Below are 62,730 nucleotides of genomic sequence, written 5' to 3'. Positions count from 1 at the left end.
CCAGATCCTGTCGATCCACCCGTTTCATAATCAGTTGATCTTGCTGTTCCAGGTGAGGTTTACCCAGAACCCATTGAGAGCCCGCTTGGCCCAATGATCTTTCATATATTTTTCCAGTAGTAATTTTAGGTACTATTGCATGTACAATAGGTTTAGCGGTTCTAGAACCATCAATGATTGGTGAACCAGCAAATCCATTTGCAACTCCTTTGGAGATATTGCCCGAATGGTATTTTTTCCCTGTATTCCAAATACTTCGTACAGTACCTAACAAATTGTTAGGTGTCCTTTTAATGGGCTCAGTACCCGCGGGATCATTGACGGTGCCTTTTCTAGAGAATGTGAATCAATTTCAGAATCCATTTCGTCGTCCAGTAGCTACAACAGTATCCTTGATCGGTACTGCAGTAGCCCTTTGGTTAGGTATTGGGGCAGCGTTGCCTATTGATGAATCTTTAACTTTAGGTCTTTTCCAATCCAATTTGATCCAACTGTCGAATATAAAAATATTTCAATTTTTTTATTCATATATCTAGGGAGTAGTTGCTTTAAGACAAATTATATCTCCCTAGATATACCCATCTTGTCAGATATTTCTTTCGAATATTCCACGAAAGAGAGATATGTCAAAGATTCTCATGACTCTCCAAAAGAACTTGGGTAAAGGAAATGAAGAGATGAAATGAAACCAACCATTTTATGAACCCGAAACTAATTCTTGGGTGGATCAATTGCAAAAAGTTTTTGTAGAACTTCCAATACCTGTTCGACAGATTCCTTCCCGAAGTGTTCAATTCTCATTAGATCTTCTCGACTGTAATTTAAGAGGTCCAATAATGTATGTATATTGGCTCTTCTGAGGGAGTTATAGGTTTTGGGGGGTAACTCTAATTGGTCAATGAAAATAAGTTGAAATGCTATTTTTTCTTTCGTTTCCCCCGTATCAGTCAATACGTGCGAAAGGGGGAAGGGAAGCATATTAGACCCTTTTTTATTGTTCATTCCATCGATGTTCTGTTCCTCTCCATGCAGGAAGGGAATAAATAAGTCGATCAAATTTCGAGAAGCTTCGTAAAGTGCCTCCCTAGGAGTTAACCCCCCATTCGTCCATATTTCCAGGAAAAGGACTTCTCGTATTTCATTTCCGCTCCCATAGGAATGAATACTATAATTCGCATCGTGAACAGGCATAAAAACAACATCTATAGGAAAAATTCTGTCCTGATAATTATTTGGACTATGTATAATATATCCGCGATTTTTTTCAATTTGTAATCTGATATCAGAAGTAATTGATTTAGTAAGTCTAGCTATATGTTGTGTAGTATCAATTATTTTCACAGAAGGTGGTAATATGATATCTTGAGCAGTTACATTTCTGGGTCCAACAATATAAATAGAAGCTTCTCGGATTCCGTACGAGTCACTTCTAAATACAATTTCTTTTAGATTCATCAAAATGTCATGCACTGATTCTTCAATACCTATTATCGTGGAATATTCATGTTTTATGTTCTCTAATTTTACACGTGTGATACATGTTCCTTCTACTTCTCCAAGTAAAGCTCTTCGCATTGCGATGCCTATTGTATCGGCTCGACCTTTGCGGAGCGGGGATAAAGCAAAACGGCCATAATGAAGACGCTTACTGTATGCTCTGGATTCGATACAATCCGATCTAATTAGGCCATTCTAGAGCCTTCCTGAAATGCTCTCCCTGATTCTGATGTTGGAGTTCGGTGCAGTAGTGTTGTGTAAATTCATCCAAGTGGGATCTTGGAGTGGTAAACAGTTTTAGAAAAGGGGGCTCCTTGATATATTGATGCTCCACAAAGTCCAATGAATCTTGAGACTCTTTGAGCTCTTCGAAGATTCAAATTTGATCTCTTATGGATCTTGGAGTGGTAGACAGTTGGAGCATTCGTGGCCTAATAAAAGTTGGATCTTGGGTAGAGATTTTGAAACTTCCACAAATCGAGCGTAGGTGGCTACACAATTTTTAGCATATCCCAGCCCATATATTGGGTGTGACTACAACTGGAAAACCAGACATAACTCATTCATGGAACCCGTAAAGCAACATAGAATCCAATTTTATGATTGTGATTTTTAAAGTTTAACACATGATGTTAGAATGTCAAGACACATTACAGCTTGACCCTTCCTAATAGGTTGCCACAAAAAGACTCTCCAGGATTTATGTGGTCCTAGGGGAGCTGACATGACACCCAACCACACGGCTGTCCAAATGAGTTAAACTATAAGTTATCATTACTGTTTAAGCATGATGTTAGAATGTCAAGACTAAGTACAGCTTGACCCTTCCTAACGGAGGTTGCCACATTACTTGAATCCCTGAAAGAATGTAATGTGGTCCCGAGGGTAGCTGCCATGACACCCAACCACACGGCTGTCCAAATTAGTTAAACAGTACCGGATTATTTTAACACCTGATGTTAGAATGTTAAGGATACATTACAGCTTTGACCCTTCCTAACGGAGGTTGCCACATAACTATAATGCAAAAAAAATGAAATGTGGTCCCGAGGGGAGCTGACATAACACCCAACCACACGGCTGTCCAATGAGTTAAAATTGACCGGTCCGGTGGATATGGAGGCTTTTCCATAAAGGCTCTAGAATGATGAAATTACATCGTTTTTGGCACTCTAAATTTTGATGTAGATAGATTATACCTTTTTAAAAAATATAATCTAATTTGGTCATTCTAGAGCCTTCGTAGTTCGGTGCAGTCGTGGTGTGTAAATTTAATACAAGTGGGATTTTTCAACAAAGCGTCCCACAAAAAGAATAAGAGATTTTCTTCGACATTTAAAATTGATGTCTGACCTGTCCATACCCTGCCCTTTGTCCGGATATTTGAGCTGTCTCGATCTTGAATACCCTAAAGGCTGTCACCTTTGATATATGTCTTTTTTCAGTTTCAGCATAGCAACATTCAGCTTGGGTTATTTGGAGACATGCCCTCCCACCCCAGGCTATGTAGGCACCTGCTACTTCATCAACAACCAACATCATGGTTATGGGTCATCCACAAACCCACACTTCATCGAAGTCCATTTGCTAGGCTGCACACTATCATCATCACAGTTGCTCACAAGCATTACAGGGTATCTCTATTCTCGGATCTTTGTTTATCATGGTTATGGGTTAACCACATAAAACCCTTATCTTCAGTGGCTCTTCATATTCAACAAAGGCTTCGCAGGAGGGAACTTTACGCAATGGGGACCATTGCTTCTTAAGGAGGGAGGAATGATCTGAATGGATAATGGCATTAACCCATGGTACTCATCCACCCATATTATTCATCGACCCATGGAATTTACCCATGGTATTGTAAATGGCATCCGCCCGTGGTATTGTAAAATCCACCCATGGTATTCATTCACCCATGGAATTGACCCGTGGTATTGTAACTGAAAAATACTATAAGTAACAAGTCACATTTTGTAAAAGGAGAGATTGTCCGCCACAATGTAGCCTTTACAGTTATTATCGATTTTAATAAAAAGTTTCTTTGTGGTTTTTGTTTATTGGGCATTCTCCTCTCTTTTTTTCTTCTGGCATTTCAATTTTTTTCAGATCTTGGGGTCTTTCCCCCAAGATCCATTTCAATATTTTAGATCTTGGGGGCCTCCCCTCAAGATCCAGATCATATTTCTTGCCTTCTTGTGTGGACACTTCATATCATAGTACCCGAATTCATGACAATGGAAGCATTTAATTTTTGACAAATCTTTCTTTTTACCCCCTTGACTAGATTCTGGCTTGGATTGGGATTTCTTCCCTTTCCCTTATTTTCCTTTCTAGCCAATGCAATGTTTTCTTCATCCTCGCCCTTGGATGAAATCCTATCTTTGGTATTCTGACTTATTTCCTCCTATACCAAGTCAGACCATAAGCACTCCAAACTTGGTATTTTCTCCCTCCCATTCACCGAATCTTGATAGCTATGCCAACTCTTGGGAAGGCCTAGAAGGGATAAGGTTACTAATTCTTCTTTAGGTACATTAACACCAACCCTGCCAAGTTCATCATGGCACTGTGTAAACTTTCTCAGATACTACCAAATTATGCCATTCTTCTGCATCTTGATACTTCAAAGTTTATCCTTAAGCGCTAGCTTCCTGTGGTCACTACTATTCTCTAACAATTCTGTCGGTGCTTTCCACATCGTGAATGAAGTTTCTTTTCCATGGAGATTCGAGATAGTATGGTCCCGTACTCACTCCAAGATGTTTCTCCTCGCCTTGGCTACATCTTTCTTCCACTTAGAAAGGTTATGGGCATCAGATGCTTAAGGTTTTGCAACATCTATCTTGATGTATTCTATTAACCCATTGCCATCCAATACTATCTCCATGCGGTCCTTCCATGCAAAAAAATTAGAGGTGCATTCCAAGGCATACTCTAGCCTTAGTCCATTGAAGGCCATCTTCTCAACTTTGAAGAAATCCTGCTACACTGATCTTCAAATTTGAACCTTTGAGATACAACTTCAAATTTCCCGCTCTTATGTGAATCCAACTTTGATACCATGTAGAAACTTGGATGTATATTTGAAAAATCTCATGAAGTTTTAAACAAAATCACAAAAAATAGATGTACACTATTTCTCTATAGACATTATTTCACAATTTAGAACAAAAATTTCAGACATGCAAGAAGGAATAGCACACATGCAACAAGTATTTTTATCTAGGTAAAGCAATCTTCTAAAAACCCCAATGCCTCTCACATTAATCAAATTAAATATAGATATATCACAATTTATTTGCTCAACTGAGCTCACCCTGTAAGTGCACAACCTATCTCTCTGCTCACTGAAGGCATCTGACCCAGACTTAGTCATATTTTTCCTTGGCTTGAGATCCTATTTACTTGCATTGTTCCTTGAGGAATTGTCCCCTATTATTTAGGAAATCCCCGTAATTGAATTTTGCAATTTATTTAAGTTGATCATCTGACTGCATGCAACACTTGTACACTCAAGACTAATCTACAACTTATGTTACATTACCTTGGAACCCCCACCTCAACTGGGTAACTCGAATTATCTGCATTCACTAGCTATTTTGGGTTGACTGACCAATTAACTGAATGATGACTAAGCTTGACTGAAGTCCCACTGCTTAACTGACCTTCCACTAGTTCCTCCAAAAGTTGGAACTAGTTTAACTGAAAACAACATGAGATAACTAACCTTGATTGCTACAAATTAGCAATCACACATGCAAAACTGAGCTCTAACTCCTCCAACTCAAATTTACTGAGTAAAATAGGTGACACAAGCCATGTCACACAAGTTAACATCATCCAAGTTTTCTGTTGATGTGGAAATTCAAATTTTCTCAATTTAATCAAGGCAAAATCAAATTGAGAAATTTTTGTTGCAATTTTCAACAATCTAGAATCCTCTTGAATGTACACAACAACTGACTAGTTCCACACATGTGAGTAATTAAAGTTAGCATGTCATCCACTCATTACGTGGTGGTCAACAATATTGATCAACCCATGGGAGACAAAACTCTACATAAAATATCTACTTGAGGTGGTATTCACACATTTGGAAAAATCTCTTTGTATAATGACATTAAGAGGTTGTTTAATTTGTTTCCAAAGTTTTGACCTAAATATTGTGCCATTTAAGGTCTCAAATAGTCTCAAGAAGTTTATGGACTCCAAATAACTAAAGTGGGACTACCCTTAGGGAAATATAAGTCAAAAACTTCAATTTTTCCACCTAGAAAGTACCAAAATAGATGAAAAAGTATACACTGATCCATTTTGGATTGGGCATGGCTAAAATATATCAATTTTTCCTTTGATACATTGAAAAATAAAATAGATGAAATGATGCATGAAATCTATAACTACTGCAATTTAGATCTAATTAAAATATCCACCAGAGCTGATTATACATATATATACTAAAAGGAGGAGGGACTCACTTTATATCAAAGCCATCGGGTTCAAGCATTTTTTTTTATCATAGTCTCTAGAACTAGTACACCCATATATATCCACAAGAGCCGATTATATATATATATATATATATATATATATACTAAAAGGAGGAGGGACTCACTTTATATCAAAACCATTGGGCTCAAGCCTTTCTTTATATATTCTCTGGAACAAAACAAACAAACAAACATTAAAAAAATTCAAAACAATTAAAATTAAAATTAAAATAACAAATTTATAAAAAAATAATAATAATAATAATTTATAAAAAAAAAATTCATTTAATAAAAAAATTAAAAAAAAAATTAAAAATTAAAAATAAAAATTTAAATTAAAATATATATATATATATATATATATATATATATATATATATATATATATATATATATATATTTAAAAACAAAAAATATTTATATTATGAAATTTAAATTATATAAAAAAAAAAAAAATTAAAAAAAATTAAATTCATTTAAAAAATAAAAAAATAAAAAATAAAAAATAAAAATATTAAAACTCCCCCCTTGCTCGCCACCCAACCCACCAAGGTAGACTGGCTGGAAATCATAGGCTCAACATATTAGTGTTGCGGCGCAATCTTATGTCACATGCACCCCTACCCAGGTGAGACAGATGATTGCAGGTTGGGAGGTAGACCTCAACCAATGCACCAAGCATGAGATACAAGAGGAAGAATGGAGGTTGCTGGTTCCTGATCTCGGAAATACCCACGACAGGCTTACACAGTATAAACAAACAGTGCAGCTCTACTGGATGATGAAGAATATAGTGGCTAGGGCAATTAAGAACACAACATGTTTCATTAAAACTGATCCAAGATTTTAGGAAATCCAAAAGGAACTCCAACTTGTCCAATTCCAAATTCAGTAGAAATTTTTTTGGCTTGGTCGTATTGAATGACACATTAGGTGCCCGCCTCAATCAGAGATTCTGGGTTTTAGTGCAAAGAAACCAGCTCCAGTGGAGTCATGGAGGACTAGCTCTAGATGTTTCCTTTTTTTGTGGTTGTTGTTAAATTTTGATGTTGTATATGTCATTAAGTAGTAGTGTTGTTAGTAGGTTAAGAGTGAATTAGGTTTTAGACATTCATGCCTATAAGGCTAAGTTTGACAGACTTAAGAACTTTAAATATTGGACGGCGTATAATGCATTCCGATGGAAAAAAGACCTTGTTTCTTGATGGGTATGTTGAGGCCACAAAATGTCTATTATGGTTGTAATTTGCTTTTTATGAATGAATGAAAGGTCCTATTAAGCTTACAAAAAAAATGTTTAAAATACCTAAATGAAAAATTCTTCCATGGGTTGGATTCGAGTCAATTTCTTTGTTGTTTATGTTGTTAACATCTAAAAACTTATAAAAAACGATCACTAAAATGTAGGGTTTTGGAAATATATGATGCATCCAAGATTTAAAAAGGTTCATAAACTATTATAATATAAAACTTCAGAAAATTTAAGATTTTATAGAGATCAATCACATCTTAGATGAAGTAGCTATTTCTCAAAGTAGGAGAGAAGAAAGGCACCTTTTGTACTCAACTCATTATGAGTAAGAATATCCTTACTTGGTATAATACATTATCTATCCAATATAACCTAAAAACTTAGAAGGGATGAAATGTGTTATTAATAGTTAAAAATCAAAATATTCATTATATATAATTTTTAGTTTAAAAAAAAATTAGAAAAGAAAAGAATTATATATATATCTATATATCTATATATATACTTTTGGAAAAATATATCCATCTTAATTTTTATGCATTTAAAAAAATTATATTTCAAAATTTTTAATTTTTCTCTATAATTAATAAATTTATAGAAAATGAATCTGCATTTGTATAAGAAGTATCAATTATATAACAAAGTATATTAAATGGAATATATACATATATACATAAACTTTTGGAAAAATATATTCATCTTAATTTTTATGCATTTAAAAAAATTATATTTCAAAATTTTTAATTTTTCTCTATAATTAATAAATTTATAGAAAATGAATCTGCATTTGTATAAGAAGTATCAATTATATAACAAAGTATATTAAATGGAATAACCTTAAATAAAAAATGATTGCAATTTTTTATCAAACATTTGATGGTTTTTTAAATTAGTAATTGATTTTCTTTTAAAATGATGCTTTTTGTTTTCATGACATAGAAAAACGTACCTAGTCTTTTTGTTAGTTTTTCAATATGTTTAATGCTAGAAAGGCACCTCCTCCCCCCTAAAATGAAATATATAAAGTAATAACTATATGATTGTAGTGACTATGAGATAAAAACATAATTCAAATAAAAGTAAAAGGCTAGGTGTTTATATAATTCTTGGAATCAATATGATAGAGAGAAACCTACCCACTTGCAATCATAAAAATAACACCATACATCAATATCCAACAATGGTTTAATTTTTGGAATCAATATGATAGAGAGAAACCAACCAATTGCAACCATAAAAGTAGCAACAAGCATCAACATCCTTTGGCATGAGGCTTTCAATAACCTCCTCACACATGAACATGACAATTATATTTCTTGTAGTTGACCTCAATGCTATTAATGTATAAAATAGATTCAATAAGATGGTTTGAACAAAAAAGACTTCCGATATGAATTAGTCTCATAGTTAAGAAAATTCCTAGTAAAACACTTAGTGAGATTGTCATAAGTTGAATTCAAATATATTAATAAATGTTGATTTTGAACGACATGATTGGTCATATTTCTTGGAAAAAATTCAAAGTTGGCATTGGTTAATGCAAAAAAAAAACAAAAAAATTGTGAAACAACATTTTTTAACAATCAATGTGTGGTTAATGGCCAACTTTTTCATATCAACATCAATAGTGGAAGTTAAAAGACATGAAAATCAACTATCCAAAATCTCCTTTTTTGGACATTATCAAGCATTTACAAAATACTCCCTTCATTGGTATGGACAAAGAAAGGATGTGTGAGTAACTTAAAAGTCTAACATGTGGCATCAAACCAATGAATGATGATGTTACTTGTGATGTAGCACCTTCTTACATTGTATTCAGGGATGCTAAATTTATGTTCAAGTTATTAGTGGTAGGGGAGGAAAGAGCCCTAACTAAGTATTTCACATAGTAAAGAATGTGACCATAAATATTCTCTTTATAAGTATCACTATGAGAGAAGTAACGAAATTGCTAGGAATTTGATTCACTAGATAATTAAGTGAAGGAAAAGGAAGTAAAAAAGTCTGATGTAATTAATCATCATCATAAAAACTCATGAAAGTAATATGTGACTTGTTTGAAATGGGATTCCTGCCTAGGTCATGGAACATACATACATTTAGAAAGAACAATGATCAAAGCCAATGTGTGACCACTAATGCGAAATTGTTCATGATGATCCTTACATGCATGATGGACTATTGATATCATTTGAAACAAAAATTTATAGCTTCTAATTGAGTTGTACCAACTACCCATGAAATTGTCCCAAGGTGTAATGGTGATGCTCAAATGCAATTTGAATTATACCAAGTTGTCTTTACATAATTATAATATGCCATCATTATGACATAAGTAGAGTTTGTGCTACACTCAAATTCTATTCATCTCATAAGAAGTTGTCTCTTAATAATTATAACATGGAATCATTATGACACAAGCAAAGTTTGTGCTACACTGAAATTTTATTCATCTCATTATTCTTTAAACATTTTTCCAGTTGGCTTTGATATCATTTGAAACAACAATTTATAGCTTCTAATTGAGTTGTACCAACTACCCATGAAATTGTCCCAATGTGTAATGGTGATGTTGAAATGAAATTTGAATTATACCAAGTTGTCTCTGAATAATTGTAACATGCCATCATTATGACAAAAGTGGAATTTGTGATACACTCAAATTCTATTCATCTCATAAGAAGTTGTCTCTAAATAATTATAACATGGCATCATTATGACACAAGTAGAGTTTGTGTTGCACTCAAATTTTAGTCATCTCATTCTTCTTTAAACATTTTTCGAGTTGCCTTTCATATGTATGGATTAATTAATTAGAATTGTAACCTACCACTATTGTCACATGGTTTAGTGTTGTTATCTCTAATTATTCCACCTTGTAATACAAATGGATGCAATATTATTCATTATTGACATGCTTTCAATGCCTTAACTTTTTATTAGTTAAATAGATGGATTACAAATTTCCCAATTATGTATGTTTAATCACAAGATATTATTAAGATTTATTATTATTGAATCATGTTAGCCAAAATTATTTTTTGAAAAATTATTTAAACCATTTATAATCTGATTTGATTATCCATTTTTTTTTAAATTAAAAACACTTGGCTATAAAAACATCTAATTTATAGAAAAAAACAAAAAAAGAAAAGAAAAAAAGAAACATACAATACATAATATAATATATAGATATATTCCCATATAATATAATATATAAATATATAATCCCGTGCAATAAGGGGCGAAATTTTGTGAGCCTGCGAAGTCAATATAAGCCAACCAGTGTTGGCCAACACAAAACTTAATCAATGTACAAGATTGGAGACAAACCTCCACTTTCTTGCAAACAACAATAAGGGACAGGGTCAATGTATGATGTATGAAAAAGTTAGTGCAAGATGTCAGAATTTACGCATCAAGAAGCAGGTGCAAGGTTGTTCTTTAGAAGTAAGCACAAGGTTGTTCTTTAGAAGCAGGTGCAAGGTTGCAATTTCGATAAAAGTGTAATGGTGTATAGTGTGAAGTGCCATTCTTTCATTGCCAGTGGTATAAGACTTCAAGATCAGGATCTCAGCCCAAGTTTGCACTTCAACCCGTCAAAATTGTGAACAATTTTGCAGATTGAATTACGAAATAAAATGAAGATAAATATATATGATTCAATTGGAAAACCTCCCCCAAGATCCGAAGTTTTGAATTCCTATATATCAGATATAGATATTAATGATCATGAATTGCTAACGTACATATAAACAGTCATGGATCACTAACATCTCTTATTCATCCATATCTATAGTCATGAATTACTACTATCCTTATTTATCAATTGATAGATTTCAACACACCTACTGTTATTTAACTTACGTATAACATTATGAATTAATGCCTTGTGAATAAAACTATTATTGTTTAACCAATCACATTGTAATGACACATTTTTTTAAATATGACATTCTAATGGCGCATGGTGTAAATTAAATAGCAGTGCTGTTGGGAATTCCCTTGCCAGTGAGTCCTCCTTGGTGAGTTAGATCTGAGGTGTTTGGATAAAGCAAAGTATAGGGAACTTTGGCGGGACCATACCTATTCTTCAATATTTCTGCATTCTGGTTTCTTTCTCTTATATTCTTCTCTATCTCCTCCAACTTTGTTCCGAAATGTTCAAAAGCCTCTATCACACGTTCATCATCACTCCATTCATTCTTGGCTCTTTGCCCCAAATATACCTCATCTGTTGAATGCCTCAACAGGATTTCTATTAAGGCTATATCAAGGGTGGTTTGAAACTGGTTACTTATAGTTCTAAGGATAGCCAAGTCAGGATTCTCCACTAGCTCTGAGAACTCCTGGGAACCTTCTTCAGGGATCAATTTTCTGCTCATGGTGGGCCAATTAGGCATGTATCCGGCCTAAGGGTATTGCCTGTAATTAACCGCAATGCAAAGAGATGAGGCCACCCATATGTTTGTTGTTATTACTTTTTCAACTTCTTCCATGCACTCCATGTTGTACCACCATGTCTCGTCCTTCTTGTCTACGTGACCAACATTTCCGATTTCATCCCACCATGTTTGAAACTCTGTATCAGATTTCACTGCATCATCACTCTGGTAGTACAATGACAGGTACTCTTTAACCCATGAAACTATTGCAAACCATATCTCTAAGGAGTTGTCTTTAGTGTGATTTTTTGGAAATTTTTCCGGTGGATATTTCTGGTCTAATTTCTCTAAAATTTGGCAAGAATTCATTGAAATCACAAGCTTGATGGGTAAACATCGCACAATAGAAGTGCCCTAGGGGTTTTTCATGGTGTTAAATCTATATATACAGTAAAAAAAACTAGTTTAAATAACACAAATCAAGATTTCACCTCAATTTTTTCCACCGGATTCCAGCATCGTAACTCCAAAAAGTCGCACTATAGACAACTCCTATCTCCAATCCACAGCATAAGGGTAGTTTTCGATCATCAACTTCAGCCCGTAGGGTGTTGATGAGTCCATCACTGCCATACCCCTGTAAATTTTTAGCCATATATATATATATATATATATATATATATATATATATATATATATATATCAAAACTCAAATGGATTGTTGGAAATATTAATCTCAACCACCGGCTTAAACGCATTGACAACCACCTTACTTACCCAGTCAACTTTTGCAGGTTGCAATTTTGTTGGCAAGCGGAAGGACTAAAGTTCTGAAAAGAAGTACAGCGCTGACCACTCCGCAACACATCACATAATTAAAGCACTTATTACATAGTTTGTAAAATGTATATTCAACCATTTACTCCACAAATCTAATACATAGTTGGTAAAATGTATATTCAAACATTTATTGCGCAATACTTAGTTGCAGTCCGCAACCTCTCCAAGTTCAGAAAAACCCTCATTTTGTATAATCGCCCATCCCATGCCTTAATGATTTGTTGTGTCATGTGTTAATGTTAAATTTGTATGTTGAGTTAAATATGAACGTAAAGAGTCATTTGTATGACTGAGCGAGAAAGAGGGTGAAAGTCTGTGAGGAAGTGAGGAGAAAATCATGGAGAAATTTGTGGTGGGTGTGTGAAAACAACAGTCACTGTGTGTTACTCTGCAACCCATGGTGAAGTGTAAATTGTCGTAAACCTTTGTTTTTACTTGGTGAATGAATATGAATTTATTTTCATGCATTAGAATTTAATCCTAAGTTTTATTGTGTTGCTCCAAGCTTTACTCTGCTTTGCGGTGAGTGAATTTTTTGTTTTATTAAGTCTCTGCGTAGTTGTGATATCTTTGCCGCAACTGAAGTTGACTCTGTCACAGCTTATTTTTGAGCAAGACTCCTCTCCTCTGCCCCTACAAATTTTTCTAACACGGTATCAGAGCAGGTTAAACTTTGTTAGTGTAAAAATAAGTGTTTTTACTAGCAATTAACAATTGTTTTGAGGGCAGAATTTTGAACTGTATTTACCAGCAAGTAGAAAGTTTTTTTTTACACTCAGAAATGGAAACATCAAGCACAAGCTTGACTAATCCTCAGATACCTCAATTTAATGGAAAAAATTATGATTATTGGGCTATTACAATGAAGGTCATGTTTTCTTCTCAATACATTTGGGATTTGGTGGAGAATGGTTTTCACGAACCAGCAAATGCAACAGCATACAATGCCTTGTCTCAAGCAGAAAGGGATTTATTGAGGGACAACTGGAAGAAGGATGCAAAAGCCCTCTTCTACATTTTTGAAATAGTTCATGAAAGTATTTTCCCAAGGGTTGCAGTAGCAACGAAGTCCAAGCAAACACGGGACACACTCCAGACAGCCTACCAAGGAATGGCAAAAGTGAAAACAACAAAACTGCAAATGTTGAGAAGAGATTTTCAAACACTTTGTATGAAATATTATGAGAATGTAGACTCATTTTTTACACGTGTAATTGGGTTGGTTACTCAAATCAGGTCTCATGGTGAGACACTTGAGGAAAGGAGAATAGTTGATAAAGTTTTGAGAAGTTTGCTAGGAAGGTTTGATGCCATTGTTGTGGCCACAAAAAATCCAAATGATCTCTCAGAGTTCTCAGTGGATGAGCTTCATCCATCACTCATTTCTCATGAACATAGATTGAATATAGCAATAAGCTCCTCATTGGAGCATGCCTTCAAGACACAAGTTTCAATTGGTCAAGGTCGAGGCAGAGGACGATCATATGCTAGAGGAAGAGGAAGAAGCCCACACAAAGGTGGAAGAATCATCCCTTCAAGCTCAAGTGGAAGGGGAAGCAATAAAAATCCAAGTAAAGGCCCAAGCCAAAATCAAGCACAAGGTCAGAGGTATGATAAATCTCAAGTCTAACGTCATTACTGTAAGAAGTATGGTCATTATGCAAATGAATGTAAAAACAAGCAATATGACATTAGTAAAAAACCAAATGTAAATTTCACAAAAGAAAATCAGAACCATGATAACATGTTTCTAGCTTGTAATGTAGCACAAGAAAAACAAAGGGATGTATGGTATCTAGATTCAAGGTGTAGCAACCACATGTCAGGGAACATAGAAATGTTTTCCAATCTAAATGAAAGTGTGAAATCTAAAGTGACAATAGGGACTGATAGCCAAGTCTCTATCATGGAAAAAGGAAGAGTCAATATCCTAACAAATAAGGGGGAGAAGAAGTACATCTCAGATGTTTACTTTGTCCCCGGTTTGAATCATAACCTCAAAAGCATTGGACAACTCATGCAAAATGGCTACAATGTCTTTTTCAAAAAATGATGAGTGCACAATTTTGGATAGGCTTCCAAGTAAACAACTGATTGCGAAGGTTCATATGACAAACAATAGAATGCTTCCCCTAAAGATAAGATCAGATTTTAAGGAAGAAGGTGCACAAGCACAACTATCAATGAACTCACAAGAGAATGGAAGATAAGATGCAGCATTCACACAAGTAAACTTTCAAGTAGAAGTTAAAGATGAAAATTGGTTATAGCATTTGAGATTTGGTCATCTCAACTTTGGAGGTTTGAATTTGCTGCATCGGAAAGGCATGGTGAATGGATTTCCACTTATAGAAAAATCGGACAGCCTATGTGAAGGATGTATCTTGGGCAAACAACATAGAGAGACATTTCCAGCATGAAAGTCAATAAGGGCAAAGGCACATTTGGAGATTGTCCACTCACATTTATGTGGACCAATGCAAACACAATCAATTGGTGGCGGCCACTATTTATTAACCTTCATAGATGACAACACAAGGAAGACATAGGTCTATCTCCTAAAACAGAAAAGTGAAGTGTTTGATCGCTTTCGTCAATACAAAGCTCTTGTTGAGAAGCAAAGTGGAAACTACATCAAAGTCTTGAGGGCAAAAGGTGGTGAATATATCTCAAGTGATTCCTTCGATTTTGCAAGGAGCATGGAATTCACAAGCAATTTACAAAAAGGTACACACCTCAGCAAAATGGTTTGGCGGAAAGGAAGAATAGGACCATTATGGAAATGGCAAGGAGTATGTTAAAGGCAAAGAATTTGCCAAATGTTTATTGGGATGAAGTTGTTGCTTGTGCAGCATATATCTTGAATAGGTGTCCAACCAAAAGTGTCGAGAACATAGTTCCTGAAGAGGCATGGAGTGGAAGAAAGCATAGTGATTCTCACATGAGAGTCTTCGGTTGTGTGGCATATGCACATGTCCCAGATGAGTTGAGGAATAAGTTGGACAACAAGGGGGAGAAATGCATATTTTTTGGTTATAGTGATGAATCCAAGGCATACATGCTCTACAATCCATCAACCAAGAAGTTCATAATCAACAGAGATGTGCAGTTCATAGAAGAAGAAGCATGGGATGGAAGTTTAGAGAAGGTAGTCAATGTCAAAGCATGTATACCACATGAGGACAAAGAGGAATTAATAGCAGAAAGTAATTCATCAATAGTGACTCTCTCTACTCCTATTCAAGCGCAACAAAACATGCAACAAGCAACACCATTAACAAATAATAGGACAGTGTCGCACAGTCAAGCAAGTGCTTCTCCAGGTATGTTGCAAAGAGAAACACCAAGTGACATATCAAGCCCATATTTAGCAAGCACAAGAAGACCAAAATTCAGAAATTTAAATGAGATCTATGAACAAGATGAAGTTTGATAGTAGCATTGGTCTGAATTACTTATTTGTATTGTTTTTCCATGTAGATGTTCGAATCCATTTTGAAGATGTAGTCAAAGAAGAAAAATGGATTGTGGCAATGGACGAAGTAATAGAGGCAATAGAAAAGAATGAAACATGGGAGTTAGTGAACCTTCTGCAAGGGAAAAAAAGTCATTGGAGTGAAGTGGGTCAATAAGGCCAAGAGCAATGTTGACGGTAAGATTGAAAGGCATAAAGCGAGACTAGTTGTCAAAGGATACAAGCAGCAGCATGGAAGAGATTATGCAGAGATGTTTGCACTAGTCGCGAGGATGGAGATAGTGTGTATAGTTGTGGCGATTATTGTACAACATAAATGGAAAGTGTATCAAATGGACATAAAATCAGAGTTCTTGAATGGAGTGCTGAAAAAGGAAGTGTATGTTGCGCAACCCCCTGGTTATGATGTAGAAGGAAAAGAAAACAAAGTGTATCAATTGAGGAAAGCTATTTATGGACTAAAGGAAGCACCCCGTGCATGGTACAATAGGATAGATGCCTACTTGTTTGACAATGGTTTTGACAAATGTAACAGTGACCTTACTCTCTACATCAAAGAAAGCGATGGTAAGATTCTTATTGTCGTCTTATATGTAGATGATTTGATTTTTACAGGCAGTGATGATTTCCTCATCGTTGATTTCAAACAAGTCATGAAGAATGAATTTGAAATGACTGACTTGGGGTTGTTAAGGTATTTTTTGGGCATAGAAGTGAAGCAAACAGAAAATGGCATTTTTATTTCTCAAGAAAAGTATGTAGCAGACATTTTGGAGAGGTTTAATATGCAGAACAGCAAGCCTGCACCAACTCCAACTATCATGGGGTTGAAGTTGAGCAAAGAAGATTGTAGTAGCAATGTCAATTCGACATTATACAAAAGCATGATAGGCAGCTTGATGTATTTGACCGCCACTAGGTCGGATATAATGTATACAGTGAGTTTGGTGTCGAGGTTCATGGAGGCATCCAAGGAAACACATTAGAAAGCAGTGAAAAGGATTGTAGGATATGTCAATGGAACAAAACTCTATGGTATTTTGTATGCCACAACAAATGATTTCAGGCTGGTTGGTTACACTAACAGTGATTGGCTAGGAAGTGTAAATGACAGAAAGAGAACGTCGAGATATGTTTTTCATTTGGGTTCTGGAGCCATTTCATGGGCCTCCAAGAAGCAACCAATAGTGTCACTGTCAACAACAGAAGTTGAATATGTCACCGCAACAACAACAGTGTGTCAGGCAGTTTGGATGAGAGGGATTTTGAGGTATCTTCACCATGACCAAGAAGGAACGACAACTATTTTCTTTGACAACATCTCCACAATTGAATTGTCAAAGAATTATGTCTTTCACAAGAGGACCAAGCACATTGATGCTAAATATCATTTTATTAGAGAGTTGATTAACAATGATGAAATTGTGTTGCACCACTGCAGGTCACAAGTCTAACAATTTACTGATATTTTCACAAAGCCATTGGCACGTAAAAATTTTGTTTGTCTTAGATATTGTTTGGAAATTTCCAATGGCGATAGTTGTTATTAAGGGGGAGTGTTGGAAACATTAATCTCAACCACTGCCTTAAACACACTGACAACCACCATACTTGCTCAGTGAACTTTCGCAGGTTGCAATTTTGTTTGCAGGTTGAAGGACTGAAGTTCTGAACAGAAATACAAAATTGACCATTCCGCAACACATCAGATAGTTAAAGAACTTAATACATAGTTGGTAAAATGTATATCCAAGCATTTACTGCGTAACTCTTAGTTGCAATGCACAACCTCTGCAAGTTCAGAAAAACCCTCATTTTGTATAATCACCTATCCCATGTCTTAATGATTTTCTTTCTCATGTATTAATGTCAAATTTGTATGTTGAGATAAATATGAATGTAAAGAGTCATTTGTATGAGTCAGCAAGAGAGAGGGTCAAAGTTTGTGAGGTAGTGAGGAGAAAATCATGGAGCAATTTGTGGTGGGCGGGTGAAAACAATAATTACTCGGTTTTACTGTGTTACTTCACAACCCTTGGTGAAGTGTAAATCGCCTTAAACCTTTGTTTTTACTTGGTGAATGAGTCGCAGTCTCATATGAATGTATTTTCATGCATTAGAATTTAATCCTAAGTTTTATTGTGTTGCTCCAAGCTTTACTTTGTTTTAATTCTCTGTTTCATTGAATCTCTATTTAGTTGTGATATCCTTACCACAACTAAAGTTGACTTTTCCATAACCGATTTCTAAAGCAAACTCCTCTCCTCTGCCCCTGTAATTTTTTCTAACATGGATGACACAGATCAAGATTAGATTTTAGGCAGTATCGAGGTTAGATTATGATTACCTCTTAAGGAGATCTGCAGGCAACCCTTGTTCATCAAACCTCCAGTCATTGTACGCTACCGCAAACATCTCCATGCTATACATTCCAAGAAATATTGTTGTTTCAAGAATGCCTCCACCATTTATAAGAATTTGGTGACCCAAAGCATTGATGTGCATGGTGTCCCAGAAATGGTGGCTCAGTAGCTTATACATGGGATGCATCACACTGAGTTGTCTATTGGTGGTGATGATAATTGGCTCCGTGACTGCGTGAGTCTTGAGCCTGAAAAAATCCCACCATCACTTAGTTGGGACCCTATATTATATAATGATATTGTAAATACTAAACCAATTCTACATGTATATTCCTAAATTATGCATGATTTTACCAGTGACTGATAAAATGATGGTAACCGGAATCATTAATAGCTATGTATCATTTGGCCAGCTACCATAGAGCTCCTTGTGTGCCTTCCTATGTCGGGGTAAGCACCTCCTGAACAGTTTTGCGACGTTGATCTGAAGGGAGTAGGCTCATATTGATTGCAACTAATCTTAATGTGCCATCATTCTTAAGGAAGAGAATTGTGCGAGAAGCATATATATTGGTGGTAGCCAGAGCGTTTATTCGGTTCACATAAGGCATGAAGACATCATGGTGGTCCAGAATGAACAACATGTTGTCCTCCATACTCTGAACATACATATCATATAAATTTATAAATACATATCTTTGAAAGGGATCCAAAATCTTGAATATAGGTTTTTTAATAATTTAATATACATCTAGGCATAGATAAGAGATATATCATATTATTTTATAAACACATTTTTTTTGAAAGGGAGACATATCATATTAATGTTTTGTAAAATTAATCATGGTCAACTATAGTATGATGTTGCATTGCGACAAACATTTTCTCAATATGAAAACCAACCATGGTTCAATGTTGAATTGTGACAAAGATTGTCTCGATATGAAAATCAATCATGCTTAAGCATGGTCCAATGTCGCATTGTGATATTGATTGTCTCAATATGAAAATCATCCATGGCCAACCATGGTCAACCATGTTTTTTTAGGGTTTATAATTATCTTGGATTTATATACCTTGGGTTTATAATATAATCCCTTGAGTTTAATATTATTCCCTTGGGTTCGTAATCCCTTTGGGTTTTAGTATTAGTCCCTTGGGTTTATTATTCTCTCGGGTTTATAATAACAAACACTTGGATTTATTAATCTAAGGGTTCAACCATGGTTTAGCATGGTCTGACGTTGCATTGTGACAAAGATTGTCTCAATATGAAAATCATTCATGGTCAACCACTATCAATCATGGTCATTCATGGTCAACCATGATTAATCACGATCAATATGAAAATCAACTTTGGTCAATCATGGTCACATTCTCACAAGCATTGTCTTAATACGAAAATCAACCATGGTCCAACATCACATTGTGAAAAATATTTTCTCGATATGAAAATAAATGATGTTCAAACATGGTCCAACATTGCATTGTGACATTAAGTGTCTCAATATGAAAAACAACCATGGTCAACCATGTTTATTTTAGGGTCAATCATGCTCAACCATGGTGCAACATCGCATTACGACAAAGATTGTCTAAATATGAAAATCAACCTTGGTCAACCATGGTCCAACGTCGCATTGTGACAAAGATTGTCTCGATATGAAAATCAATCACAGACAACCATGGTCCAATGTTGCATTGTGACAAAGATTGCCTCTATGAAATCAACTATGGTCAAGATTATTTATTTTAGGGTTTATAATATTTATCTTAGGGTTTATATACCATGGGTTTATAATATTAATCCCTTGGGTTTAATAGTATTCCCATGATTTCATAATCAGATGGGGTTTTAGTATTAGTCTCCTAGGTTTATTATTTCCTTGGATTTATTAATGTAAGGGTCCATATTCCTAAGGTTTAGTATTATTCCCTTGGGTTTAATATTATTTCCTTCAGTTTATAATCCCTTGGGTTTTTAGTATTAATACCTTGGGTTTATTAATCACTTGGGTTTATAATATCAATTATTGTCAACCATGGTCTTACGTTGCATTGTAAAAAACAATGCCTCAATATGAAAACTAACCATGGTCGATCATGGTTCAACGTCGTATTGTGACAAATATTGTCTCGATATGAAAATCAATCATGCTTAAGGATAGTCCAATGTCGCATTGTGACATTGATTGTCTCAATATGAAAAGCATCCACGTCAACCATGGTCAACCATGTTTATTTTAGGGCTTATAATATTTATCTTGGGGTTTATATACCTTGGGTTTATAATATTAATCCCTTGGGTTAAATATTATTCCATTGTGTTCATAATCTCTTTGGGGTTTAGTATTAATCCCCTAGGTTTATTATTCTCTTGGGTTTATATTATTGCCTTGGGTTTATAATCCCTTGGGATTATAGTATTAAATCCAAGGGATTGATATTATAAACCCAAGGGTTAATACTAGAACCACAAGGTATTATAAACCTAAGGGACTAATATTATAAATCCAAGGTATATAAACCCTTAGATGACCATGATTTATATGGAACCTAAAAGATTAATATTGTAAAACTATGAATAATATTATACTTTAGGAATATGAATCTTTAGATTAATATACCCAAGAGATTGATATTATTGTCCCTTAAGTTTATAATTGTAAATAACATTTAATATTAAATAATAATTATTATTAATTATAATAATAATAACGATATTTTTGTTGTAATAATTTTTTTATATTATTATTTCTATTATTATATATTTATCAATAGTAAATACAAATCAAATTTTTAACTATATCAACTACTATATTAATATTTTTAATGTAATTGTGCGAATTTCATATGCATATACTTATAAATAAAAAAACATCATATTAATTTATTAATTTATAATTACAGAGCTACGAGACGTATCATATTAAATTATAAATACAAAAGGGATCACGAATTTGGAATATAAGCTTTTTAATAATTTAATACACATCTTTCCATCGATAAAAGATACGTTCTTTTAATTGAAGTTTGACTTAATAATTCTTATATCGAGCTCTTTCACTCGATAAGAGATAATTTTTTAATTGAAATTTGATCTAAATAGTTTTTTTTTATTCATTATTTATTTTTTTTGTTAGAGTAAATTTAACTACGCTGGTTATCGGTTATTGACTTAGTTAAAGTTGGAATTAAATAATTTTTATTTATTATTATTCCTTTATAATTTATTTTTTATTAATAATTTAGTTTTTATTAGACTATATTTTATTAGTCATAAAATTAATTTACTGTGGTTATGGTTTATTGATTTATTGTTATTATTGGAAAATTATGATACAAAATAATATAGTTGAAAAATGTTACGGCCTGGAGTATGCCGTAAAACTGCTTCTGCTTGGCTAAGAGCTCGTCTTCCTCGGACGTAAGGAAACAGGTTAACGGCCCAAGACCCAGAGGCATCTGGCAGGAGTGAGAGCCTGCTCCCGATTACGGACCACCAGCAGGGTTATGTCAGGTGGCGTGGTTTTCCTATTTAACAGTGATGAGTCATCCCAGCATTCGCGGATAGCAGCGAGAGATGGCTGTCCTCACTGTTGGTTTGACACCTGAGTTGATAGGTTTTACCACCTTCGGAAAAAAATATAGTTGAAAAATGTTGACTTCTAAACTCTATAGAATATGTATACTTTATTTATTTTAGCACGTATTTTTAATTATTAGGGCTACACAATTGTATAAAGAGTTTCATTTATGAGAAGTGATCATGAAAGAAAAACAAATATATTAGGATTGTTACATTTTGTTGTATTTGGTCTTGTCAAAGAAACCTTATATTCATAAGTTTTATTTTGTAATATTCATACATGATGTAATTAGGAAGATTTGGCCCACCTCATGAAAAGAAAAGGTGAGGTGTTTGAGATATTTTAAAAAAATCATGTTGTTTATGATAGCGAGATTAACATACTGTTGAATTGTTGTTGAATTGTTTGAGAGACTAACTGTTGAATTGTTTGAGAAAAAATAATGGTGGATAGCATTGAGAGTAACATATCGCTAAATTGTTTGAGGACAAATAATAGTGGAGAATATTGTTCCATCCAATGACTTTAACCATTATTGTAATAGGTTCTAGATAAAGATGATACTCCTCAAAGGAATGGTACTCTGGAGCTTGGTCCTCATCATCACCTAGTATAGCTTTGGATGGTGGCATTCAAGAGGAAGATTGGTATAAACTATTTTGATATGAAACATTTATGCATAATCCTTAAGAACATTAGACCAAATTAATCTCTATAAAAAAAGTTTAAAATAAAGATTTATAGGATATTTAGGGTAAATTAGGTTCAAGCATAGAGTCAATTTAGGTGAGATTTACCAATTTTGATAACCTATGATTTTGTCCATGATATTCTCAATGGATTGTAAATTGGTACTTAAGTCATTACACAACATGGTTAAAAAAAATTAATTTAAAATTTATTAAGTTAATCACTTAAATTGTTTCTTATCAAATTGGTTCTGTATATTGATAATGGCAGGGAGCGGCCAGCTCTTTGCTAATTACTTGAAGTCTCTGTATAACAACAGGATCGACACCGACAAACATCCGGCGCGCAAACTCTTCGTCTGTCCTCCACGCAAATTCGTCAGTTGTGTCCATTCATTCTATAACTTGTATCAATTCCAATTAAAATCAGGTCGATTAAATCTAATGCAGAATAAGGACATGAAGGGATCAGTTTAGAAGAAAAGTACTGACTCGCAATAACTTGAGGAAGCGGATACTTGATAAACTTTTCGCTGTCTGTTGTGAGGAACTCCTTGATGAGTTCAAGAGGGATGAGACTCATGATAGTGTCCAGAATTGGGTTGTCGGGAAGCTTTATCCCATCGGAGTAGAGCTTCACAACGTCTTCAAAGGAATCGAATTCGTTGGGTGTTGGATCGAACAGAGATTGGAGCTCTTGTAAATGTGTTAGAAAACCTACACAGATGAATCTAGCTAGTAAAGGTTGAACACACAGCTTTGCAGAGCAAAAACACTAAAATAAAATCGAAAGAAGAAAAGAATGATTCATTAGAAAATAGGTTACAATGCTCATGATATAGCATTACTGGGTGAAGGTCCCAAGGTAATGCATCATAGTGGTGATCAATGAGAAGACTCAACACCTACAACAAGTTCCGGAGATAACTAGCCAGTTGCGGAGTGAAAGAAGGAGCAAATAAGGGAGTAAATCATGTAGAAGAACTAACCAGTTGCGGAGTTAAAGAAGGAGTAAATCATGCAAAAGGAATCTTGCATGTAATCCCATGCTCTAACTAAGAGTCCGCATGTAGGTGTGTAGTAGTTCCAACACCCCCCCTGAACACCACTATGGAGAAAAATAGAAAATGGGCCCTGGCAACTAAGGCCAAAGGTCACCCAAAATACAGTGCAACTTGTACTAAAATTGAGGAAAGAGGGAAAACCTCGTGGGAAAACCCCCGCCTCAAAATACAATGTAATCAAAAGAAAAGGGGAAGGAAAGACAGTTGCTAAGCAACTGTGTCGTTCACTCCAAGACGATCGCGTAGAGAGCGAAACTTCTGCTCAGTGAATGTCTTGGTGAAGATGTCTGCAGTCTGTTCTGCTGAGAGACAGAATTGCAAATCAATGACTCGATCATGTACTAAGTCTTTGATGTAGTGCATATGGATCTCTATGTGCTTCGTCCGCTGTCACTGTACTGGATCCCTGCAAAATTTGAGAGTGCTCTGGTTGTCACACCAGATGATAATGGGCTGGTGGAACTGGACGCCCAACTCAGTGAGGAAGTGTTGTAGCCACAGAGCCTGAATGGTGATGTTGACTACTCTTTTGTACTCAGCCTCAGCTGAAGAGAGTGAAATAGCAGCCTGCTTCTTGCTTGACCAACAGATAGGGCCAGATCCTAGACTGAGTGAATATTTGGAGGTGGACTTGCGATCAATGATGTCTCCCACCCAATCAGAATCTGTGAAGCCAAGGAGATTCAATGCAGTGCTTGCTGCATAGTGAATCCCGAAGGTGATGGTGCCCTGCACATATCGGAGAATGCGCTTGAAAGCATTCTAGTGTAGCTCATGCGACTCTTGCATGTATTTGGAAACTACCCCTACTGCATATGAGAGATCTGGTCTGGAGTGGGTGAGGTACAATAAGCTCCCCACTAGCTGTCGGTAGAGAGTGTTGTCAACTAATGGAGTGTCACCTCCATTCTCAAGGCGGACCCCAGACAGAAAAGGAGTCGATGCTCGCTTGCAGTTAGTCATGCGAAATCTCTCGAGGAGATCCCGTGCATACGTAGCCTAAGAGAGTTTGATGCATGTGGCATCCTGGCTAATCTCAAGACCAAGAAAGAAGTGTAATGGACCCATGTCCGTCATTAAGAACCTATCATGCAAGGCCCTCTTGATTGTAGCAATGGCTGAAGCCGAGCTGCCGGTGATTATGAGATCATCCACATACAAAACTAATATAAGAAGAGAATCATGTGTCCTGAGCATGTAAACATTTGGATCAGACTTACAACTTTCAAAGTTTTGGGATAAGAGAAAAGAATCCATCTTCGCATACCAAGCTCTCAGGGCCTACTTAAGGCCATAGAGAGATTTCTTCAGTTTGCAGACCAAAGATGAATCCTGAATGAAACCATGTGGTTGCTCCATGTAAATGTCCTTTGATAGGTCTCCATGAAGATAGGCATTCTTCACATCCATCTGATGTACTTCCCATCCCTAGGTAGCCACAATGGCAAGTGTAAGGTGTATGGAATCCATCTTTGCTACTGGAGCAAAGGTCTCATCATAATCAATGCCATGCACTTGTTGGAAGCCTTTAGCTACTAGCCTCGCTTTCCGTCTAGTGATTTGCCCATCTGCAGCACTCTTGGTCCTGTAGACCCATTTACATCGGACAAGTTTCCTTCCTGAAGGAAGCGGGATCAGATCCCAGGTCTGGTTCTCGAGGAGGGAGTTATATTCCTCCTCCATGGCGGAGTCCCAAGATGGATGCCCAGTAGCCTCAGCATAAGACTGTGGATTAGAAGATTGAACCAAATGACAATGCCACGATGGCGATGGTTCAGTGGCAGTGAGGACAAGAGGAGGCTCAATAAACTCTGAGCTAGTCATCTATAGATCAGAATTATCCCCCATAAGACCATTTCTAGAAGTTGGGTGGTCTTGTGCATATATCTCATGTAAGCTCCTTGCTCTCTGATTTATGACAGGGGAATATGATTCACTGCTGGAAGCCCGATCTGGGCTTGGATGTGGATCATCATATGCATGCAGTGGATTTGTATCTAAACACTCTGTCTCTGCATCTACATGCTATACTGCGGCATCTGCATGCTCTGTATCTGCATCTGAGTGTATTGAGTCATCATCTCGGACATGAGGTAGATAAAAGGTGTTTGCATGCGGCAATTGAGGTGCATGCGAGAGACTTTCCTCAAATTTGACACTTCGCTCAATGATGAGCTTGTCCGTAGAGGAAATCAGGAGTCGGTATCCCTTCAAACCATCAGGGTATCCAACAAAGATGCACTCAATGCTCTGTGGATCAAGAGCTTTCCTCTTTTTAGAAGGGATCCTGGCCCATGCTCTGGAGCCGAAAACACAGAAGTGGGTGACCTCCGGTTTAGTGCCGCTCCAAGCGTCAAATTGGGTTTGATCCTTGACAGACCTATGAGGAGATATGTTCTGGATGTAGTTAGCACAATTAAGTGCTTCAGCCCATAGCTTATGAGGCAGTGACTTAGCATGCAGCATGCAGGAAGCCATCTCTTTGAGAGATCGGTTCTTTCTCTCAGCAACTCCGTTCTGCTGCGGAGTGTATGGAACTGTGTACTGCAACTGTATGCTGGACTAAAGGCAAAGGTTTTGAAGTGATTTTTTAACATATTCCCCCCCATTGTCTGTATGGAGGGCTTTGATCTTTCTCTTTGACTGTGTCTCAACTAGTGCTTTGAAATCTTCAAAGTGCACAAAAACTTCAGATTTGGCCCTGAGAAGATACACCCAAGTATACCGTGAGAAATCATCAGTAAATGTAAGCACATACCTTGCTTTGTTGATGGAAGGATGAGGAAAAGGCCCCATGAGATCACTATGGATCAGATCTAGAGGAGAGGATGCTCTGTGAGTCTTTCCGGTGTCAAACTTTTCTCTAGGATGTTTGCCAAGGACACACCCTTCACAAACTCCTTTGGAGAAACTGATATTTGGCAAGTCTTCCACCATCTCATTCTTGCTTAGCTGCTACATATACCTGTAATTTAAGTGACCAAATCTCTCGTGCCAAAGCCTACTACTATCATCAGCATGTGTAAGCAATAAGGAGAATTCAGGTTCAATAAATTCAGAAAATGTATACAGTCTGGCTCCATTGTTTACCTCCCCAGTTGCAATTTTGGAGTTGCTATGTAGGTCATATATGTTCACTACATCTGGTGTGAATTCCACTCTCTTTCCGGTGCTGGAATGAGTGATCTGATAAACTGAAAGCAGGTTTACCAAAAGTTTTGGAACATGAAGCACATCTTCAAAGCTTCCATGTAAAATTTCCACTCTACCTTTTCCGGTGACCTCAATAGGTGAGTCATCTCCCATGAGGATGGGAGGTCCTTTGCATGCATCCAAAGAGGAATAGACTTCCTTTGCAGTAGCCATATGATGTGATGCACCAGAATCTATAATCCATGCATCAGGAGAAGAATTAATTGCAACTAAATCATGAAAATTGTTACCTTTCCCGTGTGGTTGATCCTAAGTTTTCTTCTTGGCTCCCTGAGGGATGTGGTCCCCAAGGTTGTGCTTCTGAAGGATTTCTGCCATTTGGTCAATTTGTTTCTTCATGCAAGAGGATTTTGGATGGAATCCTCTTTGACAGTAGGTGCATCTGTTTCCTTTCTTCCCTTTCTCATTTCTCGAGCCGGAGGAGTCATTGAAGGGCTTGGTGTACCCTTCCTTCTTTAGATGGGAATGCACTTTTCCCTTGTCTTTTTGCTGCTGATTTTTCTGATTTGAATCAGATATGTGATTTTTATTGTGGCTGCCATCATGCACAGCAAGTGCATGCGCTTTTGGAGGTTTGATTTTCCCCATGCCAATGAGTTTATCTTGCTCAAAAATAAGGGACTCCATAAATTCTTTGAGAGAAGGCATAGTGTATGATTTACCTATTGCGAGCCTTACTGAATTAAATGTAGACACAAAGACGGAGTATTCCAGTCCGAGCTTTGACATAATAGAGAGAACTTGGCGACTCTCCTCCTTGGATTTGTCAATTCCACAACCCTTGAGTTGCAGCAATAGTTCATTATATTTGGTGAGAAGTCTTGAATTTTGTCATAGTTCCATGGATCCAATGATAGCAGTTCCACTTCGAGTAGATGTCCTTTCATCTCATCCTGTTTCCCGTAGAGATCTTCAACCTTTTTCCAAATCTTATTGGGAGTATTGCAGGCAGATAGATGAAACTGCAACTCTGGAGAGATACACATGCATATGGATCCGTGGGCCTCATCAATACGGTTGAGGTACTTGGATTTCTCTATGGCTGAAGTGGTTTCCACTTCTGTAGCCATGGTAATCATGTACAACCCTTTATGACAAAGGTATCGAGCCATTTGGTCCTTCCATTCGTGATAGTTGTACGGTGTTAGGATCGATGCTTTGGGAAACTCCATTTTTCTGTCGATATTCGATCTCCAAGCTGTAATACCTACAAAATAAAGTATTGGTGCGCCTTTTATCTAGCAACCTGTGGGCTCTGATACCATGTAAATGTGTTAGAAAACCTGCATAGATTAATCTAGCTAGTAAAGGTTGAACACACAGCTTTGTAGAGCAAAAACACTAAAAGAAATCGAAAGAAGAAAAGAATGATTCATTAGAAAATAGGTTACTATGCTTATGATATAGCATTACTAGGTGAAGGTCCCAAGGTAATGCACCATAGTGGTGATCAATGAGAAGACTCAACACCTACAACAAGTTCCGAGATAACTAGCCAGTTGCGGAGTTAAAGAAGGAGCAAATCAAGGAGTAAATCATGCAAAAGGAATCTTGCATGTAGTCCCATGCTCTAACTAAGAGTCCGCATGTAGGTGTGTAGTAGTTCCAACAGCTCTGGTATCAGGAATTGGACGACTGACTTGAGGGCATACGCCAAGAAATCAGACATTTTCAGATGCCCAAAACGCTCATCTCTGGGAACATAGATGTCAAGGCTCATGTCCAATGGCAATCTACTTTTGGTAGCGGGCTCTGTAATGCCACAAAATCAACGAATGCCACACAATTGAGTGGGAAAATAAGGATTGTGTTGTTTTATAGATCGGCACCACAAATGCACTAACCTGTTTTTGTAGGAGGGTGGCCCGTTCTTCCACCCTCCTAGCACTGGCCAACTGAGATCCACATTCCTATTTGTGTCTCCGAGATCATTGTAAAAGTCGTAGTCATAAACTCTGTCCCTCTCCTTCCTCTCAGTCTCTGCCATTCCATCGTATTCACCTCTCAGGCTTATCAGTTCCTCATTCCTCAGTTTTATGAGCGCGGGCGGACAATTCGCAGGGAGATAGCTCTGCAGATTACAGTAAAACGTGGTTAGTAGCGCATAATTTGACCCAACTCATAAATGTCATCAATCTCAGGGTAGTTTGGTTAGATAACTCATGGTTTCATGGTTTTGTTTATGGTATTTATCTTTAAAATAGACTAAAAAGTCAAAAGATGTCCAGATAAGTAGCGTCAGTTACATTCCACTTAAATATCATAAACAAAACCATGAATTAGCTCCAAACTTAACCAAATCAAATTTATCTAAACCACCTAACCATCAATGAAAGATTGCACAGAACACTACATACTGATCATATATATATATATATATATATATATATATATATATATATATATATATATATATATATATATATTACCCGATTAGAGAAAAGGATACGGCCAAATGAGTTGCAGTTGAAATACACCCATGAGTTGCAGCCGAAATGAATGATGAGTTGTAGTCGAAATGAATGATGCCAAGATGGGGAACTTCAAACGTGAGTGAGTTGAAGAAGAACTCATCATGATGCGAATTAGTGATGAAGACAGCTCCAGGGGGTCCGAAGTCAGAGTCCCAATCAAAGTCGATACTATACATAGTCTGGCCGGTAACGAGTCTTTCAGGTGTAGAAATCCAATTTTGTAGAAGTGCTTACTCACCAAACTTTCCACATCCATTGCCTGCAGATGTATTTTCGAACAATTTACATATTAAATTACAGACAATTGGGTGAATCTGCAAAATTAACAACAGGAAGAAGGAAAAAGCAGTTGGAGGACAGTAGCACTCACTAGGATCAATTTCAGATATGTAAATGTGTTAGAAAACCTGCACGAATGAATCTAGATAGTAAAGGTTGAACACACAACTTTGTAGAAAAAAACACTAAAAGAATCGAAAGAAAAAAAATGAATGATTGATACAGAAAATAGGTTACAATGCTCATGATATAGCATTATTGGGTGAAGATCCCAAGGTAGTGCACCATAGTGGTGATCAATGAGAGGACTCGACACCTACAGCAAGTTCTGGAGAGAACTAGCCAGTGGCGGAGTGAAAGGAGGATCAAATCATGGAGTAAATCATGCAGAAAGGATCTTGCATGTAGTCCCACAACAAGTTCTGGAGAGAACTAGCCAGTTGTGGAGTGAAAGGAGGAGCAAATCAGGGAGTAAATCATGCAAAAAGGATCTTGAATGTAGTGCCATGCATGCATGGACAATCAGTGCCAGTAATGAAAATCCTAGGTGTGTAGTACCTCTAACACCCCCCTTGAACACCACTATGGGGGAAAATAGAAAATGGGCCCTGGCAACTAAGGCCAAAGGTCACCCAAAACAAAGTGCAACTTGTACTAAAATTGAGGAAAGAGGGAAAACCTCGTGGGAAAACCCCCCCTTCAAAATACAATGTAATCAAAAGAAAAGAGGAAGAAAAGATAGTTGCTAAGCAACTGTGTCCTTCACTCCAAGACGATCATGCAAAGAGTGAAACTTTTTCTTAGTGAATGTCTTGGTGAAGATGTCTGTAGTTTGTTCTGCTGAAGGACAGAACTACAAATCAATGACCCGATCATGTACTAATTCTTTGATGTAGTGCATATGGGTCTCTATGTGCTTTGTCCGCTGCCGCTGTACTGGATCCCTGCAAAATTTGAGAGTGCTCTAGTTGTCACACCAAATTACAGTGGGCTAGTGGAACTAGACGCCCAACTTAGTGAGGAAGTGTTGTAGCCACAGAGCTTGAATGGTGATGTTGACTACTTCTCTGTACTTAGCCTCAGTTGAAGAGAGAGCAATAGCAGCCTGCCTCTTGCTCGACCAACAGATAGGGCCAGACCCTAGACTGAGTGAATATCTGGAGGTGGACTTGCGATCAATGTTGTCACTCGTCCAATTAGAATCTGTGAAGCCAAGGAGATTCAATGCAGTGCCTGCTGCATAGTGAATTCCGAAGGTGATGGTGCCTTGCACATATCGGAGGATGCGCTTCGCAGCATTCCAGTGTAGCTCATGCGGCTCTTGCATGTATATGGAAACTACCCATACTGCATATGAGAGATCTGGTCTGGAGTGGGTGAGGTATAGTAAGCTCTCCACTAGCTGTCGATAGAGAGTACTGTCAACTAATGGAGTGTCACCTCCATCCTCAAGGCGGACCCCAGACAGAAAAGGAGTCGGTGCTGGCGTGCAGTCAGTCATGTGAAATCTCTTGAGGAGATCCTGTGCATACTCAGTCTGAGAGAGTTTGATGCCTGTGGAATCCTGGCTGATCTCAAAACCAAGAAAGAAGTGTAATGGACCCATATCCGTCATCAAGAACCTATCATACAAGGCCCTCTTGACCGCAATAATGGCTGAATCCGAGCTACCGGTGATCAGGGGATCATCCACATACAAAACTAAGATAAGAAGAGAATCATGTGTCCTGAGCATGTAAACATTCAGATCAAACTTACATCTTTCAAATTTTTGTGATAAGAGAAAAGAATCCATCTTCGCATACCAAGCTCTCGGGGCCTGCGTAAGGCCATAGAGAGACTTCTTTAGTCTGCAGACCAAAGATGAATCCTGAATGAAACCATGTGGCTACTCCATGTAGATCTCCCCAGATAGGTCTCCGTGGAGAAAGGCATTCTTCTCATCCATCTGATGTACTTCCCACCCTTGGGCATCCGCAATGGCAAGTGCAAGGCGTATGGAATTCATCTTTGCTACTGGAGCAAAGGTCGCATCATAATCAATGCCATGCACTTGCAGGAAGCCTTTGGCTACTAGCTTGGCTTTATGTCTAGTGATTTTCCCATCTGCAGCACTCTTGGTCCTGTAGACCCATTTGCATCGGACAAGTTTCCTTCCTAAAGGAAGGGGGACCAAATCCCAGGTCTGGTTCTCGAGGAGGGAGTTATACTCCTCCATTGCAGACTCCCAAGAGGGATGCCCAGTAGCCTCAGCATAAGACTGCGGATTATAAGACTAAACCAAAGGACAATGTCGGGATGGCGTTGGTTCAGTGGCAGTGAGGGCAAGAGGAGGCTCAATAAACTCTGAGCTAGTGCTCCACAGATCAGAATTATCCCCCACAAGACCATTTCTAACAGCTGGGTGGTCTTGTGCATATATCTCACTTAAGCTCATTGTTCTCTGGTTTATGACAGGGGAAGTTGATTCACTACTGGAAGCCCGATCTGGGCTTGGATGTGGATCATCATATGCATGCACTGGATTTGTATCTAAAGACTCTGTATCTTCATCTGCATGCTCTACCTCGGCATATACATGCTCAGTATCTTCATCTGAGTGTACTAAGTCATCATCTCGGACATGAGGTAGATAAAAGGTGTCTGCATGCGGCAATTGAGGTGCATGCGAGAGACTTTCCTCAAATTTGACACTTTTCTCAATGATGAGCTTGTCCGTAGAGGAAATCAAGAGTCGGTATCCCTTCACACCATCAAGGTATCCAAAATAAATGCACTCAATGCTCTGTGGATCAAGAGCTTTCCTCTTTTCGGAGGGGATCCTGGCCCATGCTCGGGAGCCGAAAACACGAAAGTGGGTGACCTTCGGTTTAGTGCCGCTCCAAGCCTTAAAGGGGGTCTAATCCTTGGTAGATCTATGAGGAGATTTATTTTGGATGTAGTTAGCACAATTAAGTGCTTCAGCCCATAGCTTATGAGGTAGTGACTTAACATGCAGCATGCAAGAAGCCATCTCTTTGAGAGATCAGTTCTTTCTCTCAGCAACTTCGTTCTGCTGCGGAGTGTATGGAACTGTGTGCTGCAACTGTATGCCGGACTCAAGGCAAAGGTTCTAGAGTGTTGTGTTAGTATATTTCCCCCCATTCTCTGTACGGAGGGCTTTGATCTTTCTCTTTGACTGTGTCTCAACTAGTGCTTTGAAATCTTCAAAGTGCGCAAAAACTTTAGATTTGGTCGAAGATACACCCAAGTATACCATGAGAAATCATCAATAAATGTAAGCACATACCTTGCCTTGTTGATGGTAGGATGAGGAAAAGGCCCCATGAGATCACTATGGATCAGATCTAGAGGAGAAAATGCTCTGTGAGTCTTGCCAGTGTCAAACTTTTCTTTAGGATGTTTGCCAAGGACACACTCTTCACAAACTCCTTTGGAGAAACTGATATTTGGCAAGCCTTCCACCATCTCATGCTTGCTTAGCTGCTGCATATAATTGTAATTTAAGTGACCAAACCTCTCATGCCAAAGCATACTACTATCATCAGCATGTGTAAGCAATAAGGAGGATTCAGATTCAATAAATTCATAAAATGTATATAGTCTAGCTCCATTGTTTACCTCACTGGTTGCAATCTTGGAGTTGCTATGTAGGTCAGATATGTTCACTGCATATGGAGTGAATTCCACTCTCTTTCCAGTGCCAGAATGAGTGATATGATAAACTGAAAGTAGGTTTACCAAAAGTTTTGTAACATTAAGCACATCTTCAAATCTTCAGTGTAAAAGTTCCACTCTACCTTTTCCGGTGACCTCAATAGGTGAGTCATCTCCCATGAGGATGGGAGGTCCTTTGCATGCATCCAAAGAGGAATAGACTTCCTTTTCAGTAGCCATATGATGTGATGAACTAGAATCTATAATCCATGCATCAGGGGAAGAATTAATTGCAACTAAAGCATGAAAATTGTTACCTTTCTCGTGTGGCAGATCCTCAGTTTTCTTCTTGGCATCTTGAGGGATGTGGTCCACAAGGTTGTGCTTCTAAAGGATTTCTGTCATTTAGTCAATTTTTTTCTTCATGCAGGAGGATTCCAGATGGAATCTTTGGTGACAGTAGGTGCATTTGTCTCCTTTGTTCCCTTTCTCATTTCTAGAGCTGGAGGAGTCATTGAAGGGATTGGTGTACCCTTCCTTCTTTGGATGGGAATGCACTTTTCCCTTGTCTTTTTGCTGCTGATTTTTCTGATTTGAATCAGATCTGTGATTTTTATTGTGGCTGCCATCATGCACGGCAAGTGCATGCGCTTTTGGAGGTTTGATTTTCCCCATGCCAATGAGTTTATCTTGTTCAAAAGTGAGGGACTCCATGAACTCTTTGAGAAGAGGCATAGTGTAGGATTTACCTGTTGCGAGCCTTACTGAAGGAAATGTAGACACAAAGATGGAGTATTCTGGTCCGAGCTTTGACATAATTGAGAGAACTTGGTGACTCTCCTCTTTGGATTTGTCAGTTCCACAACCCTTGAGTTGCAACAATAGATCAATATATTTGGTGAAGAAGTCTTGAATTATGTCATAGTTCTGTGGATCCAATGAGAGCAACTCCACTTCAAGCAGATGTCCTTTCATCTCATCCTATTTCCCGTAAAGTTCTTCAACCTTTTTCCAAATCTCATTGGGATTATTGCAGGTAGATAGATGAAACTGCAACTTTGGGGAGATGCACATGCATATGGAATGCGGTTGAGGTACTTGGATTTCAATATGGCTAAAGTGGGTTCCACTTCTGTAGCCATGGTGATCCTGTACAACCCTTTCTGACGAAGGTATCGAGCCATATGGTCCTTCCATTCATGCTATTTGTACGGTGTTAGGATCGATGCTTTGGGAAACCCCATTTTTCTATCGATCTTCGATCTCCAAGCTGTAATACCTGCAAAATAAAGTACTTGTGCGCCTTTTATCTAGCAACTTGTGGGCTCTGATACCATGTAGATGTGTTATAAAACCTACACAGATGAATATAGCTAGTAAAGGTTGAACACACAGCTTTGTAGAGAAAAAACACTAAAAGAATCGAAAGAACAAAAAAGAATGATTGATACAGAAAATAGGTTACAATGCTCATGATATAGCATTACTGGGTGAAGATCCCAAGGTAATGCGCCATAGTGGTGATCAATGAGAGGAATCGACACCTACAACAAGTTCTGGAGAGAACTAGCCAGTTGCGGAGTGAAAGGAGGAGCAAATCAGGGAGTAAATCATGTAGAAAGGATCTTGCATGTAGTCCCACAACAAGTTCTAGAGAGAACTAGCCAGTTGTGGAGTGAAAGGAGGAGCGAATCAGGGAGTAAATCATGCAGAAAGGATCTTGCATGTAGTCCCATGCATGAATGGATAGTCAGTGCCAATAATGAAGGTCCTAGGTGCGTAGTACCTCCAACAATATGCGTTGAGAAGTTGGAATGAAACTCCCTTTCTAATTAGCTCGCTAGGATCGTCTATTATGTTTGCACTGAAATCATTAAAATCTAAAACGTTTTTTATTTGTAATACCGCAAAACCTTCAATCTTCTTTTGTTGTCCAGACGTACACCTATAATGGGCGCCAATGTGAAAGACCTCTGAAAGTGTATCCATGGTGGATCGATAATTGGATATTGCTGCAAGTTATACCCTAACTGGAAGAATGTGAAGGGAGATGGAATTATAATGATAATCATTTCTGCTGAGGAAGATGTTAGCCTCCTATTGCAATAGGTTTCATATTTCATGATTGACAGTGGAAGTGCCAAAAATGTTCATCTTTTCCATGCTGCAAAAGTTCCATTTTTGAAGGATTTCTCAGTTAAGGGAAGGCCAAACAACTTAATCTTGGCTTCCCTAGGTTTAAATTTCTTGTTTTTAGAGATAGAGAATAAAGATCTGACCAAACTGTTTAATCTTGGCAGATTAGTAGATAGGTAGAGAATCAAGGGTGCTCAACAGCTTAATCTGAGCCCCAGGAAGGTATAAGGGTAGATTTAGATAGGAGGATAGCCAAAAGAAAAGTTGAAAAGCTGGGTTTGCTAGTTCAAGTGCACCCAAACAAAAAGAAGATAAAATGTTAAGTAAGTAGGCTGGGTAGGCAGTTTTGAGGTTGCAGAATCAAGGATTGTGATCAGTTTTGTGTTTCAAAGTGTTAGATCTACTTCAAATCACAAGTGCAAGGCAATTTTCCCTTGGAGTAGCTCAAGCGAGGCATGACTAACTTCCCCTTCTTCCTTTTCCCCAAATCATTCACTAACTTCCCCTAAAGATGTTAAGATCTGCTTGACATCTCTAAAAATTCATCATGTTTCATAACATTTGCCTAAGTAAAGGTCTACTTTGCTTAGGAGTGCTCATGTCTCTTCTATAAGTCCTATTTCCCCTTTGAAGCCTAAGATTTATATCCTTAGCGCTTTTCTGATCAAAATTCATATTAACTTCTAACTTATTACATAAATCCCTAGCTATTTCCCCTTCCCCTACTTACAATACGTTATAAATCCCTTTATATACATATCCCCTCCCTTTGGTTGAAAAATAACCATAATTATGCCTTGGGAATTACTAAGTTTATTTGAAACTTAGCAAGAACCCTCAATTTTCCCTCTAAAACCATCTTCTAATGCATTTGGACCCCTTCCAATGCATAAACCCCCTTTTATTGCTTCATAAAACCCTCTTCCATGCTTTAAACCCCTTTTAAAGCATAAAAAGCCTTCCTTCGATTTCCTTTTACCTTTTGTAAGGCAAAATACCCCCTTTCAATGCTTTAAAACTCCCTTTTAATTCATTAAACCCTCCTCAGATGGAAATCCCCCCCTCCGATGCGATATCGCTGTCAGAGGTTATAGCAATGATGGCCCCATATATATATGCCCCCATTCCCCTTGCTCTGATGCGATATCGCTATCGCATCCGAAGCGATATCGCTATCGGGAGCCCTCCGTACCGTATATTCCATATTTCCTGCATATCTCCGCTTTTATCGTTTTTTGCCTTTTATCGTAAAACTTAAGTTTTTTCATAAAACTTAAGTTTTTTCGCAATTCCCCGTTTTACCGCAAAGCATGCATATATCGCATATCGCATCGCAAATACAATACAAAGGCCCACCCCGGGGTTTCCCCGATAGCGATATTGCGATTAAACCTCAGCTGTTCGATTGCCCCCGCCCAGATCAATGGCCCAGATTACATCGCATCGCTCCCATCGCATCGCCCATCGCTTATATTTAAAAGCCTTCCCCGATAGCCAATCGTCGATGCGATATCGGCGATCGCTCCATCGCTCCATCGCATATATATAAAGCCTCGCCCCTCCACCCCGCCAATAAGCGATATTGCGACTTAATCTTAGCCATTGGATCTGCCTCCGAGCGATCCAACGACCAGGATTTATTCCCCGCTACAGTATCGCTCTCGCCTTGGTTTTTCATGAATTTTACGTGAAAAATGGTCTTTTCTGTGTAAAGGAAAAAAGGCCATTTCTTCATTATTTCATGACTGCGCCTGTGCGCACTCCAGTTCAAGGGATTATAGCATTTTTTAACCATTTTTTATCGCTCCAAGCCCAGATTTTGCTCCGAACAATGAGCATGGCCCAGCACAGTTATCTGGTTGCATTCCCTCCGCCATTTTTTGCAGGATTTCTTCATTTTTGTTGATGTTTTGATCGGCCAAGCGCCGATACAGTTCCAAAAGCCACAGAAAGCGCCACAGCACCTATTTTTACCATAAAGAGATGAAAAAGGGCGATTTGACAGATTAGAGAGTATCAGTGGAGAGAAAAGGCCCCGATTCAAGTATTAAAGAGTATCAAAGTTGTGGCAAAGTGTATCAGTCAGAGATTTTCAGTGAAAGACTTCAAGCCAAGCAGATGAGCATTAAAGGGCCTCCATCAAAGTCAAAGAAAGCAGTAAAAGCCATTTAAGGCTCTCAGATCACAGTTAATGATATTTAAAGCCACCTGAGAGCAGTGGATCAAAGCCCAAAGCACAGTTATGGCTAAATGAACAGCACAGAGCCATAAGGACACATATCAACTCATTTTTTAATGCTGCTGCCTCCAGCGCAGCTTAGATAGATATTTTATGCATTTATTTCAAGCAGAAGTTAGGTTAAAGGCACTTATTTCCCTCAGATCTGTTTAAGATCTGCTGTAGTAGATATTTTTTGGATATTTTCTCTATATAAACCACCCTGTTCATTGTTTAAAGGGTTGGTTGGTTGATAACTCCTCTCCAGACTTGCGTTGTATTCTTTGAGAGCCTCTATAATCAAAGATTGCTGGAATGCTTGGATGATGAACTATCTGTTGTGTTTTTTAAGGGCTGAAGAGTGAACTATGGAATTCTTGTGCTTCTACATGGCCCAATAAGTGTTTCTTACCTCTGTTTATAGTTTATATGCGTTTATGCCACCATTGTGTCACCATCTAAATAGCAGGAAGGAAGAATAGCTTAGACTTTGCTTAGCAGCACTCTATGCTCAATTTCTGTTATTTCTACATGTTTTTCCTCAGAAATAGTTATGAATATGCATACTTAAATGATCATGTTTACACTGTTTCTCTCATTTATGAATGATTGTTTAGGAATCCTTGACTGCTCCTAGATAAAGTTCATTCGCCCTCCTTCTGTTAGCTGATGAAAGATTCTTAGTTGCCTTTCATCTTTGACCTTCATTCCATCTTTTTTCCAGCATTGGTATTGTTCCATGTGTAGCTATCCTACTCTGTATTCCTCTTGTGACCAAGAAAATGCACCAGCAGCCCTTATCCTTGACTCCATTCCCAATGGTTTGAACTTCTCACACTATGCATCCCAACTCTGCTTGAAATCATCATCCTTCCCACCAAACATAAAACAAACCCATGCACATCATATCTAGCCTAAAATCACCCCTAAAACAAAGCTAAATCATAAAGAGAGAGCCCTCTCTGATTGCAGGTACGCTAGGACCTGCAATCCAAAGATTGGTCTGTGGTTACCTCGGCCGTATTCCCTTAGGAGTCAAAGGGAACAACCTGAGTGATAACAGAAGAGATGCAATAGAAATAAATGAGATGATGATACTATATGATACATTTAACATGACTCATACTAACTTCAATTCCATTATATTCACACCAATTGTATGCCCTATCTTATCCACACGGAAAGAGACATATTTATTTCCATTACAAGCTTATCCCCACGGAAAGATACATATTTATTTCCATTCCACTTTCCACCACCTAAAGTTCTTGGATGTTTGAATGAATTTATGGCGTTGTTGAATGAGGCTATAATTCACTTTGGACGAAGAATTTATGCTTAATCAGCTAAGAAATTAAAAAAAAAAAAATTACTATTGGTGAGAGTTTTTGAAACATTTATTTTTCTCTATAATATAAATGGATTTAATTATACAAAAATTTTGAAATATCTAAAATCTTGAATCTTGATAGTTATAATTTTGATTTTCAAAAATACAATTCTGGTTTACATTACACATTATTGTACTTGTTATATACCTGCTATAGGAAATGTATAATTGATTAGCTATTAATTGAAACAATGTATGATTGATCAATTATTAATTATGTTTCACCAAAACAAATTTAAAACTTTTTCATAATTTAACATTATTAATTTTTTCATCTGCATGGGGTAGCTCAAGTGGCAATGGCCGTGGAAATGAAGTCTCACCAAATAGGAGATCTTGGATTCGATTCTTGTGCTACCTTCCCTGGAAATGGGGTGAATAACAGACATGTAAAAACTCGAAAATGAGAGGGTCCTACCAAACTTACAAAAAAAAAACATTATTAATTTTTCATAATACTTAAATTTATTTATTTAAAATCTAATTAATTCAATTTTACCACTTATTTTTATTTGTAACTGTGTAAAATTATAATTAATATAAAAAATAAAAACTATTGCACAACCCATATAAAAGCACAAATGGAACCTAACAACAGTGTGATGTAGTTATTGAAAAATATGAGAGCACAAATGGAACGTAACAGCAGTGTGATGTATGCAGGAACAGCACAGGGGGGGACTAGTTGGTACAGTAGTCTCAAGGTTGGGAGGAAATCTTTTTGTAGCTGTGTCTGGTTTGGATCAGAGAGCTCTAAGCAGTGAGACAGTGGTTTCTCAAAAAAAAAGAGATGGTTCCTGTATTCATGAACAACATGATGGAGGGACCAGCTGGTATATTGGTCTCAAGGTTGGGAGGAAAAGTAGCAAGCAGATCAAGGTCTAGTTTCATACCAAACTGGAAGTTAGCATGTTCCAGATAATTGAAATATCATACTATATAAGTAAAGGTATGATATATATAAAACTATGCTTGATATTTGCTAACAGATATTTTAGAGATAGAATGGTTAATTCTGTGTGTCCTATGTAGAATAGTCCATAAGCAATTTTTATGTACCTAAGTTAGAAAGAAGAATTACTTTACTCAGACCAAGAGAGAAACACAGTCTATATGCGGTTATAGTACACAGGAACTTATAGAAGTCTAGATATGCAGACATTATGTCAATAGAACAAAACAAGAAATCAAGAATTGCCGAGATTTTCCACACAAATTTATAAAAGAACTAGTATGCCAATAATTCCTTTAAAACGTAAAGGAAAACCCTGATTACAGGGGAAAGAAGGAAAAATAATACATGATCGAAAACCCTCATAGAAATTCGAACTGTGTAAAGAGGATCAATTAAGAACCCAGACCTTCCGGTAATAACAAAAAATTTAAACAGTAAACAAAACGAAAAGAAACTGAGTTTATTGACTTGTGACGGGTAAATATATATCCTTTTATTGTGGGCAATGCCACATAAATTGTAAACTCCACTTGAAAATTGTAGTGGACCTTAAAAATTATAGATTCAACTTGAAAAATGGTTGAGAATTTCGACTTTAATATCTGAAGAAAATGATAAAGCATTTTACCAATTATTACATTATTCAGAAGAGGTATATAGAACAATTATTATACATGGAAAACAAGAACTGTAATGTTCATCGAGTCGGCTGCAAAGCCCTTTCAACAACATTGAGAAACTATAGCGAACCTATTATCCAAAAAGGATGGAAAACAGAGCTAGACCATGGTTTTGTCCACCATTAAAATCTATTACAGAACTTATTAAAAATATAATTCACCCTTAAAGCTAATGAACTTTTAATATTAGAGATGTTGCAGTTAATAGAAATTATACATAGACAGATAAGTTAACAGTTCTGATACCGAAGTCTTCTTTCTCTTTAGAACCCAAAACCTCAAACCTAAGAAACCCTTAAAAATTGTAATGGGAAAAACGCAAGTACCTGGTAGATGGGCTGGAACAACCATCGTCGCACCTAGCTGGCCGAGCAAAGGCTTTTTCCAGCACCTCACCCAAACCACCGTCACCTGTGAAACCCTCCATCCCTCCTGGGAAGAGTAACAAAAGTTAAACACTACACATATAAAAAACAATGGGTAAACTTGTGAACAGAATTGTATCGACCACATTAAAAAATTTACCTAGATTGTAGCTGCATGTAAAAACCCTCCTCACAACAGGATGCCAAACTAGAACCAAATGCACCTGTCAAAGGTCCCCATTGTCGATTAGGAAGCATAACATGACAAAGATGAACCTAATTACGAAACAAATGCCCTGAAAATGACGAAGGTTAGACCTGTAGCTAACTATACACAGAAAACCTCTCTACAGAGAGCGTTATGTGTAATCCAGGAAGGAAGAAATGAGAAGGCGATAAAACTACATCAGAGGCATAGAACCCTGAGGTTCTCCACCACCGTCTGATATGAGTCGACATCTGGGGACTGTGGATGAGGAGTCACTCCCGAGATCGATGACGAATTTATACAGTAGACAAAGACTCCAGAGGGGCGATACCTCCATACCTAGGTCGATGCATCATCCATAGAGTTAATGCAGCTTTAAGTGTAGACGGGTGGCAAATTAATGCTTAGCGCAATGACATGATAGAATTAAAGAACTTAGCTTAAAATTAAAGTTTGATATACAACAATATAATTAGTCATGGTCTAAAGGTTGGTAAGCACGGGCTAGCTAACTTGGTTGGAAACTCAAACCAATGTATGTTCATGATAAACATTATACATGCCAAGATTATATAAAAATATGTTTCGTTTGATTTTTACAAAAGGACCATACTATATTAAAATTCGATGAGATGTAAAATAGCATTGGCAAGAAATTACAGTATTGGTGTAAATGTGCACTTAATGATGAAATAACTCTGCTTGATACCAAGTAATTTTTTATTTTATTTTATGAATATCTTGACATGTGGGTTTATGACATATGGTATCAGAGTGCTCAGGATGCAAAATTGAGTCCTCTGGAATATAAGTAAATAACAACATCTTTGATGTGCATAGAGGAAGAAGGGAAAGCAGTCAGCATGAGGAGGATTGGAAATCCACCACACAGGTCCGTAACGGGAACAAGGACAACATCATTTCAAGAAACCTATGCTGAGGTATGGGTACAATTGGGGAAAGAGACGCGCAATACCAATATTGCCATCATGGAGATTGTACAAGAATTGAAGGAGGAGATGGCCCGGTTATGGGAAGATAAAGAAGAGAAGATTATGAAGAGTCTATTTGATAGATAGAATCATTGGCCACTAATACCCAGCCCTGAGCATGGAAATATGACTGGCAAGCAATAATTTCGAACTGAGAATGTGGAAACAGAAGGTGGCGAAGAGAATCATGAAGAAGAATCGAATAATGTGTTGGGACACAAGACATGGAAAAGACAGAAAATGGAGCTTCAAGGGGAATTTTGGGAAATAAAACCTCCCCTCTTTGATGGTGAATAGGAAGAGGCAGTGGAAGCCTAGCTCATCAATATGAAAAAGTATTTTCAGTTGTACAAGTACGACCATAATTTAAAGGCTCATTTGGCCATCTTCCAACTACAAGGGAAATCCACCTTATGGTGGGAAGAAGTAAAAACAGTTTGCGGAGTAAATGAACAAAGCATAACCTGGGAAAATTTTCAAAGGTATTTTAAAGAAAAATATCTAACTAAAAGATTTTATGATGAAAAGGCAAAGGAGTTTCACGCTTTCCGACTGGGTCAATTGTCTATGGATGAGTTCATAGCAAAATTCACATCTTTACTTCGGTATGTCCCTTACATACGTGAAGAAAAGGCAAAAGTACAACAGTTTATCAGCAGTCTTCCACTGTTCATGAAAGAATGACTTGAGTTTGATAACCCAAAAACCATGGACGAAGTTATATGGAAAGCACAGATATGCTACCAGCAAAACAAACAAAAGGGAGATGTGGGAAAAAGATGGGCTGACAAAAAGGGGATTAAATTTACTTCCAATCACAAGGGAAATAAGGGCACAATCAACAAAGGACCGTATAAAGGTCAAACTAGTCGGAATATGAATAGAAATCAACCCAGATTTAAGCTACTAGGTGAAACCAAAATGAATGAGCAGTCAGGAAGAACTGAAGTAAACTAGCCACCAGACCACCTATACAATGTTGGGGATGTGAAGGGCCATGTTAGAGCCTAGATTTACCTCAAGCTGAAAAGGTAAGCTTCTAGTTCCACATCAAACCACGCTCAGCCTCGTAGCTAGACCTACGAGGACAGGAGAGGGCTCTCTCCGGGTCAATCTCAGCAAAAGATAATCGATGGGGCTTGAGATGACTGAGATACAAACTAATTTTAGGCTAGGTATGAAGTGCAAGGAGTTGATTTGATAAAATGGTGTTTTGTTGACTCCGATGAGAAAATAGATTTTGGGGTGCGGGGATTGAGGTTTAGTGCTGCAGGGATCTCAATGGGGCAAGGTAGGCAATTGTTTTTGGTACTCTAAATCAAATGAGATGGATGTATCAGACAAAGGAGGAGTTGAAGAGGGCAAGAGCAACCATAGATCCTCTCCCAACAGACGAAAACATCAAATAACTAAATCAAACTTCAAGTAGAGCACTGCATTTTCAATGGATTCTACTTACACTCTTGTTTGTTTAGTTCAAAAGAAATAAGATAGATAATGGCATACATAAATAAATTCACAATTACAAAAGAAAACATTGTACCAAGTCAAATTGCCACATGAATCCCAAAGAGTACTGCAAATCCTGGTCTCAATTCCTTAGCCAAAATGAAAATATGAGTGTACAATGAAGCTCCAAGATTTCTCAAGAGTCCAACCATGCTAATGACTGAAAACAACATAATATAGGCAAACATAGCTCATCCTTGCCTCTAGGGGTCTAGCACACATGTTTAGGAGTTGTTTCAACTAATTCTAAACTGAGAACTAGAAATTAGGCAACAGAACAACATGCCTCTAGAAACAAGGGAACTGATTCATTCAGTTTCAAACAACCTTTAAACTGATGAATCTACCTATACAAGTGAAAATTTAACATATTTACATCATGATCCATCAATTTACATCAAATTACATCACAAATTTTCCATTAGGAAAGTGAAAATGTCAAACTAGGCAAAGCTAGGTGAAAAACAGAGCAAAACTTGGTCAAACTGGTAATTTTTCCTCTATGCGTCGCGCCTGATTCTCTATGCGTAGCGCCTTTTTGGACCCACTTTTGAAGGCCTTCCTAGTGTCCAAATTAGTTCCAAGTGTGCTTGTTGGAAAGGTCTGCCTGTCTACCTTCCACCCCAAGTGGAATTTTGCAATTTGGCCTCAATTTGCCTCTCCAAAAGTCAGTTCTCCCAAGACTGCTTCCTATGTGTCAAAATAGGGGCAGTGAGGTCATTTTTTGAGAGTTTTTTACCTTTTTTAGGGCTCAAAACTTGCCCATATTTCTTGGCCATAGGTAGGAAAGCATAAATTTTCATGCCAAATCCAAAAATGCTGAGTTTTTGGGATTTGGATCCCCCTAGCAAAAGCGAGCGCCACGTGGCACAGCGCATAGGGAGGAAAACTCTGTTTTTTGTGCAAAAAAATTTCAAAATGCAAAATTGCTCCAAATTTCTTGAAATTTGGGCTGGACCTTCTCTATCAAGAGCTATGTTGGGCCAAGGAAGCCTTGGCCAATGTTTGAAGTCAATCATGCTCCTTTTGCCTCTTTGATGCCTTCCTTAATTTTTCCTTTAAACACCTGATTCACTTGGCACACCATATTCCTTGACAAATAATGATACGCCATGTTTCTCAACACATTCTTCTCATTGATGGCTTTCTCCAACCTCCTCTCCAAGTGGATATTGGCTCTTTCAAGCCATGACTCCCGATCAGCATTGACCTTTTCCTCAAGTGAAGTGAACTCCACCATCCTCCTTTGGGCAACTTGGCGGTTTTCCCGTATGTTTTGCCACTTTTATGAGGTCTCTTGGGTGCATGTACCTTTGTAGGTGAGTCACTGTGTGTCTCCTCTTCATAAGCATATGACGGATCAGATGCCATCTCTGCTAGTGGATGAACTATCTTGGAGCTGCCTTGATGAGAAATAGGTGAGCTGTGATGTGTTGAACTGTCTTGATGGTGTGTTTTGACTTTTGCCACCAAGGGGAAGAGTGGTACAACTATAGGGGGAGGAACAAATAGTGAGGGATTTTAGGGACTGCTGGGGGTAGGGGGGTTTAATCAAGGGAATAGGGGTCAAGGAGTAGTTTGGGAGTTTTTAGTATGGGACTAGGGTTTGGGAGTTTGAGTTTTGATTTTAGGAAATGGGAGTAGGGGTATAGGATTAGTGAATTAAGGGGTATGTGAACTTGGGGAATAAGGAAATCAATGGAAAATATGAAATAAGGGAGTGATGAACTTGGTAGCAAAACAGTCAATCAAAACCCTAGCACTATTTGCTTTGGAAATTTTGGAGAAGTAGGGTTTGATTTCTTTAAATAATCACCATGCAACAAATACCATCAAACAACCATCAAATTTGGATGAAAAGCTATGACAGAAGCTCAAACTACTTGTACAAATGATGATCCAAGCATATTGGGAGATTTTGGAGCAAATTTTTGAAGTTTTTGGGCTTGCTGGATGTATGCGCCGTGCATCAAACCCAATGTGCCATGCCTTCTCTATGTGTCGCGCTAGTGTAAATTTGCACTGGAAATTGCAGCCCAATGCGCCGCGCTAGTTATGTGCGCCGCGCCACCTGCCCAATGCATCACGCTTTTTCCAGGAGACTTTTGGAGGCCTTCCTGGTGTCAAAGTTAGGTGCGGGATAGCTCGTTGGAAAGGTATTTGAGTCTACTTTTCAACCCAACTATAATTTTTTAATTTGGAGTTCATTTTCCCTGTCAAAAATTAAAGCTCCCAAGACTGGTCAAAATGTGCAAAATGAGGCTTCCTAAAGGCAAATTGCTGCTGCAGTCAACGTTTGAAGGGCTTCCTCAACTCCAAATTGAGCTCATGATAGCTCATTAGAAAGATATTTGTGTCTAGTTATCCTTGAATCATAAAGCAAGTTATTTGGCCAACCAAGCTAGGAGAAAACTTGATTTTCCCAAGGTCACTTCAGAGGTGCATCCATTCTCCCGAGGCAACTGTATTTTTGACATTTCTCTAAAACCACGACACTTGTGTAAAAAGTGAAGGAGGTTTTTCTTCCTTCGCATATTGTGGACACAAACCTCTCTCATTTTTCCCAAATTCATATTTTATTGCTCATAAACATCATTGGAGTAAAACCTATCTCGATGTGTGGAACAGGGGATTTGTCGAAATGAAGCGAAATGAAGGGGATAAGGGGCTTCTAAATTCTTGAGAAAATTTTGGGAAGTAGGTAGGGATGTTAGGAAGTAGGAGAAAGTGGAATTTCAAATATTGAGTGAGGGGAAGGGGTCCAAAAGGGCAAAAAATTTCCAAGTTGTAGCAAGAAACTAGGGTTTGTACAAAAATGAGGAATTTGGGGGATCTCAGTGATTGGAAGTGTTTAATAAGGTACATATAAGGATAGGGGAATGTGTATGAACATCAGGATACAACTTTTGCTAATTATTTGACCATCCAAAAGAAATTGCCTTCAAAACCCTAGGAGAGGGAAATGAACCTTTCCTAGGCACAACTGAAGCATGAACAAGGTGTAAAATGACCCATTGGAACCTGGGATGATGATGAAAACCCTCTAAATGATGGTACACTCAGCTTAATGGTGACATGGACCGACATTTGGACAACTTTGCAAGGAGTAAAAACAAACCCTAGACCTAATACCTAGTGACCAAATTTTGCTTGAAGACTCACTGAAATGACAAAATTTGACCTTGACACTTTAAAATCACTTTGTAAGAGCATGTTTGATCACTGGAGGAAGACTGAAAAGACTGACACTAACATTGGCTCCAATGGGGATGGTAGCTCCTTGGATGTGCCAAGAACGGAAGATCTTTGGGAGAGCAGACCAGTTCCTTGTCCATTGGGCAATGGAGTAAAAAACTCAAGCTGAAATGCATGACTGAAAATTGATGACTTGACGACACAAATTGACTCTCACTCAACTAAAAACTGACTCGATACTTAAACAGAACCGACAAACTAGAAAAGATGCTCAAGGTTGAGCTTATTCATCAAACCTACTCTAACAGTTTCATTCATCACCTGATCAAGTGAAATGAAACAACCAATGCAACCAAGTAAGTATTACGGCTGCTGTTTGAATTCTCCGCAAGTGCTCGCTTATGAACAACAAGAGAGAACTACTGAAAGGCAACTCCCATGAAAACTTGTGAACAGATCCGTTGAATACTATGGATTCTCTATCTGCCTCTAGAAACACTGCATAAGGATCTCGAAATTCATGCACATTGGGACTTAGCTCATCCATTGGATTACTTCTCTTCTCTTCATACCATGAATGCAAACTTTGATTTGAGCTTTGTGATGAGCCCCAAAAATGTACAATTATTTGGGCTCATTCAACCTCCTAATTTGACTTAATCCACCATTCTCATTAGTTTATTGCATGTTTTTGATTATATTTATGTTAATAGAGTGAATTTGGTTAGTCATTATGCCAACAAGTCTAATGGGTGCTTTGTGTAGCCTTTTTGGTCAACTTGGAGACAAAATTGAAGGTCTTAATGAGCACTTGGCAGCCAAATTCGTGGGAGAACAAGCTAGAGGATTTGTAGGAAGGTGTCCCCTTCATTTATGGGCCCTTACCTCGAATTCTCCACCATCAGCTAGGAGTTCAAGGGCCACCGAATCAATCAACACAAGGGCAGCCAAGCAAGTCAAGTAGGACTGTTGTTAACTCCAAGTTTTGGGCAGCCGAGTCCCTAAATTCTAGGAGGACTGTTGGGTCCTCAAATTGTATAAATAAGAAGGCTTAGGGCCTCATTTTGGTTAGCCAGTGTAGCCAGTGGATGTTAGCTAGTTAGCCAGTAGATAGTAGCCAGTAGTTAGTCATTTCATAGCCTTGTTGTAGTCATTTTGTAATTCGATTTGTATGAAATAGATTAGCTTTGCTTTCAGCTCATTCTCAAGCTCTCCTTGTGGACAATTTTGATGTAACTCTTCATTCTTGATTAATAAAGATGAATTCAGCTTTGCACCAGCTCTAAATCTCTCTTGGGAGGCTGTAGCTCTTGGGGTTGGGCCCATCTCAAGCGCCCAGTACCTCCCCTGTTTATCTTTATGTGTGTTTGCTGCGTTCTCAAAATAAAATCTGCTCTTTAGATCTTGCTTTGTTATTTTGGTTGTTTTTGTTGGTTAAAGTAGCTTTTTATGTTTGGGAATCGATTGATAGGAGTTTGTCATGCATTTAGATCTTTCGGAATGTTCTTGCTTACGTGATGTACATGGTTCTCTTTCCAAACGAGGCTGCTGTTTATTCATTTCATTGACAGTTAGATTAAGTTAGCTAGGACTCAGTTTGTTTGCAAGAATTCATTGATTCGGTTGAATGTGCATTGTGCAGGGCATCTCTATCACTCACTCACATGGTCAAGCTTCATCAGAACCATCTGATTCATCCCATATCTAGGCTTCTCACTTCACACCCATCCTCTTGCCCCCGTAACCCTACCTTCTTCTCCATTGTTGTCTCAACTACCTTAAAGCCAAATCAGCCTTCCACATATCATCTCACCACTCCATCCATCAGTTCCTGGGTCACTTCAGACCCCCATCCTATCTCCATAACCATCCATGCATCTTCCATCAATCACCCATCCTCAAAAATCCCATTTCGAAACATCCTGTAGAAGAATTACAGAACTTCCTGTAGAAACCCCTGCAGACTTCCTGTAGAAGTTCATAAACACGGTTGCATGGCATCCAGACTTTGTGAAACTCTCAGAAAGAATGTTAGGGATCCCTTAGACCCTCTCTGTGCCATCCCAACCTTTCCCAAATCATTTCATCCCTTGATCCATCCCTGCACAGTGGAAAACTAGTTAGAAGCACATGCATGATAATTTCAACAACTTAAGCAAAAATACAAAAAGATGTTTTCTTCAGATAGTGATAACTTAGAAACATGCATTTTACCTTCCTAGAAGTAATGGCATCTCTTTTCGTAGTTGGCATTCTTTCCTTTGCATCAGTAGGACTAGTTGGTAGAATTAGGGTTTGCTAGGGTTTGCGTTTCTTTTTGGCTTTCAGTTTCTTTCCGCAAGTAGATTAGCTTCCTTTGAGTTAGCTTTCGTCCATCAGTTAAAAAGCTTCTTCTAAGAGCTCATAGAAGTTGGCTTGAGCCCCTAGCGGACTTGTGCCAGCTTACCAAGTGACAGCTGCGGCAAGAGCTAGTACTTGTGCATACATCACCGTCGCTTCCAAGTTTGTTACGAATTACCGGGTTGATAAAATTAAAGAAGGGAGTTCCAGGAGTTGTAGCATTATTTCTACAATACTGGAGCTCACCACTTTGTGACGAGACACCTGCTGAAAATGACAAAGAGACTGGCTGTCAGATCAAGTTTGTATCAGTACACATTTCAAGCTCACATATAGTCAATGGGGAAGGACTTTGACTGCAAACATTATCCAACACATTAGCTATTGGATCGTGAAAAACTTGAAAAGACTACTGCAACCCATTTTCTATTGGTTCCGATGAGATTGCATGAATTTCTACAGGCTGCTCATTTGAAGATATACTATGCAATTTTCCCTTCAGAAACTGAAATTATTCAAAACAAAATGGTATGGAATCATCTTGTATCATTTGATTGTATGTGCCAGCTTCCAAGTCTTCATCTACAACTTGACAATCAATGGCATTCGGGGGCCGCAAATCTGGATATGAGAAGTCTTGAACAAGGTTTTCATTGCTCTCAAGGTGGTCTAGATCAAGACTTGTCAACAATTGATTTCTGAGTGCATGAATGTTGTCTCTGAGGAACTGAAACGAAGAAAAACAAAAAGGTAAAGATCCTTCACTTACTTCAAAATTTGTTTCCTCGTCACTGTCATAGTTGATATGTTTCGGCTAATCACTATATTCGAGCTGTTGAAAATGAACTTCCTCCTCCCACAAACTAGCTGTTGATTTGTCTGCAAGATTAGCTTCTGTTTGGAGAACATAATCATCATCATACTGATCAAACTGAGGCAAATCATCAGTATAAAAGACATCATCAAGCATACATGTCATATCAACAGATCTCTCTTCTCCAAGATGATCTACAAAACAATCATTATCAGATCTATGACAACTGGGATAAGAAAAAAGATGTTTTGGAGCAGCCATTTGTTCTTCTTCAATCAGCGAGCCATGGGCTTGAACATTATACTCATTCCTTGTGATGATCTTTTGCATCATCTCTTCCACTGCACTTGCCAAAATGTCAAGCTTTACCTCTAGAGATGTCGATTCCTCTAGATCTATGTTTTTGATCTCTTGTTCCTTCAACCTTGCCCTTCGGATCAACAAATGAACCTCTACATCTACTGCACTGTTCTGCATCTCTTCAAGTGTTGCAAGGTTCCTTTCTCTCAGCTAAAACTCCATTTCCGGATCAAAGGCACCCGGGTAGTGCAAGAGAGCGGATCCAGGAGGAGGTCTTATATTAATAGGCATCGAATAATAAACTTGGTTAAATCTGGCTGAAAACTGTTGTACTGTCTCCCTTGGCTGTCTTTTCAACTGGTTATACTCTTCTATAATCAAGAAAGCTTTTTGTCTTACCACCCACCTGTCGAGGAAAACTTTGATGAACTGCTGGAAATCTGAGATGCTCGCATCAGGCAGGGTTTTGAACCAACTCTTGACTTTGCCTTGCAAAGAAAGAGTAAAAATCCTAATACTGACATCCTCTTCATCAACTTCAAAAAGGTCAAGAAAAGACTCAAAATTCAGAACATGTCTCTCAACAGTGATGTTGTCGCGTTCACCATCAAATCTTGGTAGATATAGGTCATGATTTTTAGGGAAAGCATGGGATATAGGAGGTAAAATCAGAGGCTTGTATCGATCTGGAATTTTACAAGGCATAGGGGTATGTACAAATGCTGCAGAATCAGTCTTGGTCTCTTGAGGTTCATCAGTTTGAAGACGATCATCACAAGATTCAGAAAAAAGGTCTTGATCCAGCTCAAAAGCATGCAAATCTTTGGTATTCACAATCTTCAAAGGGAAGGAATCAAATGCAGGACGAGGATCTTTTCTCAAACACAATATACTTTGCAAAGCCTTCTTGACATTCTCGGGAAAAGACAAGAAATAATTTAGAACAAAAAACAAAATGTCTTGGATGAAATTCCAACTTGAATACCTGATCTTTCCATATTGTCCTTTCATGTTTTTGCTAGTCAGGTTCATCCTCCAGTGGAGTCTTTGGATCTGATCTCAAAAATAATTTGGAATAACCAGGTGAATAATTTCAGCCTTGCTGTGTCTGATCGTTGTTCACCAAAAACAATCACATCTGAGCTTGATACATGTACTGGGGCAACTTGCAAGTTAGATATTCCGTTTATAAGACTAGACCGGAGATTGACTGAAGTAGCTTTTATCTACTTGCGCTAATGCAAAGAAAAAGCATTTCGAAGGCTACCTGGCTAACTTCAAGCTTCGTCTGAAGTTTATAAAACGAAGAACACTAACAGACAAACAATTTTTTCCCTAGTGGAGTTGCCACTATGTTAGAGCCTAGATTTACCTCAATCTAAAAAGGTAAGCTTCTAGGTCCACATCAAACCACGCTCAGCCTCGTAGCTAGCCTTATGAGGATAGGAGAGGGCTCTCTCCGGGTCAATCTCAGCAAAAGATAATCGATGGGGCTTGAGATGACTGAGATACAAACTAATTTTAGGCTAGGTATGAAGTGCAAGGAGTTGATTTGATAAAATGGTGTTTTGTTGACTCCGATGAGAAAATAGATTTTGGGGTGCGGGGATTGAGGTTCAGTGTTGCAGGGATCTCAATGGGGCAAGGTAGGCAATTGTTTTTGGTACTCTAAATCAAATGAGATGGATGGATCAGACAGAGGAGGAGTTGAAGAGGGAAAGAGCAACCATGGATCCTCTCTAAACAGACGAAAACATCAAATAACTAAATCAAACTTCAAGCAGAGCACTGCATTTTCAATGGATTCTACCTACACTCTTGTTTGTTTAGTTCAGAAGAAATAAGATAGATAATGGCATACATAGACAAATTCACAATTACAAAAGAAAGCACTGTACCAAGTCAAATTGCCACATGAATCCCAAAGAATACTGCAAATTCTGGTCTCAATTCCTTAGCCAAAATGAAAATATGAATGTACAATGAAGCTCCGAGATTTCTCAAGATTCCAACCATGCTAATGACTGAAAACAACATAATATAGACAAACATAGCTCATCCTTGCCTCTAGGGGTCGAGCACACATGTTTAGGAGCTGTTTCAACTAATTCTAAACTGAGAACTAGAAATTAGGCAACAGAACAGCATGCCTCTAGAAACAAGGGAACTGATTCATTCAGTTTCAAACAACCTTTAAACTGATGAATCTACCTCTACAAGTGAAAATTTAACATATTTACATCATGATCCATCAATGTACATCAAATCACATCACACATTTTCCAATAGGAAAGTAAAAAAGTCAAACAAGGCAAAGCTGGGCGAAAAACAGAGCAAAACTTGGTCAAACTGGCAATTTTTCCTCTATGCGCCGCGCTTGATTCTCTATGCGTAGTGCCTTTTTGGACCCACTTTTGAAGGCCTTCCCGGTGTCCAAATTAGCTCCAAGTATGCTTGTTGGAAAGGTATGCCTGTCTACTTTCCAACCCAAGTAGAATTTTTCAATTTGGTCTCCATTTTCCCCTCCAAACGTCTGTTCGCCCAAGACTTCTTCCTGTGTGTCAAAATAGGAGTAGTGAGGTCATTTTTTGAGATTTTTTGACCTTTTTGAGGGCTCAAAACTTGCCCATATTTCTTGGCCATAGGTAGGAAAGCATAAATTTTCATGTGAAATCCAAAAATGCTGATATTTTGGGATTTGGAGCCCCCTAGCAAAAGTGAGTGCCACGTGGCGCGGCGCATAGGGAGGAAAACTCTGTTTTTTGTGCAAAAAAAATTTAAAATGCAAAAATTGCTCCAAATTTCTTGAAATTTGAGCTGGACCTTCTCTATCAAGAGCTATGTTGGGCCAAGGAAGCCTCAGCCAATGTCTGAAGTCGATCATGCTCCTTTTGCCTCTTTGATGCCTTCCTTAATTTTGCCTTTAAACACCTGATTCACTTGGCACACCATATTCCTTGACAAATAATGATACGCCATGTTTCTCAACATATTCTTCTCATTGATGGCTTTCTCCAACCTCCTCTCCAAGTGGATATTGGCTCTTTCAAGCCATGACTCCCGATCGGCATTGACCTCTTTCTCAAGTGAAGTGAACTTCACCATCCTCCTTTGGGCAGCTTGGTGGTTTTCCCGTATGTTTTGCCACCTTTATGAGGTCTCCTGGGTGCATGTACCTTTGTAGGTGATTCACTGTGTGTATCCTCTTCATAATCATATGAAGGATCAGATGCCATCTCCGCTACTGGATGAACTGTCTTGGAGCTGCCTTGATGAGAAATAGGTGAGCTGTGATGTGTTGAACTGTCTTGATGGTGTGTTTTGACTTTTGCCACCAAGGGGAAGAGTGGTACAACTATAGGGGGAGGAACAAATAGTGAGGAATTTTAGGGACTGCTGGGGGTAGGGGGGTTTAATCAAAGGAACAAGGGTCAGGGAGTAGTTTGGGATTTTTTAGTATGGGACTAGGGTTTGGGAGTTTGAGTTTGGATTTTAGGAAATGGGAGTAGGGGTATAGGATTAGTGAATTAAGGGGTATGTGAACTTGGGGAATAAGGAAATCAATGGAAAATATGAAATAAGGGAGTGATGAACTTGGTAGCAAAATAGTCAATCAAAACCCTAGCACTGTTTGCTTTGGAAATTTTGGAGAAGTAGGGTTTGATTTCTTTAAACAATCACCATGCAACAAATACCATCAAACAACCATCAAATTTGGATGAAAAGCTATGAGAGAAGCTCAACCTACTTGTACAAATGATGATCCAAGCATATTGGGCGATTTTGGAGCAAATTTTTGAAGTTTTTGGGCTTGCTGGCTGTATGCACCACGCATCAAACCCAATGCGCTGCACCTTCTCTATGCGCCGCGCCAGTGTAAATTTGCACTGGAAATTGCAGCCCAATGCGTCGTGCCAGTTATGTGCGCCATGCCACCTGCCCAATGCGTCATGATTTTTCCAGGAGACTTTTGGAGGCCTTCCTGGTGTCCAAATTGGGCACGGGATAGCTTGTTGGAAAGGTCTTTGAGTCTACTTTCCAACCCAACTAGAATTTTTTAATTTGGAGTTCATTTTCCCTATCAAAAATCAAATCTCCCAAGACTGGTCAAAATGTGCAAAATGAGGCTGCCTAAAGGCAGAGTGTTGTTGCAATCAACTTTTGAAGGGTTTCCTCAACTCCAAATTGAGCTCATGATATCTCATTGGAAAGATAGTTGTGTGTAGTTATCCTTTGAATCATCAAGCAAGTCATTTGGCCAACCAAGCTAGGATAAAACTTGATTTTTCCAATGTCAGTTCATAGGTGCATCCATTCTCTCGAGGCAGCGGTATTTTTGACATTTTTCTAAAACCACGAAACCTGTGTAAAAAGTGAAGGAGGTTTCTCTTCCTTGGCCTATTTTTGACAAAAACCTCTCTCAGTTTTCTAAAATTAATCTTTTATTACTCAGCAACATTATTGGTGTAAAACCTATCCCGATGTGTGGAACAAGGGATTTGTCGAAATGAAGCGAAATGAAGGGGATAAGGGGCTTCTAAATTCTTGAGAGAATTTTGGGAAGTAGGGAGGGATGTTAGGAAGCAGGGGAAAGTGGAATTTCAAAGATTGAGTGAGGGGAAGGGATCCAAAAGGGCAAAACACAGGCTTAGCCTAGAAAATTGCCAAGTTGTAGCAAGAAACTAGGGTTTGTGCAAAAATGAGGAATTTGGGGGAGCTCAGTGATTGGAAGTGTTTAATAAGGTACATTAAGGATAGGGGAAGGTGTATGAACATCAGGATACAAGTTTTATTGATGATTTGAACATCCAAGAGAAATTACCTTCAAAACCCTAGGAGAGGGAAATGAACCTTACCTAGGCACAACTGAAGCATGAACAAGGTGTAAAATGACCCATTGGCGCCTGGCATGATGATGACAACCCTCTGAATGATGGTACACTCAGCTGAATGGTGACATGGACCGACATTTGGACAACTTTGCAAGGAGTAAAAACAAACCCTAGACCTAATACCTAGTGACCAAATTTTGCTTGAAAACTCACTGAAATGACAAAATTTGACCTTGACACCTTAAAATCATTTTGTAAGAGCATGTTTTATCACTGGAGGAAGGCTGAAAAGACTGACACTAACAGGCCGCATTATGTCAAAATCTACCCACATTGCAAGGAACTAATCAGATTTCACAGATTCAAGAAGCTTCTACTGTGGGGGAATTGGTAAGAAGCATTCTTAAAATTAATGCTTCCCTTGAAGACTATCAGGCGGAATATCAACCAACCACAGTTGAATTCGAAGGTAAAGTTTTTGACTAAACCATATCCATTTTAATTGATCGAGGAGCTACTTTGAGTTATATTAGTTCCAAGATAGTGGAACAATGATGTTTGCAAGTTGTTAAGTTTAAAAATCCTTGGTTAGTACAACTAGCCACGGGAGCAAAAAGAAGGGTGTTGGCCAAGGTCAACAATTGTCCCCTAATGTTAGCAGGTCAGTCTATTATGGCAGACATGAATGTGTTACCCCTGGGATCATACAATATCCTTATAGGTATGGACTAGTTGGAAAAACATTGGTCCCTCATTAACTGTAAAACCAAAACCATTAATTACCTGGATGAGAAAGGAGAGAGAAAAACAATTCAAGCCATTCAAAAACCTTTGAAATTAAGGCTTGTAACAGCCTCCCAATTAGCAAAATGTATCAAAAAAGGTTGCCAGGTTTATGAAATACAAGTAGGGTATGCTAATTCTAAGGATAAAACTGTTTCTTTAGAGAATATACCAGTGGTGCAAAATTTTATGGATGTGTTTCTTGAAGAAATCACGGGACTACCCCCAAAAAAGGATATAGATTTCACCATTGAGTTGATTCCGAGAGCTGCTCTGTTCTCCTGAGCCCCTTACCGTATGAGCATACCAGAGTTAACAGAATTAAAATGCAATACAAGAGCTTCTTGATAAAAAATACATCTGTCCAAGTGTATCACCTTGGGGAGTTCCAGTGCTTTTTGTTAAGAAGAAGGATGGAACCTTGCGATTGTGCATAGATTACCGTCAGTTAAATAAACTGGCTATTAAGATTAGATACCCCCTACCCCATATAGATGAGTTATTTGATGAGGTGAAGGGTGCAACTATATTTTCAAAAATTGACCTCCACTGGGTTTACCATTAGATTAGGATAAGGGAGAAAGATATAGCAAAAATTGCTTTTAGGACTTGTTATGGACATCATGAGTTTGTTGCGCTGCCCTTTGGACTAACTAATGCTCCCACGACCTTCATGTGCCTCATGAACAATATATTTCATCAGTATTTTGATAAGTTTGTATTAATCTTTATCAATGATATAATGATCTACTCTCAGAACATAGAAGAACATAAGGAGCATCTCCGTATTCTCCTGCAAGTTTTAAGAGAACACCAATTGTACGCTAAGCACAATAAATGTGATTTCTTTAAAGAACAAATCCAGTACCTAAGACATGTCATCACCAAGAATGGAATTGCGGTAGGCCCATAGGAAATAAAGACTATCATGGAGTGGTCAATACCAAAAGACGTAGCTGATATAAGATCATTCATGGGTCTAGCCAGATATTATAGACGATTTGTTGAAGGTTTTTCTAGGGTGGCATACCCCATTACCTCTCTGCAAAAGAAAGGGAAAACCTTTAGGTGGACCGTGAATTGTCAAAGAAGTTTTGATCAACTCAAACATCTACTTACCACTACACCCATTTTGAGCATTGTTGATCCCAATAAAGATTATGTGGTTTGTACAGATGCTAGCAAGGAAGGTGTAGGTGGTGTATTAATGCAAGAAGGCAAAGTTGTTGCCTATGAGTCTAGGAAGCTTAAGGAGTATGAGAAAAAATATTCAGCTTATGACTTAGAGCTGATAGCAGTCATCCATGCCTTGAAGATGTGGTGACATTACTTGATGGGTAAGAAATTTATGTTAATGACTGATCATCATAGTCTAACAAACTATTTCAAACAACCCACCTTGAATGCTAGATAAGCTCATTGGGCTGACTTCCTAAGTGAATTTGATTTTGAAATCAAGGACTTGAAAGGAGAAGAGAACTGAGTCGCGGATGCCTTAAGTTGAAAGGTAAATTTTTTATATGAGGTATCTTTTAGTGAATCACAAACTACTTTTTATGAGAAAATTCGAGAAACATCCATGCAGGATTCAGAATATAAACATTTATGACAACAAGCTAAAATTCTGAACCATGAACAATAACTGGGATATGAGGTAAATTCAGAAGACTTGCTGATTTATAGGAAAAGAGTATATGTGCCTAATCAGAAAATTCTTAAAAATTTAATTTTAGATGAATATCATAAGATTTTGTATGCAGGCCACCCTGGGTACCAGAAACTGATTACTACTCTTAGAAAGGAATTTTTTTGGCCCGGTATGAAAAAGAAGGTAGCAGAATATTTAGTTCGTTGTCTGGAATGCCAGCAAGTGATAGCAGAGCACCATCACCCAACGAGATTACTCCACCCATTGCCTATTCCTGAATGGAAATGGGAGACCATATCCATCAACTTCATTACGGGACTTCCCAAGTCTAAAAGGAAGAACGACTCAATAATGGTGGTAGTGGACAAGTTGAGCAAATCTGCTCATTTTATACCGGTACAATCAACCTACAAGGCGGTACAAATTGCTAACATTTTTATGCAAAACATTTTTAGATTACATGGAGTACCCAAGATGATCATTTCCGACCGTGATGTGAAATTTACATTAGCTTTCTAGAAAGCTCTATTTGAAGGTTTAGGCACACAACTACACTTCAACACTTCTTATCACCCTCAAATGGATGGGAAGATGGAGAGAGTAAATCAAGTAGTAGAAGACATGATGCGGAGTTATGTAATGCAACAACCATCTAAATGGGAAGATTACCTACACTTGGTAGAGTTTTCTTATAATAGCGGATACCATAAATCCTTACAGATGAGTCCACTTGAAGTATTATACGGACGTAAGTGCAGGACACCCTTGATTTGGGGTGGTCCAGAGGACATATTGATGCTAGGACCTGATATGTTAAAAGAAATGGAGGAGATGGTTAAAAAGGTACGATATAATTTAAAAGTCGCTCAAGACCGACAAAATAATTTTGTTGATCGGAAGAGAAGTTTCTGGGAATTCCAAGTGGGAGATCATGTTTACGTTTGGGTACAAGCCAAGAAAAGTACATTGCAATGGATCGGATGTGCTAAATTAACACCCTAATTCTACGGTCCTTTCCAAATTTTGGCTCGAATCGAACCAGTGGCTTACCATCTTGGCTTACCCAACCATATTCGTGTGCATAATGTCTTTCACGTTTCTGTACTTAAGAAATACATATATGATCCTAACCATATAATCAATTGGCAAGACATTCAGATAAATTAGAAAAAAAATATAATTTTTTTTTTATTAAGAATTAGGACTTATTATAACAAGCTGGTTAATAAATTAAATAAAAAATGACTGATTTAATTGTGTTTTTGTTGTTCTGTATAGGTCGATCCGGAAGGCGAGTTCTTGGTCAAACCCCTGGTTATACTTGATCGAAGAGAAGTAACGCCACGGAAATGAGTTATCACCTAGGTTAAGGTGCAATGCCAACACTATGGGCCAGAGGAGGCTACTTGGGAAGATGAGCAGGTTATGAAGGAGACATTTCCGAACTTATTTTCAGAAGGAAAACATTGGGACGATGTTACATTTTAGGGGGGAGATGTGATATCCCCAGCCAATGTAAATATTTAATTTACTTTCAATTAAAAAGATTGATTATCATTTTAAGTTATAAAAACTATTTCTTGAATTAAATTATGCATAAATGAAATAACAGTCACATGTAAATATTGTTTTCACCTGTTAAAGTAGTTAAGTTGGCAACTACTTGTCCCTAACTAATTTCTTGAGGATTTATTCAAGAAATATCAAAAGGATAGGGGTATCTGAGATCAAGGAAAGAGAGTGAGCAAGAAAAAAAAAGGGAGAAAATTTGTGCTGAGATGTCAGGTAGTTTTCTGTAGCTATGTCTGGTTTGGATCAGAGAGTTGTAAGCAATGAGACAGTGGTTTCTCAAAAAAAAGAAGAGATGGTTCCTGTATTCAGGAACAACACGATGGGGGGACTAGCTGGTACAGTAGTCTCAAGGTTGGGAAAAAAAGTAGCAAGCAGATCAAGGTCTAGTTTGATACCAAACTAGAAGCTAGCATGTTCCAGATAATTGAAATCTCATACTATATAAGTAGAGATCTGATATATATAAAACTATGCTTGATATTTGCTAACAGATATTTTAGAGATAGAATGGTTAATTCTGTGTGTCCTATGTAGAATAGTCCATAAGAAATTTTTATGTACCTAAGTTAGAAAGAAGAATTACTTTACTCGGACCAAGAGAGAAACATAGTCTATATGTGGTTGTACTACACAGGAACTTACAAAAGTCTAGATATGCAGACATTATGTCAATAAAACAAAACAGGAAAGCAAGAATTGCCGAGATTTTCCACAAAAATTTATAAAAGAACTAGTATGCCCATAATTCCTTTAAAAAGTAAAGGAAAACCTTGATTACAGGGGAAAGAAGGAAAAATAATACATGATCGAAAACCCGCATAGACATTCGAACTATGTAAAGAGGATCAATTAGAAACCCAAACCTTCCGATAATAACAAAAAATTTAAACAATAAATAAAACGAAAAGAAACAGAGTTTATTGACCTGTGACAGGTAAATATAATCCTTTTATTACGGGCAATGCTTGATAAATTGTAAACTTCACTTGAAGATTATAGTCGACCTTAAAAATTATAGATTCAACTTGAAAAATAGTTGAGCATTTCGACTTTAATATCTGAAGAAAATGATAAAGCATTTTACCAACTATTGCATTATTCAGAAGAGGTATATATAACAATTATTGTACATGGAAAACAAGAACTGTAATGTCTGTCAAGTAAGCCGCAAAGCACTTTTAATAGCATTGAGAAATTGTACTGAACCTATTATCCAAAAAAGAGGGAAAAGAGAGCTAGGCTCGGGTTTTTTCCACCATTAAAATTTAGTATAGAACTTATTACAAATATAATTCGCCCTTAAAGCGAGCGTACTTTTAATATTAGAGATGTTACAAATAATAAAAATTATACATAGACAGATAAGTGAATAGTTATGATACCAGAGTCATCTTTATCTTTAGAACCCAAAATCTCGAACCTAAGAAACCCTTAGAAATTGTAATGGGAAAAACTCAAGTACCTGGTAGATGGGCTGGAACAACCATCGTCGCACCCAGTGCGCTGAGCAAAGGCTTTTTCCGGCACCTCGCCCAAACCATCGTCACCTGTGAAACCCTCCATCCCTCATGGGAAAAGTAACAATAATTAAACACTACGCATGTAAACAAAAGAATGGGTAAACTTGTGAATAGAATTGTATCGACCACATTAAGAAATTTACCTGGATTGAAGCTGCATGTAAAAACCCTCCTCGCAACAAGACGCCGAACCAGAACCCGGATGCGCCTGTCAAAGGTAACCATTGTCGATTAGGAAGCATAACATGACAAGGGTGAGCCTAATTGGGAAAAAAACACCCTCAAAACGACGAAGTTTAGGCTTGTAGTTACCTGTGCACAGGAAAACCCCTCTACAGGTTATGCCTAATCCTGGAAGGAAGAAATGAGAAGGCGACGACACTACATCGGAGGCATAAAACCTCAAGGTTCTCCACTACTGTCCGATTTGAGTTGACATCTGGGGACTGTGGATGAGGAGTCGCTCCCGAGGTTGATGGCAAAGCTGTACAACAGACGAAGACTCTAGAGAGGCAATACCTTCGTACATAGGCTAATGCATCAGCAATAGAGTTAATTTGGCTTTAAGTATAGACAGGTGGCAAATTAATGCTTATCACAGTGACATGACAGAATTAAAGAACTTAACTTATAATTAAAGTTTGATATACAACAATATAACTAATCATGGTCCGAATGTTGGTAAGCACGGGCTAGTTGAGTTGGTTGGAAACTCAAACCAATGTATGTTCACAATAAACATTAGACATGCCAAGATTATATAAAAATATGATTTGTTTGATTTGTAAAAAAGACCTTACTATATTAAAATCCAATGAGATGTAAAAATAACATTGGTAAGAAATTACACTGGTGTAAATGTGCGCTTAATGATGAAATAAAGTAATTTTTATTTTATTTTATGAATATCTTCACATGTGGGTTTGTGACACACCTAACAACAGTGTCATGTAATTATTGAAAAAGACAGACGCAGAATACCTTAATCCACAGGTTGCAATTAGTATTTACGCAGAAATTACATTGGCTTGTCAGTTTAAATATGGATTTCGTCGTTGATACCAACCCTCACATATAATAATTCTTATACCAACATTCACATATAATAATTTTGGACACTCTTATTAAAATAATAAAGTTTCATATTTTCCTAGGTTGAATCTTTCTTAATATACTTATTAAAATAATAAAGTTCCATATTTTCATAAGTTGAATCTTTCTTGATATTTTTTTTTGTTATTTTTATTTCCGCCTTTCACAATGCATATATTGATAATTTCTTTCTTCATTGAAAATTTAAAATGCAATATTATTTTATAAATGTATTTTGTATTTTTTTCTTCGAATAAAAAACCTATAATGACGTCAATTGGAAATTTTAATTAAATGTCATAAGTTAACAGAAGAAAATATTGTTTTTATTTTATTGTTTATTATTTTATTATTAATAATTTATATATTTTTTATTTATAAATATATAAAAAAAATTATGCAAATTGTTTTAACCAACTTTAAAATTATAAGAGCAAAACCATTGATAAAAAAAAAATTAATTTAAAAATTCTAAATATTTTTCCTAACTTAAAAAAAAATTATAAAATTTTTAAATTTATTATTAAAGAGTTTTAGTGTCATATTATTTACAATATTACAATTTTTTTATGTGTGCAATTGATAGAATTTAGAACATTAATCAAATTAATGTTTTATCATGATTTATGATAGTATTATTTAATTGGTCGATATTTAAATATTATTATATTTAGAAAAATAATTTTATAAGTATGTGGTTTGATTGCACTCATTTATTTGAAATGACTTTATATACATAACCAAGGAAAACTAATCTATGGTTTTTGACATTAAATCAAGGAACAACATCCCAATTGGTGCCATTTATTGCAATCATGTTTAACATAACTTTCTCAATTTTTCCATAATCTCAATTATGTTTTCAGAATTATAAAATTTCAAATATTATAAGGTCATATATTTATTT

At 37.5% G+C, this 62,730-nt stretch overlaps 1 pseudogene; it reads right to left on the bottom strand.

Annotated features, from left to right (window-relative positions):
• Nucleotides 1-11,222: 11,222 nt before the first annotated feature.
• On the bottom strand, nucleotides 11,223-60,956 carry LOC149153674 (linoleate 9S-lipoxygenase A-like; annotated as a pseudogene).
• Nucleotides 60,957-62,730: the final 1,774 nt, after the last annotated feature.

The sequence above is a fragment of the Pinus tabuliformis genome, chromosome 9, assembly GCF_031772625.1.
Source record: "Pinus tabuliformis cultivar Carrire ecotype Pingquan chromosome 9, CPIR1, whole genome shotgun sequence".
In the NCBI taxonomy this organism is placed as follows: domain Eukaryota; kingdom Viridiplantae; phylum Streptophyta; class Pinopsida; order Pinales; family Pinaceae; genus Pinus; species Pinus tabuliformis.
Note: the sequence above shows the minus strand (reverse complement) of the source record. Positions and strands in the feature narration are given on the sequence as shown.